The 72,089-nt window shown below is 37.6% G+C and overlaps 3 protein-coding genes across 7 annotated transcripts in view; 2 read left to right on the plus strand and 1 right to left on the minus strand.

Annotated features, from left to right (window-relative positions):
* Positions 1-472: 472 nt before the first annotated feature.
* Positions 473-31,405, minus strand: LOC117408461 (AP-3 complex subunit sigma-1). 2 transcript variants are annotated; one of them, XM_058992662.1, is made up of 7 exons: positions 31,114-31,405; positions 26,223-26,314; positions 23,367-23,478; positions 20,475-20,546; positions 14,574-14,681; positions 7,222-7,263; positions 940-1,076 (listed from the first exon to the last, which is right to left on the minus strand). In XM_058992662.1, exons 1-6 carry the CDS (start codon positions 31,180-31,182, stop codon positions 7,228-7,230), a joined length of 489 nt encoding a protein of 162 aa, XP_058848645.1. In that variant the 5' UTR covers positions 31,183-31,405; the 3' UTR covers positions 940-1,076; positions 7,222-7,227. The 2 variants fall into 2 exon arrangements, with proteins under 2 accessions (XP_058848642.1, XP_058848645.1); XM_058992659.1 differs by lacking the exon at positions 7,222-7,263 and having other exon boundaries at positions 473-1,076; positions 31,114-31,399.
* An 8,215-nt stretch (positions 31,406-39,620) lies between these two features.
* On the plus strand, positions 39,621-48,550 carry LOC117420481 (cysteine dioxygenase type 1-like). 2 transcript variants are annotated; one of them, XM_034924743.2, is made up of 5 exons: positions 39,621-39,859; positions 42,193-42,270; positions 42,746-42,903; positions 44,985-45,154; positions 47,890-48,550. In XM_034924743.2, the coding sequence occupies exons 1-5, from the start codon at positions 39,690-39,692 to the stop codon at positions 47,917-47,919; spliced, it is 606 nt and encodes a 201-aa protein (XP_034780634.2). In that variant the 5' UTR covers positions 39,621-39,689; the 3' UTR covers positions 47,920-48,550. The 2 variants fall into 2 exon arrangements, with proteins under 2 accessions (XP_034780634.2, XP_034780635.2); XM_034924744.2 differs by having other exon boundaries at positions 44,985-45,151.
* Positions 48,551-71,242: 22,692 nt separating this feature from the next.
* LOC117409656 (transmembrane emp24 domain-containing protein 7-like) overlaps positions 71,243-72,089 on the plus strand; it is a 4,365-nt gene continuing 3,518 nt past the window's right edge. Inside the window, exons 1-2 of one of the 3 annotated variants that reach the window (XM_034015969.3) lie at positions 71,243-71,346; positions 71,638-71,847. In XM_034015969.3, the coding sequence (XP_033871860.1) occupies positions 71,686-71,847 (162 nt within the window). In that variant the 5' untranslated portion in view covers positions 71,243-71,346; positions 71,638-71,685. The other 2 variants (XM_058992684.1, XM_034015970.3) reach the window with 2 other exon arrangements.

The raw sequence follows: 72,089 nt of genomic DNA on the forward strand, positions 1-72,089 counted from the left end.
ATGAGACCCGACTTCTAAATCTCGTTTTCGTACGCTGTCGTGACGGTTCGCGAAGGCTGTCATTTTTGCCCTAGCGAAAGTGGCTGCGCACATATTTGCTAAATAGGGCCCAGTATGTTTAAATATGAATCAAACAACTGAATTATGAGAATGAATTTCTTTAGATCAAGCTCCACATCTGTTTAACAATGCAGGGTGATTTGGAACAGCACGATTTGCCCAGTCTTACTGTCGTTGGATTATAACAAATGCAAGAAGAGATCCTGTAAGAATATGAACAAGTTATTTGATGCTAGATTTCTCAGCATTTGTTGTATAAATAATTATACTGTATAGTTTGACTCATATTTCTAGTGCAGTGGTAGGCAGTACTTCCTGTGCTTTGTTCTAACCGAGTCCTTACTTATTACATTGAACCAATTAAACCTCTGACCTATAAAACCTGGAAGGGAACAGCATTCCAGGCCAAAAATAAAGTTGTTTTTAATACTTTATTACGTTGCAACAGGAAAATAAAATGCAACAACTGTAAAATAACAAGCAAAGCAGGAAAAAAGGAAATAAAAATAATGCTTTGAAGGTTTAGAAACCAAACAATGTATATGTGAATAATTTGTAGAACTGGTTTTACAAAGTCCTGGAAATGTTTTAAATACTATATGATTTTTTTTTTTAAATACTGAGCAGCCAAGACACAGCAACATGCCTTTTGAGGGGCAGAGGAATGCAATTAAGAAAGCACACAATAACTTTCCAGTTCCTTAATAAAGTCATAAAGCAAGACAAAGTAACATTAATTTTCAATAAGATCATGTACAAAACAAAAGGAAAAAAATCACACAGTACCTTCATTTTTTTCTGGATAATAAAAGTTAAACCTTTCTTTGATTTGGTAAACAGTTGCATCGTAAACATTTGTTAACTCTTGTGTACTGGAAGCAGCCACATTATTTAAAGGAGGGCAGGTTTGGCACTTTTATGCTGATATCTCCAATGTTTATATTTCGAGGCATTTCTGGGAGGTTCATATTCTTTACAGCAGACACAGCCCGTGCTGGAGCCCCTGCTAGACCAGCCTGCACACAACAGGAGGATACAATTAGATCCAAAACCATCCAAGGTATACACATGCAAAACACTAGATATGATACATTCACATAGACAAGCAAACCTACACTGTGTGAAGTATAAAACGAAACACATACAAAACATACAGACGTACATATACAAAACACTACTTGAAAAGATGCACATGCACATTTTAGGTGTCTTGTCTTATACCCAGAAAAAGCCAAGTCAAAAGATTTCACATTTTAACAATAAACACTGTAGCCATCAAGACTTTGAACTTATTTTATACTAATTAAGGTGGAACCTTTATAGTTCTGACTACTGCTCCTGTTGCTAGATCAGGGTGGTCAATTACTTTCCTTTATGCAATAGTGACCTATTTGTGTGTTTTTTTGTTGATTGTTCTAAATATTTCTGCAAAACATCTGTTCAGGAACATCTGTTTTTAATTGCATAAATGAAAAAGGAGACGTGTATGAACCAGACTTTTTTTTTTTAACCTTCACTTTTACCCTCTGTACATAGACTATGGTATATCGTATGCTAAACCATACATATCTGATACTATTGATTCATAAAGGGTACATTGGTATACACAAATTAACCATTTACAGTATGTTAGAATGAACACATCAAGTTCAGGCTCCAAACCAGCAAATGGTGATAGTGGTCAGGTTAACTTGAAGACTCTTAAAGCTAACCTTAACAATCCTGATCTTTATTCAGAGAATAATATGAACAAAAAATAAGCATAACTGATGGGAAGAGACATACAAAATGCAGTAGGAAACAATATTGATATTGTACTGCACACCAGAAGCTACAGTATCCCAATGCAAAGTTTACTTTTGGTACTCTTATGATTTGTGTTTTTATTGTATAGGAAATATTTTAAAGAATCTAATGTGTAACTAAAAACACATGGACATATCCAATAACATTTTTATTATCCATAATTATTACCCCAACTTTAGTTGCGTCTTTAACAACCATAAAGATTCCACCTTAGAAAAAGAGAATCCGAGTGGCGAGGAAGCAAAATGGGTGTCTCTTTGTCATATTATACACAGATTTATCAGTCTCATTTTAATTTGCCATGGGGTCAGTTACATCTCAAATAGTTTCCAGTGCACACCCATGCTACCGCTATGCACAGATTGTGTTTGAATAATCCACACTGTACACTAAAGCTGTTCAATTTGTAAAATTGCTCCTAACAGAACATTTACAAAAAAAAAAAAAAAAAAATGTGTTGAACACATGACCCTATTAAAAAAATTAGACTGTAAGAAACAAAAGTACGTTGGATGTTTTATGGTAGGCAGCTGTTCAAGTCCCACAAACCCAAAAGAGATTACATTTCTTCAATTTTTGAGGAAAAATCTATTTTATACAGGACTATTTGGTTTCAATCTTCAAGTAATGTAAAGTATGTGTCAGAACTAACTGAGCTGGGCAGTTCAAACCTTTTACTAGTACTAAGAACACAATGTGTGAGAAACGTCGATTCATACACTTGTATGTTTTTCATGGAATGTCTGTGGAGTAGATGGTAACTGATCTGTGCAATTGTTACTGTAACTTAATTGGACAGTTGACAATAGTCAACATGTTTTTTTCAATATTTCTTTTACTTTTTTAAATTCTTACATGGCGAAAGTTAATTTTCTTGAAATCGTAGTGAAACGAAAGAAAAAATAAATATTCAGAAAACAATATATATTTTTTTTAATTTAGTAGTCACCAATTAGTTTTTCTCCCCAATTTATTAGTGTCCAATTATTTTTGTTTAGTTCAGCTCACCGCTACAACCCCCGCACTGACTCGAGAGCGGCGAAGATGAAATGTGTGCAGTCAGCCGACCTCTTTTTTTCCTACACTGCAGACTCACCATGCAGCCACTCAGAGCTACAGCATCGGAAAACAATGCAGCTCTGGGCAGCTTACAGGCAAGCCCGCAGGCGCCCGGCCAAACTACAAGGGTCGCTCGTGCGCGGTGAGACGAGAACACCCTGGCCGACCTAACCCTCCCTCCGCCCGGGAGGCACTTGGCCAATTGTGTGCCGCCCCCTGGGAATTCCCATCCTCGGTCAGCAAAGGAATAGCCTGGACTCGAACCGATGACACCCAGACAGACGCGAGTGCTTTTACTGGATGCGCCACTCAGGAGCCCGACAATATTTTTTTAAACCTGATTTAAATGTCATTTTAAAATAAGGTTTTGTTATTAATACAAAATGCTTTTACCACAAACGAATCGCATTTTTAAAATCTCATTTTATTCTAAATATATATTCGAATGTTATTAGTTTGCAGAAAGTGGATACAAACTTTTAAGAAACCCCATGTCCAGGTAGTGACTTCCCAGTCTAGGCCCTTGCCACCATGATTAGGTTCTCACTCCAAAGTGTTTAAAAATGTAATCCTTTATACAGAAGGTGTATTCCCTACACTGTACATCTGTAACTGGGAGGGAGAGAGATGAAAGGGGTTTGAAATCAATCCGGGACACTTATTGTGGTCTGGCTAAACTCTCCAAATTGATGGAGGAAGAGACCCAAAAATCATTCCATATAAATAGAGATGGTAAAATGCTATACTTGTTGATATAATGGAAGTGGGAAGCATGCGTACTTAAATGTTATCTTTGTAACATTCAAAAAGTGGACTGGATTGCATACTTCAGGTGGAACGGGATAAAATCAAGCTTTACAGACTGCATTGTGGCACAGATGGACATGTGGTACCCTGTGCAAAAGCCCATTCACACTGCTTAAAGTGTTGGAAGTTACACAAGTCAATAAAGAGTGACATTTTATTCAACGGGTTCATGTAACTAATGTAGATTATACAAAATTCTAAATATATCATTAGTAATAGGGTTTCCAAAATATATTTGTACAGTCACGCATTCCATTTAATCAGTTCCATCAAATTGACAGCAAGCATACAACCACTACAGACTACAGCTATTGCCAAACGTTTTGCATCACCCTATAGAATTAACTATTTTTGCTTCATAAAGTCGAATGAAACCCGCTGAATAATGTTACATTAACATTATTGAATACATATCGCTTTGTAGTTTTGACAAACTGAAAAATGACATTTCGAAATCTAACATGAAATACTGTACTACCATTATGGCTTCCGGTAGACTTTTGAGATATAATTTTATAGTTTCATTAATTACATGATGTTAAATAAAAGATTGAAATTATGTTCATATAGATGTCTCAATCTTAAAATTCTAGGTGATGCAAAACTTTTGGCCATAGCTATACATTAGGACTCATGCTGCACAGTCATGGGACATTTACTGGTAACTGGTAAGGGAAACAGTGTCATGCAAAGAATCTGAAAGGGTTAACTGAAAGGGTTTAAAACTTAAATATGTATTTTGTAATACAAATATGCTGAAAATAAGCCAGCAGAAATATAATTATAGTTGTAAAGTCCTATCTCGTGCTATGATTTCAATTCAATAAATGATAATCTGCACATCACACATTTTGATTAACCGCTTCTTTTTTTTTTTTTTTTTTTTTTTAAAACTGTTTAAGAGCTACCTTTCGGTTTCATCAATATCAGAAAGCTACAAGTTAACTAAAACAAATTTTACCTCAAATGTTTGAGATTTCCATTTCCCCACTGGTATTTCAACCAAAGAATTGTTCGTTCTTTGGTTATGAGAGAAGACTCTTCAGATATAAGCGTAGTAGCTACTAATGGATAATGTCTTATAAGCTGAAGAATTAGTGTTAGTAATTAGTGGTAACTACAATACATGACTTAGACTTTGTATATTTTATTGAATTGAACCCATTGGCTATTTTGTTACAATGTCTACCAAGTTAGTATACATGCAAAGACACTGGGTGTAATCAAAAGACAGAAGCACAAATACAAAAAGCATTGTGTGTTATAGAGGAATACTGAGCAGCAACACAGAGCAGCCCATAGTGCACCTCTAATCTTACATTAAAATTGGTAATAGCGCAGGACCAAATCAAGAAACCTCCAGAAATGATGCAGTACAAATCTATAATGTCCTATATTGTACTGTACTGCAGAGGGTTGAAGGTGTTTTAGAACAGCGTAGCACACTACATCACAGGGTACCAGGGAGCTGTTCGGATAACACAGGATAACAAGGTTTTACATTATCCGTCTGGGCTGATCATTTGTTATAAATAACTAGATGGGATAAAGTGAGGCTTGTGATAAAGACCTCCAGTAATTACTGGGTTCACCTTCTTGTCTTCCTAAACTCTGAAAAAAGGCAACACCATGTGTTTGTTTGATGCCATTTGAACAACTTACAGCAGCGTACTATTGTAGCACACAGCTGCAGTTCAAATTAAAATTGCAGCATGCAATTGGGAATAATGTATGAGGTGGATGAAGTCACAAGGTGGGAATAACTACTGTGTACTTTGGGAGAGACTAGACCTTAGTTACATCTTGTGGTTCAGAGCCAGCTGACTTCATTACCATGAAAGCATATGCTTGGCTTCAATAGCAGTACCCACGTAACAGTGGATGGCTAGAAAGTAAAATAGTTAGATAACCTTTTCTTCCCCACTAGAAACTCTTAAAGTTGCTGCAGTTAATTATATTTAGTAAGTGTGGTGTGTTTATAAGGAACTGGACTAAGTGACATTGAAATACATTTCTTTTTCTAATACTCAGTATGGAAAGCTGAGGTTTTTAGGAACAGAAGCAATTCAATTGAGGATAACAAATCTTCATTACAATTGGCAAAAGCATGACAAAAGGCAACTAATGTCAGCAGAGTATTGATAATGACGGTCTGCGTAGTGATTACTGGGATAAAGTAAGTCAAGTATGTTTTAGGTCAGTAGTTATTTCTCCTGGCAACATGAATCAAATTGTGTTGGACGACATTGGAAACAGTTTGTATTCCTTTTTCTTTTTACCTCCGACACACTTTCCCATCTAAAGGAAATGTCTGACTTGGTGATTAGTGCTTCAGCCACATTCCCAAGAGCACCAAAATACCCAGTTATTGCTGAAATGAGTCAAAACACTCCTTAATTACCTTTAAACTTAAATGGTTCTGGGTTACAGTTACTACAAAAACAACTTGTATTATGTTGTATAAACACACATCAGTTCACTTTGACCCACCCTCCCTAGGAATGAAAACAAACTTTGAGCAAAGTTGGCTAAAAACTATGACAGGGTTGAGTACAAAGACACAGTACACGGATTGAATTTCTCTGTTAATGAGTGTAATTTTGTGAGCACCAGCACCAAAAGAAAACATTAAGTCTTTATGTATGTTACATCTGAATAATACTATTAAGAGAGAGATGTGTTTTTTTTTTGTTTTCCAGGTGGTTCCTTAGATTTGAGATTTGAGACCCAAAAAAAACAAAACAAAAAACACAGGTTCTCTCTCTTAAATGCTATCCATTCAGACTGAAGGTTGCCTTTCAATACGTGACTGAATGTAATATTATGTTAGGTTTAATGTAGGTCTGCCTTAACTTCCTTCACTTTTTGGTCCTTTTAAAAAAGGGAGTCATATTTTAATACAGCAAATTTTACTTGGCGTCAGGTGGTCAATGAAGTAATTGCCGTTTAAACAGGATATTTGCCCAGTGGCAAATCTTGTAAAGCATTTTTACATTACATGTCTAATCTGAATTTTCTGCACCCCTCTATTGAAATCTGTGGGTCTACATGGTAGGCAAGTGGTTTTATGTTAAAGTACAGGCATTGAGCTCCAATTAATGCTTGTTGGCATCTATTAACCCGTACAGCAGTAAGCACTGCATTCGTGCCACATGGACTAACTGGCAAATACCCAATTTAAAAATCAGCCACAGTCCATACAGACTGTAGGTTTGCTTTCTTTGCAATGCCAGAAACAAGGAAGACAAAGGCAGATGCAGCTAACCTTTAAAAAAAAAAAAAGTTGTAAGAGAAGCAAATACAGGGTAAGCTAAGGCAACAAATACAAACAGTGCAAAAAGGGTAGCATGGTGAAGAAAATCTATTTTAGAATGTCATTTTTGGGTCTGCTGCAAAACCAACTGACATCATTTTGCTTTCTATTTCTTAGACTACTGTATAGCAAGTATGTGGATCGATTTTTGGCTTTTGTTGGAAAGTCAGCAGTACCTGTATCTACCTGTCCTGCCTGGGAGACTGAAAGATAAAGGTCTGTAAGAGAGAAGAATGGAAAGAACTAGAAAAGAGTCAGGAGTTCAGGAAAGAAATTAGGAATGATTCTTAAAGCACAAAGATTAAAAATACAATACATCCTACCACAGTAATAGAAAGAGTGATGTGACCAACCATAGACCTACTGACAAAACTGTCCATGTGTCACTTTGACTTTTTATTTTACTGTATTGGCACAAACATTTAAACTGAAATAGAGAACAACTACTAGCACAAATACTCATGAAAATTAAGCATCAAGTACTGGGCAATGCCTAGGCTCACATGGGGCTGAAAGAAAAGGTTGATACCTCATTAGTTGGTTGTTATAATTAAGTATACAGTTGTAGTCAAAAGTTTACATACATACCCCAATGGAAATTTATAATTTCTAGAAATTTATCGAAAACAAAGGATTTTAGGAAAAATCTTTTGTAGCAAAAGTTGTGCTTTTGTGGATGAGGGAAAAAAAGTTACAAGAAATAGATGTCTACAATTATAGAAAATGCTGGATTGTAGGTGAACATTCTTAGAGAGTAGAAAAGGGTTAGGCATAGGATGATTGGTGTCATTGCCAATAAGCCAATATGGGAAAAAGTAAAGCGATCTGAAGACCTTAGGCAGAAAATCATTTATTGTCAAAGCTGGAGAAGGATACAAGAAGATATCCAAGCACTTGAGTGTCCCAGTTTCAACTATTGTTTCTATTATCAAGAAGTACAAGACTCATGGTACTGTCACGATGCTCCCTCGGTCTGGAAGAAAGAAGATTCTTCCACCAAGAGCAAGTAGAAGAATTGTGAGGAAGGTTAATAACAATCCGAGATTGACTGCCAAAGATATTCAAAATGAATTGGCTGCAAGTGGGACTGGGGTTTCCATTTCAACCATAGGTCGAGTATTGCATGGTGAAGGTCTCAATGTCGCAGGCCAAGGAAAAAGCCACTCTTAGGAAAATGTCAAAAGGACAAATCGCTTAAAGTTAGCAAAAATGAGGGATATGAGTTCTAGTCAAAGGTTTTATGGAGTGATGAAACAAAAATCGAGCTATTTGGTCACGCTGATAGTCGTTATGTTTGGAGAAAGTTTGGCGAGGCGTACAAAGAAAAGAACACCATATCTACTGTCAAGCATGGAAGTGGTAATATCTTTCTATGGGACTGGAACTGGATGTTCCAACACAAAAACGATCCAAAGCACATCTCAAAATCTACTTTGGAATGGTTAAAGAAGAATAAAATCAGGGTTATGGAATGGCCTAGTCAAAGTCCCAATCTAAATGAAGACTTTTTTTTCCTCATCTACAAAAGCAAAACTTTTGCTACAAAAGATTTTTTCCTAGAATTATTTGATTGAGAAGATTTTAGAAATTATAAATTTCCATTGGGGTATGTAAACTTTTGACTACAACTGTATATATAAAAAAAAGCATTCAGTGTTTGTTTGTTTTTAAGTATACAATTTCACCAAGAAGTATACATACAGGTCCAAATACCAGTACATTTCCAAGTTACTCTTAAGAATATGCAAAAAACCACACAAAACACTGAATATTGTCTCCTAAATGGTAATTTTATTTTACTGCTAATTTTATTTACCTTGCTGTTCAATTAGACAGCAAGGTACAGTTAGTGTTAGAAACCTTAACTGCACAGATACTTTTTGATGTAACTGTATTATTCAATTCTTGCATTTAGTTACACAGCCCTATAATGCAAGCTATATTGCATTGAACAGTACCTTGATATAAGCCATTAGCTATAGCAAGACTCAATATACAGTACTATCTTTATTTGAAAGCATCTTTCAATCCTTAAGGAAGTCAAGTCTATGGAAGGTCCAAAGAGAGAAGAGAAGAGAACATATCTGATGCTTTAGGAACAGTCAAAGACGAGGTATACATCTGGCATGAATGATTCATTGGCTTGGGATGCAGCTGTTTTGTTTTTAGTGGGGAATTTATAACATTTACTAGAGGACTTGAGTGTGGTAGACTGGACCTGCGGATACTGGACCATATTTTAAAAAAACATGAATGTGTTGCTGCGCTTCTAAAATGGCACCCCATACCTACCCTACCAAAGTTATCTGGTTGTCAAATGAATCAGTCAGAGTGGTATATAAAGTTCCGAGTCGTGCTGGTATGGTGACATATTTGCACTGGTTGGAACATGTGTTAGCCAATGTGATTTCTGCCGCTATTCCTGTAATTTGAGAAGATGTCGATAGTTAGAAATCAATAAGTTTAGTTAAACTTACATTCTAGTGTAATTCACAATTACAGTCGCAGACAAAAGTATTTGGGCAGTTAAAAAAAAAACCAAAAAAAAAAAACAACACACAAAGAAAGTGATTTCTATAATTTCTAAATTGTTCTACTGAAAGATATAAATTAGAGATTCAGCTTTATAATAAAACAGCAAATGATTACATAACATGCATACAATGAAAAATAAAATGCAAAAACTAATTTCATACTTTGACAAAAGTATTTTGTGTGCCCACACTTTGCTTCCTTTACAGCTTGCAGTGTTTTTTTTTATATATTTTGAAAACCGTTCCTGGCATCTTCTGGAGATATTTTTGCTCATTCTTCAACACATACGGCAATCTTCCTTTTTTTCAGAAATCCCTTTGTAGACTTCGCAAAATGCTTAGAGTCAATACCCTGCTGGAATACAAACTTCCGTCCAATAAGCCTTCTAGCAGTCGGTAACAAATGAGTGCAAAATTTATTGATATTTTGCAGCATTCATTGATCCTTCTACGATACAAAGGTTGCCAGTGCCTGAGGAAGAAAAACAAGCCCTACCATCACACAACCTCCATCACGTTTAACACTGGGCATGATTAACTGTTCTTTAAATTCTTCTCCTCTCTTCCTCCAAAACATATTGTTGCTTTCTTGGTGAAAAAAATTGTATTTTGGATTGACCATAAAATTTGGTTGTAGAAATCGTCAGACTTCTTCAAATATTCAATGGAAAACTAAAAATTGCTTTCTTTAATGTTTTGTTTTTAACAAAGGTTTGCATCTTGGTTTTCACCCATGGACATTCATCTTAAGATATCCTTGAATTGTTTGCTCCTGAATTTCTTGACCACCTTCTCTCAATTCTTGTGTCAAATCTTTTGCAAATCCGATGATTTTGCCGGGCTGCTCGAACAATTCTTATTCCAGATTTTGCAGAAATTGTTCTTGGTCTTCCACACCTGGAGCTAGTTGCAGTAGTTCCTGTCCTCCTGTGTTTGTCAATAACAGCCCACACAGTGCTTCCTCTGTAAACCAAGTCTTTCTGCTATTTTTCTGGTAGTTTCTCCTTTTTCATTTAGTTGTATCACTGCCATTTTGAGATCGTTGCTGTACTCTTTAGTTTTAACCATTTTTGTCCAATTTATTTTTTAGCACTTGATTATGTATTTATTCTATGATTATCAGGTGTTGGTTTTCAATAATGATAACTGTCAATAATTAGCAACAAATGGGTTTCATATGAAATACGTTGATTGCCCAAATACTTTTGTCAAAGTATGAAATGTGCTTTTGCATGTTATTTTTCATTTTATGCATGTTATGTAACAATGTTGTTTTATTATAAAGCTCTATTTTAATTTATATATTTTAATAGAACAATTAGAAATTATAAAAATCACTTTCTTTGTGGTGTTTCTCTTTTTTTTTTTTTTTAAACTGCCCAAATACTTTTAGTTTACGACTGTATACATACTGTAGCTACTGTTCTTTTCTCAAGTGCATGGTCAGATATGCTCCTTTTGAGCACCATTGAGGCTATGATAGAGATTAGCAGGACGTCATCTAAAATACATAAATACATTTAAGAGCACTGCAAGTAGCTTCAAATTAAATGTTCGTCCCCTGAATGCATTTACCCTTAACTTTTTATGAGTGGTTCTAGCTGCACTCACCGGAATTGCTCCTTATTTCTACTTGCTTGCCTCAGATGTATGTAACCTGGGCTACAATATCAACTAAAATGTCTTCATACAAGTACCAGCCAGTGCCATCTGGTGAGCTGCCATTTGTCAACAGTTTTGCTGGCAATATACTGCTGTGCACTAGATGGTGCTGGTGCTTACTAATATAAAGACACATCTGATCAATCCTACATAACATAGGTCTAAGACAGGTAACTACAACTGAAGAGCAGCTCCTGGACGCCTTAGCACAGACCTACACAATATTTGAGTAAATCGCAATAAGTACCACTAAGAATGATTGCAAACATCATTAAAAGGCACATGAACAGTAACAAAAAAAAATATTGTATTTGAAGCTACAGTACTTACTCTTACACATACTGTATTACTGTAATTTAGCATCACAGTTAACACAAATCCTAATCTACATAGTTTCGATAATGTCATATATGTCACTAGAATAGATCTTTACCTAGGAATGACAGAGGCTGAGAAACAGTTAAGTTGGCATACAGGTTAAATCAATCCTGATGCTACAAAAACAGATATTCATCTGTAATTCAAGTTTTGATGGGCAAACCTTTCTAGCAAACACAGTTACCAATTTTGTGAAATCAGTGAAAACTATAACCTGTGAATATTTTTTTTTAAAAACTTGTTAGACTATGTGCATCTACCTATAGTGAAACAATGACATAAAAACAATACTTTTGTTGTACTCTTTGTAGTAAACATGCCATGCTAAACCAATCTAACTGCAGTACTGGCTGCTTTCACAGACCCTGATTACCACTTGGGTTCCTTATCCAAAGGAATATTAGGTAGTCCAAGATTAGTACTAATCAGGGTCTGTGAAACAGGCAATATAAATAATTTCCAACTACAGCAAGACACCTGTAAAATTCTAAATCCTGAATTAGGACAGCTTTTTCAGTTTTGAACCCTGTGTACTCTATCGGCAAAGGAATGCTTTATTAACCATTCTTGCCAAGTCTTGAATGAACTTGCAGAGGGAGGGCAGGATATCATCACTCTTCTCATTGAAAAGGATGTTCAGAACATTTGAAGACCCTGCTTTTCCCCCTGCACACTGTCAACACCAAGTGAAATCATTATCTAGTGTACCAGACAGTCTTGCAGTACAGCTGTACCACGTACAATAGTTGATTTTGCTAAAATATTGTTTAAAAATGGGCACAACCATCATCTTTATTTTTGGTATTTGTACCACTAAGTGTTTGCTGTCTTAAAATTAAGATATTTCTTTTTTTTGCTCGCAACATAATGTCTGTAAACTCTGCTAAAGTAATTATACGTACATCTGCTGCGGAAGACAGCATGTCTTAAGACCCTAGGTGGAAAGTCTGTAGCCACTGGTATCAGTTTCTTGCTTGTGGGTTGTGAGTTCTAGGAGGAAAACCCCACAGGATCATCGAGCCTTCTGTAGCAATACAGTGCTTGGAAAGGTATCATTGAGATACAGCATACATTAACTAAGTGGAAAACTGTACTTGTGTTTTTGTAAATGTGAATCTATTATTTCTCTTAGAGTATATGAACAGATCCAAATAATTTCTAAAGTGGACTCCCAGAAGAGTTGTTAAAAATCAAGGCTGGACAGGCCATCATGGGGATTGGCAATGTTCATAATAGTTCCATTTAGTGGAGTAATGAGCAAATTTGAACTAGAATGTTATATGTGAATTCAATACCTAAAACAAATTAGTGAGCATGTCTGTGGCTCTAAAAGCAGCTAGAAGTATGAGCTGCTTCCCTATCACTGCCATGCTGTACTGCCAGTTGCTGAGGCCCTTCCCCTTTCAAGTGTTTCATCTTCACTTGAACTATAGTTGTCCAGACTACTCAAAAGCAAGATTGGACATGGCTAGTTTACAAGACAGCACATCCAATCTAAACAATAGAGCAAACCATCTCTCTGTCTTGCTAAGTTGTTACATGTAAACATATAAATAAGCAACCCTGCTCCATGTCCCTCCTTCCTTTTCTGTCCCTGGTGAACTCGGACAACTACATTTCAGGATGTCTTACTTGTTAGGCCTTACCCTTATGGCTCTGCTACATGAGACGTTACAAACTTGTAAAATCTTCAATGAGGCCATGGTAAAATCCATACTGTTTAGAAGTGCACTAACTAAGATTATTTTTAAACTAATTACACACACACACACACACACACACACATATATATACACACACACACACACACACACACACATATATATACACACACACACACACACACACACACATACATTATATATACTGTATATATATATATATATAGGTACATAAGGACCGTTTTATTTTATTGTTACATGTCCCCATGTGTTGCTACAACTATTTATGTAAGGTGTGTGTATTGTTTTATTTTTTATTTTTTTACATTTTGACCACTTTTTTTAAACTTTTAAATTGCATTCCCTGCCTCAAGATGGCTTCCCATGTATACGTATGGACCTCTCAGAACTACATTTCCCATCATCCTCCTGCTCCCATATGTAACGGAGATGGATTTACCAGTGAGCAGGGGGATGGTGGGAAATGTAGTTCTGAGAGGTCCATGCGGGTACATGGGAAGCCATCTTGAGGCACATAATGCAATTTTAAAAAGTTTTAAAAAGTGGTCAAAATGTAAAAAAAATAATAATAATAATAATAATAATAATACACACACCTTACGTAAACAGTTGTAGCAACACATGGGAACATGCAACACAATAAAATAAAAAGGTCCTTCTGTATCTTTTAAGGATCAAGTGGTGTATTCACATTTATGTAGGCAAATCAGGGCGACACACAAGACAAATATTTGCTTATCCCAGTACTTTAAAACAGCGGGTGAATCATTCAGGTTAGAATGTATATCTTATTTTATTTATTAACATCTTTGACTTAAGCACCATCAAATCTTACAAAACCTTTTTCTTTTGTTATAAGAGAGCAAGGAGCTGCCTTATGTCCACAGCTAAGAGATCAAACTTCTATTAGCAATCTGTGCACTTGCAGAGGATGTGTGATGCTGGCTTTGTACCTCTGATATATGGATATATGTAGACAGACTGAAGAGCATTCATTATGTGCGCTGCAGGTTTGGATAACTGATGCTTGAGGTAGATACTGAGGTGGTAAAAAGTGTACATAAAAAGGAACCATCTAACTTAAAATTGCAGCAGAGGTAGAAATGTTAATGTTTTACAAAACCACACTGTGCAGAAGTGACACTGAAACAATAGCAGAAGAAGCAGAAGCAGGCCTGGTGCCTTGCATGAGGGCATCCCAGGGAAGTGGGGACATGCAGGGTTCCACAGGCATGCTAGAATAGCTAGAGTGTCTGCTATATGGGCTCTTACCTCAGACTTCTCCATTTTGTTCTCAGCATCAACCTGAGTAACAATTTCATTCATATTCGTCTCTAGCACCATTCCTCCCATTACCATCTCAGCCAGGATATTGTGAACCTTTCAACAAAACAAAAACAAGAAATTACTCCACACTCTTCAGTTCTGTCATGTATAAAAAGCAAACACTGAGAATACTTTTCCATAAGTAACAAGTAAAGAACAAAAAAACTAAATTTTGTCACGACTTTTAATGGTGTATTGTTATATTTGATTCTAAAAATGTTTTACTTTTAAATTTCAAAATGCATTACTCTACCAATGTAAAGAAAATGGTTCTATGCACCCAATGAGCAGTAAAATCTATCTATACCAACTATCAAAGGGACTACCCTAAATATTCCTTTTTTCATGCATTTTGTGCTTGTAAAAGACAAAATCACTGGATTATTATTATTATTATTTATTTCTTAGCAGACGCCCTTATCCAGGGCGACTTACAAGATATCACATTATTTTTTACATACAATTACCCATTTTTACAGTTGTTTTTTTTTTTACTGGAGCAATCTAGGTAAAGTACCTTGCTCAAGGGTACAGCAGCAGTGTCCCCCACTGGGGATTGAACCCACAACCCTCCGGTCAAGAGTCCAGAGCTCTAACCACTAGTCCACACTGCTGCCCTAAAATTCCTCAATCCAAATAGCAAGTGAGGCAGCTACTGAACAGAGAATATTATCATGCCCTGTAGTGCAAATGTAGCTCAGCCCTGCCCTAAAGAAGACAGTCTAGCAGTCAGCAAGCCTTTACCTCTCTGACTGCCAGTCAATTAGTAAGATACAGAAGAGATGGTCATCATTTACAGTACAGTTAAGATGATGATACGCGGATGTTCAGGGAGACTGCTGTCAAACAATGATACACAACACTCACTCCTTTATACAAACCCTTACTTTTATATCAAACAAACCCAAAAAAGTTGGTCATAATGATGAAAAGATTTAACAGCATATCCAAGGTCTGGTGGGAGAGAATTATAGCTTACAGGTGCAGAGAAGACATGTACTCTATGAGATTTATTGCCAGATGTATTTGCTCATGTAAAAGGCAATGGCATCATATTGCTATTACTACAATCTTAGTTACAGAATATCTTTACAAATTTAAAAGCTGGAGGATACTGTACAAAAAATAAATAAAAATAAAAATGTAATTCTCTGATCGAAGATTTAGTTTTTTGATGTTTTACTGCAATTTTTTCAAATGTCCCCTATTACTATATAAGTAAAAATAAATATCATATATATATATATATATATATATATATATATATATATATATATATATATATATATATATATATATATATATATTCTGTTTTATTTCTCAATATAATTCTCATTCAAGATGGAAAAAAGTAATCCTATGAAGGCAGATAAATAACTAAATAACTAAAATCACTCTATGCCATAAAACAGTGCATCTTATTTGTACCCCAAGGGTGCAGAATTTAGCGTGTCTTCAGTGTGTCTTCAGTTTACGCAGCTGTAATCCGAGTTAAATGTTTAAAAAGGACATTGAAGGACATCAAGACTTAGCAAGTTTAAGCTAAAATGCACTAGCAGAGAAGCAGGTGTGTTTTAATAGTCGTGCAGCACCAACAGTATATTTTGTTCTGAAGCTATGTGTTTTCACTGGGTTCTAAGTTGACTTTTTGAACCCACAGCTTCATTATATTTAATGCCAAGACTGCAGCAATATATCACTCCTATTGGCTTCAGTTCTGTTCCTCTTAAGATGAAGGATGGCAGCTTCTTGTCTAAAAGATTCAAAGTTTTCCACAAATCGGGTATAAAGACGGCAGGACAGTGGTTATTGGCACCAGTTCCATGAACATCCTCAGCTTCCAATGAACCAGATAAACAAACCACTGCCTGCATGTACCTGCATGATTTACACCATATGTGGCTGAAAAATAAACCACTGAAGAATGCGTCATAAGAATCACATAAAACTTGTCGAGGAAAACATTTCCTCTTCAAAGTCTTTAAAAAAAACTCCTGGAAAGTTTTAGGGCAGCCTGTTATATCCAGGCAAAGTGTCACTCTTGTATGTCCCCTCTTGTTGTCTTTACCTTTTCAAAGCCTATGACAAAAGATCTTGGCATTTATCTGTCTCTCCTAATTAATAAAATAACGTCTAAAAGTTCAAAATTATTACAAATAAAACACTATTTTCACATGCAAATGTGCCAAATGAGAGGTCTCATCAGAAATATATAGTTAAATAAAGGTTAAAACAGTGATCCACATACAAAAGAATAATGGGTTCTATATGGTCAAGTGAGGTCCTGTTTTGATCACAGTGGGAAGTGGAGCTCTTGTGAGATGTTGGGTTTAATGGAGGCTGGTTAAATACACTAGAAAGGTAACTGAAATGGTTCTTTTGAGTATTATTTTCCAGCAATCTACTTACTAAATTCTAACATAAATCAGAACTCTTTTTTTTTTTTACGTAGTTAATTAAATAGACAATATATGTGCTGTTTCTGAAATGAACAACCCCTTCCCTGCCCAAATCCAGATGTTATCCATGCACCGGAGTGTTTTCTCTTAAATCAAACTGACACTTTAACAAACATTACATACAACAACGTACCATGGCACAGCAGGAAGACAAACTCCACTTGTGTGGGAGTCAAAAGCTTCAAGAAGATGATCCACAACTCGATTTGAGATAAATAAGTTAAAAAGTGAAAAGTCATTATTTTGACAATTACACTGGACAGATTAGCAAACAGCTGTTTGACTCTGTTGGCATTGAGGAAACATTTGCTTTTCAATATAACAGTCGGGGCTGAAATCTTTCAAAATCAAGTGGACGTTTAACAAAATACAAATGGGACCGATTACAGAACCGGGATTTAAAAAAAAACATTAAAATGTACATGCTGCATTGACATTCAGGTATCAGAATTCAGGAAAGCCAGATATTTTTCAGTCTTGCAGAACGATAGGAAATACCAACAGCTATCTAGGGGATTAACAGAGTGAGGGGCTTTGTACTACAGTTGGGTAATGCTGTCCAGACAACTTGGAAATACACTTTTTGAGGAGATGTTTTGAAATGACTTATATTCCTCTAATCCCTCCTCTCCCCCCCCCCCTCCCCCCCCCCTAAAAAAGTACTTAAAACGCCTGTGAAATACACCCCCAACAAGAGATGGAAATACAACTACTAGTATTTTTAGACAAGCACCAGTAACACCAGAATATTGGGGGTTTACCTCTATTTCCTTCCTGGAAGGCTTACATTTCTATGAGTTACTGGGTCATTACGCCATACCATCCAGAATATCCAGTACTGTCACTAGTATATGTATAATAAATTACAGTACTTTAGAGTGTTTTATAAATAAGGGTTATACGCAGACTGGCTTAGCTCAACTCTAGCACAAGATACATTTTGTATTATGTAAATGAATGCTCAAAACCATATGGACATACCAAACCTTTATTCCAATAAATTCCTATGCATTTGGGTAGTAGTCTAAATAGTAGTGTAGCTGAACAAGTTCCATGTAAACATACATAGGGAATTAATGTTTGAACGCACCCCTGCCTGGGTACTGTCAACATACTGAAAAGGCAATAGATTCCCCAGGTGCTATGCAGCTGTGTGTCATTATAAAATTGCTAACTTCAACAAAAATTACCAAAACAAGAAAAAAGTTCAGCTTTTGAGTTCTGCAATGGTTGTATCTTTGTTCTGAAGAAATGTGAAATTGCCATCAATTGCATTTTTCAAATCTCAACAAGTATATTTGGGATAGAGAGTGACACAGGAATGAAACTTGGCTTCAATCCCATCCCATCCTGTGAAAAATGTTTCAATGTAAATTTTGTTCCCATCCTGTACCACCAGAATTTTTTCCCATCCCGTACATGTTTTTTTTCATTCCCGTCTTATCAAAAAATGTCCTGTCCCCTCCCGTGTCGTGATATTTAAGAAAAAGAGAAGAGACCGATTTCTTTTAGCCTCTCGCTGTATGACATTTTTTTCCTTGTGTTTTTCATTCTCATCCTGTTCCTTGTTGAATTTTTAAAATTTAATTCATTACTGTCATATGGCCTATTGCAAGAACAACAAGAACCACATAAACCTACTTCAACCGTTTTATTATGCATAACGTGTTGAGAACACACACAAAAAAAACAAACACTTGAGGGCCACAGTCTTTTGAGTTTTACTCCAACTTGAACTCCCAATAAGTTTAATTAATCCAATTATTTGCCAAGGTTTTAGGTATTCTACAGTTTTACTGTAAATGTTAGTTGCAATCAACGACAGCAAGATGTAGTGTGGTTGAATTGAATGGGTGGGCCAGTGACATCACTAAATGGGGTGAGTCAATTAAAATGAGCGTCGTTGATACAAGGGTTACTTGTGGTACTGTACTTCCTGCAGCCTTCAGTCTTGCTCCCACCCGTTCCCGCAGCCTTCAGTTCCGCTCTCATCCCTTCCCGTGAGATTTAAAACTCTTTATTCCCGGTCCCACCCGTTCCATCCATACCCACAAACAAAGAGAAATGCATTCCCGTACCGTGGGAATCCCGTGGGGTCCGCGGGCCCCGTCCTAATGTCACTCTCTAATTTGGGACATGCACCCCCTCACACTGCTGTAAAAACACAGAGCTATCAGTCACCATAACCTACATGCACTTGTAAAAATGGAATTATGACAAACAGACTGATGGACAGATGCCTCCACATACTCTCATATGTCCTTATAAAGTTTTGTTACAGTTGCATAAACGGTTCTCTAGATAAAGGTCATGTACATGTGCAAGTGTGACACTGATAGAAGGTTGAACAGACTGAAGGACTAAATATACAGTATCCCCAGATTCTTTTTTTTTTTTTTTTTAATGAATTTAGTCGTTGCCAATTATTTTTATTATTTTCTCCCAATTTGGAATGGCCAATTATTATTTGAAGCTCAGCTCACCGCTACCACCCCTGCACTGACTCGAGAGGGCGAAGACGAACACACGCTGTCCTCCGAAGCGTGTGCCGTCTGCCGACCACTTTTTTTCACACTGTGGACTCACCATGCAGCCACCCAAGAGGTACAGCGTCGGAGGACAATGCAGCTCTCGGGCAGCTTTACAGGCAAGCCCGCAGGCGCCCAGCCAAACTACAGGGGTTGCTGGTGCGCGGTGAGCCGAGGACACCCTGGCCGACCTAACCCTCCCTCCCCCCGGGCGACGCTCTGGCAATTGTGCGCCGCCCCCCTGGGAGCTCCCGTCCACGGTCGGCTGTGGAATAGCCTGGACTCGAACTCGCGACATCCAGACTATAGGGCACATCCTGTACTCCACGTGGAGCGCCTTTACTGGATGCGCCACGCGGGAGCCCCCCTGTATCCCCAGATTCTTAAACATTCAATACGAATGTCTTTAGCCAGTCACCACAATTGAACAAGTGGTTCTCTAGCTGTGTGTAAAACTCTGGTCTGCACCCATGTTTACTTTGTCATCCATTTCCAGTCAGTTGTTTTGGTTTCTGTTCAAATTCATAAAATGTATTTATTTATTTATATATTAATTAATGGTATCTACATACATAGAGTATGTCCAGCAGGCAAGAGTGAATACAACGCATTACAATACATGTAATTGCAATGAAGTTCAAGGCATCAATAGATGCTTTGCACAGTCTACACACTATATTATACTCTAGTACTCCACACCCAAGTTTCTCCAGAAGCAGAATTTAGACCTGAAGCACTGTTTAAGACAAGGTTGGCCCACATCAGGTCTTTGCACCCTATCCAAATATCTGAATCATTCTCCCCAATACAACACTTCCATGAAATGAACATTAACAAAAGGGCACACTCTATCACTGTACCTTATCCACATGGAAAATTAAATCCAGCTCACAGACGTTCTCAAAACATTTGTCTAGTGTTTCCACAAATACCTGTTGGAAAAAAAGGGTGTTTTTCAGTTAGGTTGCAATTAGGTAAAACTAGACATCAAAATAAATACCTGTAGTGCATACAATATTTTACATGAATATCTCAATATCCTAGGCCACCTCCCACTATGTTGGGAAGGGTCCAGGGTGCAGAGGGGAGAGTAAATGAAACAAGATGGTCTTACATACTGAGCTAAGGAAAACATAACCAGAACTTGAGCTTCAGGGTCTGGAAGACAATTACCTACACTGATTCCTGGCAGAGGCCAAAGATTAACTTTTCACCCTTTTCTTTTCTTTTGATGTATTTAAACAAAACACCACCTTTCAAATGCCATTCCAGCTATAGGCTATAAAGTACACAGACATTACATTTTAGACACTGATGCAAGACAGTCGCCTCCTTGTGCTTGGGAAAACCTAGAAGTAGAGAAACTGTATTCTGCGCCAGTTACAATGTAGCAGCTTGAGGAAACGCACTGTAGTAGTTCCTTAGTTTCCACACTCCCCCCCCCCCCCCCCCAGAGTGAAGCCTGTTTAACCTGCCACAATAATGTACATCTGATGATAGTTACCTCCCCCTGTTCACTTCCTGTGTTCCAGGTAATAGGACTTCACTTCAGTTAAAGTGAAAATAACATTGGACACAGGATTTCAGTACTTATCAGAATACACAGTTCTAATGATTTTAAAGCAGCCCATACGCCTGCTCCAGTCCACCTTCTAAGCTTTCATGTACAAATAGCGCCCTCTGCTGTTTTCCTCATGCATCAAAACATCAAGCTGTATAAATACCCTATTGTACTATAACCCTTTGACTACATTGAAATAGCTTGTGTGACTATTTATTCAAGGTTATTACACTTATACAATTTAAAAATTCTGTTATTTTAAATGGCAATAGAAATGAAAATAATGCATTTTTCTGTTAATTAACCATTAATATTTGTTAATTTAGTTTTAAATTTAAATACAAATAATAGAATAATTTGACTTGGTTCACCTCTCTGCTAGTGACCCAACATACTACAATAAAAATAGCCTAAGTAATTAAACTGTGAAGTGTGCCCTTATGAGTGCTGTTGTGGAGAGTCCAGATCCTGTATTTTTCACAGTCTAATCCACATTAGTTTCTAAAAAGAGACATGCAACAGCCAGCACAAAAATATATATTCTTCTAGCAGCAGCAGACACAGACAGTTCTATGTTTACTGTTAACATATGATTTCCATATATGATATAATGACACCATATATTTAAGTTTATTGCTTTATTCATTTTTATTGAAATTAAACATTTCCAGTCATTTATATACAATTTTATTTTTAAAATATTGATTGTCTATGCAATTGTCTTCAATAAAAAGTTTCATTATGAATATTGCTATATACGTACACGAATGTCGCATGTTTGTTGTTTTTCTAATCTTAAATCTCCACAGGTTATGTATGCCAATGCATGGGTGTCTGCTATAAATAAGGTGTCAGATATTGCAATTTGCCTACTTGCCGAATCCTATTATTTACCTCCTTAGATAATTTAAACCACGAAAAGCTAGCACACTGCAATGACGCTTTTAAAAATGCACGCTCCAGCTCCCAAAGCTGCATTCATATTTGATGTGCCTCATTCATCTAGGTATTAATATTTCAGTGGCTTTTCACATCACACTTCAAGTTGCATTAAGCCAATTAGCAATGCTTTTCTATATTTTATTCAAACGGATCAAAAAGTAATACACACACTACAAAATTATTCACGTTTGCATAGCTCCATTTCTAAAGGCACCATTTTCAATCACAGGGTTCGCAACTAGAACAGTCACTGATCTTTCACACTTCACATGGCTGATAAAATTTCTCATAGATTTCTCAGTTCTGTATTGCACTTCTACAAATGAGATTTTGCACTGCACCTTACAAACAAAAGCTACTGTAACCTACACACTGAGTCTTGGTGGCATTGCATCACATGCTGCAATACTGTTCAGGCAGGTTACGTGTGTCCCTGCTCCTCTTTTTATACAGTGGTTTTATATGCTGCAGACAAGACACAAACGTGTCACCTCTCAGACTACCCAGCATATTCACTTTTCTATAAATTGCATGCATACATTTATTACTGGAAAAGGCGCTTTTTACATGATATAAGGTGGATCTTTGATTTAATTGCTTTGACGTCTTTTAGCAGGCCAAATACCTCAGCAGCAGCTATAAAAGCCAATGTAATTTGTTTATAGTGTAAAATTTTGTAGTGGAAGGGCTTAGTTTATGCATCAGAGTATTTTATTTGTTAGTTTGCAGCACAGGGATCATGCTCAAAGTACAAACCTGCCTTTCTTATAGTATATAAAGTACCAAGCATGTTTTTCATAAATCACCAATATACAGACTTTGAGAGGAACTGTGCTAATAAATAATACATAAAGTAAACAGTGTACCAAATTAATTCCATGACTGATGTGGTAAACTAATATGAACAGTGTACACATTAAGTGTGGCACCTTAAATCGCATCATGTTAACTTTTTTAAAACTCAGAACCTGTCGAATTGCAACACTCTGCCACTATTGGATCTGTGTGGTATTTCTCAGGTTACTGGTTACACGCTAGTAGTGTACCCGCTGAATTTAGAGAGAAGACATGTTTGAGCCATTTCGAGGCTTCAAGGGTGCTTTCAACTTCTAAGAAGCCACCGGGATGCAATGGCTGAAAAATGAAATACAGCAAGATAACAACAAATCATTGAAGTGAAATGTGAAACTTCACACTTTTACCAAGCTGCTCTTTGAGCAGTCTTTTTATTTATGCATTTGTAACATACCTGAATTAGATCTAAGATTCCCAGTTCACTTTCTGAAGAATCCACACAGAAGACAAAATATAATGTAGCATAATGTCTGTAAATAAGCTTGTTGTCTGACCCTCCAATCAACCTAAAAAATAAAAATAGAAAAACACAAGAGCTTTTGACAAGGTTAAATGTTACACATTAAAGTATTGATGGCCAGAGCTAACAAAATAATTGGCTTCAATTAAGGCATTTTCAAGTTTGACAACGGTATCCTATATCTTAACTGTAAAGACAAAGCATAAATTAGTGTTAAGGGAGATTTAGAGCGAGGCAAAACTAAAGAAACAAATTAAGTTATACAAACAACAAATACTTATGTCAGTATACACTATTTGATATCCTCATTCCTCGTGTACAGCACAGATACTGCAGTTTTACTTCAGGATTAAATGACTGAGGAACATATTTTGAAGTGCAAAGAAAAGGCACATTTTCAAAAAGGCATAAAACAACAGATTACAGGAAGCATCAGTTCATTTATTGTTTAGACAGTAGTTTCTTGCTAGTTATATACCGTTTCGATAATTTGATATCTGTCTGTAAATGTTAAGTTTCTTTGCATTTGCGTGTGCGTAGATCTGCTGAAAGAGTTCAAGTTAAGAAAAGCTTACAGATATTAACCCGAAAAGAAAGAAACATTTCCAAAAAAAGGCACATTTTCGATGCGCTCTGATTGTGATTTTATGTTGTTCCACATCGTTAGCGAGGCTAGTCATATGTAATGCTCACAGGAGCAAAGCGGGTCAGTGAATCTTTTCATGATGAATTATGGAAACACTTGCACGACCTGTGGATAAAAATGATTACTGCAGCAGTTAAATGAATCATAATCCAAAATGCCCCCATCACTTTACAGGTAAGGACATGGGGCTTTGACCTGCTAATGTGCCACTTTTTTCCATTCTGAAGCCAGTCTCAGTAAGATGAAACAATTTGGCCACATGCCATGTGTCTTCAAATGGATATATTAATCTTCCACCACACAAGGCCATCTGCCAGGGGAGATTAACACTGTGAGAAATGTTCATCTTTTGTTCCTTATTCAGGGCCAGAAAACAAACACTGTATTTTAACATTTGTCCAATAACCTGTAGCATACAAAAGGACAACTTTTCACAACAAACAGCATGAATCAACCTGTAGTTATTTGATTTTTTTCTGACAGCTCCCCACACGGGGTTTCTTCCCATATGTCACTAAAAAAAGCTGATGTTTCCAGGGAGAACGTTACTGTTGCAGTATTTTCTAAATAGGACTAGGAGACATGCAGTAAGATTTAGAAATTGTTTACCAGTGGTACTCACTTGTGGTTCTTTCAATCCAAGGGGATCTGACATATTTGCCAGGTCTCACTGACTGATTGTAGCCTAGTTTGGTATTGTTCAATTATTTCAATGCCTGCAAAGGTTTTCTGTGCAGTGTTTGTAATATTATTGATCAATTGATCATGTTGCTGTCTAAATATTTTAGGTTTTTTTTTTTTTTTTCTGTCATCTACCTCGCTCGAACGTTGTAAATCTTAATGTGACTTCCAGCTCATAGAAGCCAAACTATCTCATACAAAGACATTTCAGATGTCTGTATCACATCAAATCAGGGTCTACAATATATTGTACGTGTAAATGTCACTCAGGAGATGCGTACCTGTATAGGTGGGTACCAAATCAATAAATATACCAAAAAGATTGTGTGAGGAGTAAAACAAGCAGGCTACAAATGAGGTACATGCTGGATCACTGAAAACAGTGTTGGTGTATACAGCCCACTAGAAACCAGAACCACAGCCCAATTCAAACCTCAACTTATTAAAGTATGTGGACGAAAACTAAAAACTGATGACTTAAAACATGTATAAAACAAACAATGAACAATCAAAAGAAAAAACATTCTGGAGTACAATGCACAGAAAATTATTTAACCTTCAAAAATGGTCCGCTGTTATCAAAGCATCTTTAAAGCAAATAAACCTGCAGGTGTTCAGTACAGTGAACGACTGCTTGCAAAGTTACTGCAGTCTGAGCCAGTGCTAAAAAAAAAAAAAAAGTTGAATATTATTGCTTTTGGACCTCATAGTACCTCAAGGAGACAGTCAGCACCCCTGTTTTAAGGATCCATAGTGGCACACTTTTTCATATGGATAGTTTGCAAATTGTCTAGGTTTTCCTCAGATACAGCAAGGTGCTATGACCTACTGGTCTCTGAGCCCCAAGTCAGCAAAATACCCTGGGGAAGTTACAGTATAAGTAATCATTAGTTTAATTATTTTTAGCACTTTCAGCGAACAAAACAAAGCATTCCATGGCACAGCTTAATATGAAGAGAAATGTATATTCAAGGTACTGGTATGACAAAAAGGTACATTAAAAAGCAAAACGACAACCATATTTTGTCCGAGATGTGTATATATTGTACTGGTAACCCTGGAAATAGAATGTTTGTATCTACAGTACAGTAGTTTGTATCAAATTGTTTCTGAGACAGTAATGCCTTCCTGCCCCAGGTACAATAGCAGCTGTCAGCCATCTGGGCTAACTCTATCAGGTTTCATGGGACAAAGCAGCTTGCATTACCGGTTATAGTTTAAATTTGATAGCTTACTTTACAAGGACATCTACTGTTTACTAACCAGATTATACTTTTTGTTTGAGTGTTTTTTGCAGCTGGTAAACACTTTAGAACATGTTTTTTTTTTCTACGAAGGTTTACCAGCTGCAAAATAAAAATGGGTAACTATATAAATATCATAGTACTATGACTCCAAAAATGGTTATAGACATGACTGCTGGCTGAAATTTCATTATAAGCCACCTATAAGTTAATACTTACATTCCACCTTCCAGGAAATTACAAACATTTTCATCTCTTTTTGAGACCAAGTGGAATGTTTCTCTGATAATTTGCTGTTCTGTATCTTCACTCTGGATGGAGGGGAGACAAAGATGAAAGGTTTAGAAGAGGAGTGAATTGTACTGTAAAAGAATGACATCACGATCGAACAAGAACAAAGAATAAGATCAGAACCAGCACAGTGTGATTTGGAAAGATTTGCCAACTAGTAAAAGTATTTTGAATTTCTTAAACAAAACTTCTGATTGAACAGAGTATACACTTTTCCACAGAACCCCCGCTAAAATAACATTTACAGAAAAGCCTTTTGTAGTAACAGAAGAACTTCAGCAAGCTCTTACAGGATGGATCCAGTTCAAACTGATAATTATATGTAGACACCAGTACCAAAAGTCAATGGCTACTGTGGTTTACCTGTATGTGGAAAAGTGTGACATGTGAAAAAATAACACAGCCAGTGTCAGGCCATTTTTAGTGACACTTAAATACAGAAAGCATAATATACTGTATTTTGGGAAAATACAACATAGGTAAACCCTTAATCAACTATATCCCTATAAATACAGCATGCACTTATAACGAATCTCCTCCTAGCAGCTGATGAGTTACTAATACTGGCATCCGCATAAGACACATACATACCTCTCAATTACAAAGCTTGTTCTTTAGTTGAATGGTAAGACATTGGTCTTTGAAACGGTTTGCATCCAACCCTTGCCTTTCCATTCAATTCAATGGGCTGAGATGCCAACTCATTACACTCTTAATTACAAAATGATGCACTGTAACAACACATAGTGTGTATCTTCAGCACATACAATGCTGAATCGTGTGATAAGTGATTTCCGTTTCTATGGCAGTACTTGTGTCTTAGTTCATCAGGAGTTTGGCAAACAAGTATTCTTAAATTGATAAAGACATTGAGAGGGGACGAGCACAATTCACCCAGAGGAAGCACAAGCCTTCACAAGACCCTCATTGCTTATGTAATAATACATTCTATACTGAAGACAGTTCCCTTCTTGATGTTGCTCTTTCAGAAAGTCATGTCTGCCTGAATCAAAAAATACTGCCCTTGAGGATGTTTATCTGGTAGTTTTAAAAAGCACTGATAAGTGGGAACACAATTTGCCAGATGCCAGCATGGCGTGATGAAAGGAACCTTGAAATACAAACATACTGTACTGAAAATATTATTAAATTAATAAAACAAAAACCATGATCTTTCGATTGGGGATGAAATAGTACTTCACATACAACCAGTGCATAACACTGCACCCCTGTAGTGAGGTAGAACAACTAAATCAGTTACTTTAGAAAAACAGAATAGAATTATGCGATCACTTCACAGAGGTAGACTATTAGTCTATATATATTGATATATTGTCACTTAAAATACCAACTCTACTTCGACTTTTTTCCTGTCCCAAAAATAAGTACATTCCTTTTTTTTTTTTTTTTTTAATTTAGTCGTTACCAATTAGATTTTTTATTATTTTCTCCCCAATTTGAAATGCCCAATTATTTTTAGGCTCAGCTCACTGCTACCACCCCTGCGCTGACTCGGGAGGGGCGAAGATGAACACACGCTGTCCTCCGAAGCGTGTGCCGTCAGCCGCCCGCTTCTTTACACTCTGCACACTCACCGTGCAGCCGCCTCGGAGCTACAGCGTCGGAAGACAACGCAGCTCTGGGCAGCTTATAGGCAAGCCCGCAGGCGCCCGACCAGACTACAGGGGTCGCTGGTGCGCGGTGAGCCGAGGACACCCTGGCCGACCTAACCCTCCCTCCCCCCGGGCGACGCTCGGCCAATTAAGCGCTGCCCCCTGGGAGCTCCCGTCCACGGTCGGCTGTGAAATAGCCTGGACTCGAACTCGCGACGTCCAGGCTATAGAGCGCATCCTGCACTCTAGCGAGTGCTTTTACTGGATGCGCCACTTGGGAGCCATAAGTACATTCCTTTAAACTGTTGACAAGCACTTGAGCCTTCCTACAGCCCAGGCTGGTGCATTGTGGAGGCTGTTCTTAAGAGGTGCGTTTTATAAAGAAAAACACAACACATCTTAGTGTGACCTAAGGTTCAGTTGTTTGGACTGGAATGCCATTGAGTTAGTATGTGATTGGAATGCAATGCAAAACAAAAGGCTGTTACTGTACAGGCTTGTCAGCTGCACAGTGATAGTTTATAGTCTATTAAACAGAGGACTTTATATGTTTAAACTCTATATCTTTAGCCGTGACTGAATTATTTACCCCCCTATTTCCATAGTCAAGACTGGTCGCCTTAATCTACTGAATGGGGATTTAAATGGACAACTCACTTAATCCACTGGGTTACAAAACAGAGGGATTTAGAGCTGGATGACAGACTCATTAGTGTTGATATACAGACATCCAAATGAAAATCACAATCGTTTTTACACTCCTTTCTACTTCTGAAATGTGTTTTTATTGCAAGTCAACAATATCTAATACAGTTGCACAACATTTACCTCCTTTTTGCTTGTATCTATTCAAGTATGTTTTTTTTAACTGAAGAGATAGCAAGCAATGTATATTTGTACATATTATCATTCTAATATGACAACAGCCAATGACAGTACAGATAGAACTTTTTTTTTTAATAAATGGATTGCATACAAAATAAAGTTGTAAATGTCATATAGGTCAATTTTGTACCTACAGTGTACATGTAGAAAGATATGGAAGACAAACAGATACTTATGAACTAAAAGAGCAAGATGGGGGAAAGATGGGGAATAAAGATACATTTATTTAGTGCAAAATATCAGTATCTCACTGTGTTTTAATTACAGCTGCAGTATTTTAAATAATGGTAAACACTTTGCAAACTTCCAGGCATAAAAATGTTATTCAAGGTTTTCCAGAAAAGAATACAAACCTGAACAATTGGTGTGGCTGCCCTTGAATCTCATCTCCTCGTAGTTTATTAAAAAGGGAAGGTCTGTCCATTTCCAGAGCTCATTTTCCTATTACATGAATGTGACTGAACTAAATCATGTGACATGCAGCATTGTGCTGAGAATATGCAGGTCAGCTGGGGGAGGGAAGAGAAAACATACCAACTCCACCAAGCTACTAACAAACTGAATCAAGTCTCTTTTGAAATGCATCTGCAGCTGCATGAGCCTGTAACACATCCTGATGTTCAGCAAATGACACTGGAGAGCAGGGCTATGTAATATCCCCCTAGCAATGCTGATCTGCTGATTATTTCCAAGCATTATTCAGAACTACAATTATGCATTCTGTGAAAAAAGAAATCTTATACAATGTATTGTATATCCCACACACACATCTAAACAAATACCCAATCCATTCAGTGCTTTGACACTCAAGGAACAACTAACATAATTCGCAACTAAACTGGATGCAGTCAGTTTAGATTTTTTTAGATCAACTTTTTAATCAAGATACCAAAAAAAGTCATTTTCAAATGAGAAAATAAAATTGTATTTGACTTTAAATTTATATTTCACTTCTATTTAATGCCAACTAGCTGATGGGAAAGTGAAAGAGATTTATTTTGTTTAATCGTTATACAATAATTCAGTTGTACAAACAGGTGACACTATGCGATAGCTTGTCTTCACAGTGATTTTAATGATCTTTGACTTACAACTTTAAAGCACTAATTCTACGGTGCACTTTAACACAATGGTGTCTGAAGCATATATATATATATATATATATATATATATATATATATATATATATATATATATATATGCTTCTGTTCAGATCAATTCAATAAATCCCATTGTCTTTACATTTTGAATATACGGTAAACACTGCAATGTAATTTCCTTTTTGTCTGTTTCTGCATATTGAGGGGTTACACTTCACAAAGGTGATTTAGACAATTGAAAAGAGAATGCAACTGCACAAGTGGCTGATTGTTATTAATGTGGATTTGAATGTTACCGCCTATTGAAATGAAGCCTTACCCAACTCTGTTTTTTTTCTTCAAATAACTTCAATAAAAAAAATTTAAAAAATTTAAAAAACCCAACAACTGAATGCTAATGTGAGTGGAAATGTTCACTTTTTAACCGGACCTTAGGGCTGACTGAAGTTTTCATTTTTAAACCCCTACCTTGACCCTGCTTTTTGTGGGTGTTAACTGGGCCACAATTATGTACAAAACAGGAACCCGTCTATTAAACTCGCATTAAATTGTCTGGATCATTATAAACTGTAAATACCAATAAAACAATGTACAAAGTACAGTATGGTGAATAACTGGATATTTCTGGTATTTCCTGTCAGACAAGTTTTTCGTTTGTGATTTATGAACTACAATATTATAATTTTAAATGAGACCCTGAAACACACGTTTAAACCCACAGACACATCACACACACACAAAAAAAAATCTGAAACACCTATGAAATCACCTCTGACCAGTTTAGATGTCATTGAGCATGATGAATCACATAGTGGCGAATGAGCGCAATCAAGACCTGCCAGCAAGAAGATTCGCGTCCTTAGCAATACATTGTAGCGGTATATTAAAATGTCCTGCATTTATAATAGATAGATAGATAGATAGATAGATAGATAGATAGATAGATAGATAGATATGTACTTTTGTTCTTAGACATCAGTACTGTGATGAGTGTGAGAAGGTCAAACAATAGTATTTATTTGACTGGTTGCACCTGCTGATGCAGAAAAACACAATGAAATCCGAAATCCATGTGAACAAAAATGTTTCTCGAAGCTGCTCACAACAGACTTGACCTTATCGTTTCGTAGATTGATAACAACGGCTTTTTTCTTGCTCATTCTAACTTTGGCTACATGCTACACACTACAGTACATCATCATTCAATCATGTGATACTCACATAGTGTTCGTAGAATTTGGAGAGCCGAGGTTTGCCGTGGTTATTGAATATGAGGATGGCTTTGATCATGGTGTCAGAATAAAAGGACAGAGGTCAAGGTATGAGGGTCAGTCTGTGTTAGACTGTGGGGTAACTGTCACTCTGACTCGGTCTGTAATTGTTTTGCTCCCCGCTTCCACCTGAAAATCAGCTACACACCCTCTCTGCAATCGCAAGGCGGAAACACTCCACGTCAATTCATCTTCACAGCTACAGCAACTGAAGAGGGACAAAAGCAACCACTCTCCACCAATAGGCTAAACCATTGCCTCAATAATCGACTCGCGTGTGATTACGATACTGCACGGTTGGTTCATCTTTTTTTAATTTTATTTAAAAGCGTCAAAGATAAACATATTATCATATCATATCTTACTTCCATTTGTATGCGCGTGAGTGTTTACCTGTCCATACGGCATTTAAGTTCTGCATTCTTACTGTATTCACACTGTGTAATGTTACTTAATCTTTCTGATATCTTTGACACCCACTGCATAATTTAGATGGCTCATTTTACCAAGCTATAGTGTCTGTGCCCATTGTAACCTGACTGCTAGTACTGCTTGATATATATGGCAATGCCCTGCAACATATAAATGGCAGAAATAATGAAAAGTATTTTAATGAACCTTTCCCACTATATTTTTGGTTATCACGTTATAGAACATTTCTCGGCAATGTTAAAATAGCCCAATCATTTTCTTTAATTTATAAATTTATATAGCGAATGTAGTATTTTTGGGGCCACATTTTGAAGTGTACTTATATTGTATCTGTCTACAATCAATAAGCCATTAAATACTGTACATGTATGTGTTAAGTTGTCTATTCTATCTATGGGATATGCTGGGAATTAATACAAAAATAAAGCTTTGCTTGTTTTTTTTAAATATATTATTATTTATTATTATTATTATTTATTTCTTAGCAGACGCCCTTATCCAGGGCGACTTACAGTCATAAACAAAAATACATTTCAAGAATCACAGTACAAGTAATAATACAATTAAGAGCAAGATAAATACAATGACTTTGGTTCTAGCAGGTACAAGTATGATATTGTAGCGAACATGGTCCGAGCAAAGGAACCAGTTTGTGCTGGTGGCTATGGACTATTTTACAAAATGGCCCAAGGCATATGCTCTACTGGACCAGAGTACGGCCATCGTTGCCGATGCTCTCCTGGGTGGTATGTTCAGTCGTTTTGCGGTGCCCGAGGAGCTCCATAGCGACCAGGGCCACAATTTCAAGTCCATGGTCTTTGCCGAGGTGTGCAGGCAGATGGGAATACAGAAGATACGCACCACCCCCCTCCACCCGCAGAGCAACGGGCTGGTTGAGCGGATTAACCGCACCCTGGCCATGCAACTGGCCATCTGGATCAGCCAGGACCAATGGGACTGGGACCGCCACTTACCCCTGGCTCTCGCCTACCGAACAGCTGTCCAGGAGTCCATGGGGTGTACGCTGGTAGCTTTAATGTTCAGGAGGGAGTAGCGCACCTCAGTGGATCTACTGTTCAGCAGAAGAGAGCTTACGACGTGCGGAACAGGGGGCGGAACTGCCCCTGGCATAAGAAGGGACTGAGCCCTAAACTGACCAGCCAGTGTGAGGGGCCCTGTGAGGTTCTTCTCCAACTCTCTGAGGTGGTGTATTAGGTCCGGCTACGGACTCGGGGGCGGACAGTGGTCCTCCACCGGGACCGGCTTGCCCCCTATCAGCCGAGGGTTGGCCAAGAGGAGACCAACCCTACACCACTGGACTCAGGTGCTCCACCGGTGCATCACTGGCAGGGGAGGGGCCCACCAGGACTGTGTTAGAGCCAACACCCCCACAGGGCCTCCCTCGTCAGAGAAGAAGACCCCGTCAGGTCCCGCGATGGCTACAGGACAGTTTCCTAGGTTAGGGCAGTGAGTGGAACATCTCACTGCTAGGAGGGGCAATGTAGCGATCTGGGGGGGATCAGTGATGTGCAACGTAAATAGTTGTAAATGTTGTAATTGTGTGTGTGTGTGTGCTGTGGTTGCATGGTGCATGCTGTGTGTGTGTAGGGGAATGGGTTGCAGGGGTGGCATGAAAGACGAGCGGGGGTCTGGCATAAGGGGCGGGGATTGAGGGGATATAAAGGGGTGATTAAAAATGACCAGGGAAGTGAGAGAGAGTGTGGATTGAGAGGTAGCGAGAGAGAGAGAGAGAAAGACTAATTGTTTAGAGAAATTAACAAAAATAATTACTTTATTTTTCATTTTCGACTCCTCTTACTTTATGTTCTCTTTATGCCTTTTGTTTTGTCGACTATTGTGTAAAAATAAACGGCTTCAGCCTTTCGATTCAATCTAGCCTCAGTCTAATTTCTATCCCAAAGAACCCAAAATGCTACAATATATTGCTTTGTCCATCCAGCTGAAGAAGGACTTGTAGTCCGACGTCCTGATATGATTGCTTTTTTGTACATATCTATCTATCTATCTATCTATCTATCTATCTATCTATCTATCTATCTATCTCTCTAGAGAGAGAGAGAGAGAGAGAGAGAGAGAGAGAGAGAGAGAGAGAGAGAGATAATGTGATGGGGTACACTCCGCCCTTGTGTGTATATGTATTATTTTGTATTTGTGTTGTGTCATTATTATTTAAATGCATGGTTTGGTATTTTAAAAACACAATGTTTTGTTATTGTTGTTTTGCAACATGTTAAAATGCCCCATCCATGCTAAACTCGTGCAGAATGTGACCGTCTCCAGATGATTGATTTACTGCTAATCTGGAGACGGTCATGTGTATAAAAACCCCGTTCAGCCAAACAGGGGCGGGGTGTACAATATATATATATATATATATATATATATATATATATATATATATATATATATATATATATATATATATATATATATATATATATATATATATATCCACACATGAAATCTATCACAAACTTGTGTTACCTACAGTGTTATAATTGTACTACATTGATATCTCTTTATTTTTATGTCTGCATTGCAACAGTTAATATTCTTTTGAATATGAATATGAATATGAAACACAATTAAAAGTAATCACTGGTTATTAATTTAATTCTTGTGCAAGTTACAAAATTAAATTGGCCTCAATGTATTTCACTTGAAGAAATTTCCTCCAGCAACTGTACCCTGACCCAACATTAACAAATGAATTCACCTCACTTGAGAACTGCTTGTGGGTGCTGAATTAAGTTTCCAGGTCATCAACCATGGGAATTCAACCAGCTTTTAGCCAAAGTATCTCTGCTAAGTTTTTACAACCAATTCTGTTTATCCACAAGGCAGGTAGCACTGCACTGCTACTGACTCTATATATCCACTGGAATCTTCACATGAATTTCAAAACAAAGGTTCCACTTCTTGTTTATTTTACTTTGTATCTAGATACATGCACAACAGTATAACACAAAACCTGACATTTGCTATTTGCTATTTTGCAGGTGGATAATGGATTACCCATTTAACCCTGGGCATATGTACTGTATGTAGGGCAAGGAAGCGTACCAACTGGTTAGTTGGGTTGGAGAGTGATGAGAGAAAGAGTGTTGAAACTAAAAGCTGAAAGGCACAGCAGTGTGCTGTGGACCTGATACACAGTCCGACAGTGAGAAAGATGTGTTCTAAAGTCTCAAGTTTGGTCATATTTATTTTGTAAATTAATGGCAATTTCTGTCTTGACCTGACAGCAAAGTTGCAAGGCCATATTCTCCAATGGTGATGCCTTTATATAAATGTCAGGATTTGGTTCCATATGATTGGAAACAGGTATTGATTACCTGTCTTTGAACTTATTGAGGATCCTCACTGAACCGACTTCCTTTTTCAGATCAAAGTGCTTTAGGTTACAGCTAGGTAGCCGATTATTACACAGTAACTACGGTGTAATTACCTGGTAAAGGGCTGATGTAGTTACATCTGGTACCAGCTATTTCCATGTAATTACACTCAATGGCATCATGGAAGGGGGAGGAGGGCATAGGCATACAGGCAAGCTTTTGCAATACAGTGCCACTGAAGGTGTACAGTGGTCAACACGTTTTGCACACAACAGTACATTATTACCATTGGTATCTTCTCACTGAACTGTTCTCACATGAAAACCTGGGCTGCAAAAGAGGGTCTGATTGCAGTTCCAGTTTTGACTTTTATCAAAGCGCTTGAAAAAGGCAAGAATCCAAAACAGCACCCTCAGAATAACTAGTGCTTTCATTTGTTTAGATCACAAAGCAATTTCTGAATAGGAAAATTAAATAACAGAAAAAAAACAGATCGAGATGACTGCGCAAATAGTGTGTTATATTTCTTAAACTAAAATAATACAGGAATCCTTTATCCAATCAATGTTTCTGTAGACGGAGAACATGTAATAATTTACTTTGAATTATGCCTCCAGGAATATGTTTGCTACAGCATCACATTACTGAATTAATATTATTATAAATATTAATTAAACCTACTTGAATAGTGAGACGCTGCATACCTCACAAAAGTAAACAAATAAGTAGCAGTTCTATTTCATTCCACTAGATGGAGTGCAAGTTTTAAAAAAAATGTATGAACTAGGGGCCAGTAGATGGCAGGCTTACTGCAAACAAAAAGAATTAATCCAGTATGCCACGTCTTGTTTTGTTCAGTTGCCTTACAGCATACACAATGTGTGTAAAAGTGAAGTTCCTGCTCGTTTCATTTCCACAAGTGTAAGGTACAGTATTTTGTTCTATAGCTTATATTATTATTAGTTTATTTAGCAGATGCCTTTATCCAAGGCGACTTACAGAGACTAGGGCGTGTGAACTATGCATCAGCTGCAGAGTCAGTTACAGCTACGTCTCACCCAAAAGACAGAGCACAAGGAGGTTAAGTGACTCAGGGTCACACAATGAGTCAGTGGCTGAGGTGGGATTTGAATCAGGGACCTCCTGGTTACAAGCCCTGTTCGATAACCATTGGACCACACAGCCTCCTATAATTTAGCGAATGTATTTTAGGTTACCATCATATTTCATCAAAAGAATAGGCCCTTTGCATTTTAAGCAGTTCATGTATTTATAAAAGTATAATACATAGTGTCAAATCATTGGTAAAAACAAATATGTATACCCAGTGGGACATTCCAGCTATTACCAGCAATACACCTCTTTAACTGCAATATTCTAAAGTCAGTTGGATGTTGTCTACACTTTCAAATCTTTTTAGCTGTAAACCAGTGTTTTAAATACAGAACAGTAGCAGCTAGATATTAGTGTGTGTTCCATATCCAACGCTTACCTGTTACCAGCTGTACAGCAATTGCTGAGATTTTCAGTTGGATACATACACACACACACACACACACACACACACACACACACACACACACACACACACACATATGTATATATATATATATATATATATATATATATATAAACAGATTTAATGTAGTCTGTGCCCAGATACAGCATTGATTTTCAATTAACAACATTAACCAAGTAAAACATATACTTTGAATGATATTTCTATTGCAGAACTGGCCAGGACGTGACAATGCTGTACAGTCCATGTTCACATTGTCCATTTTAAATAGGCCACCACTGTTATTATTACAGCATCTGCCACAAAATACAGTCTCCTTTACTTCCTTTACTGGAAAACAAAAAAAAGCCTTGCCAGTTAAAGCGTGACTTAGCACTGTGCTAGCCTGCTTTACTAAACCTATATTCAAATGATCTGGGAAGTTAGGTACTGTAACAGCACAGCAGGGTGCAGTACATATTACAGGTATTGTTATAACTTACTGTCTGACCTAAATAAATAAATAAATAAAATAAAATAAAATAAAAAAAATATTGGTGACTACGACTGTAGGAAAAGCAGTTACTGCAAATAGGCAAGTCAATTCCAAGAAATGAATGTTTCTGTAACATCTCAGTGACATGCCTGATGCCTCCTTGAAAGGAAATTGGAAAAAGGTTGCACCAGCCATTTCAAATGATCCAACATTTCTGCAGAATGATATACTGTTTGCAATGCATCTACAGTAGATGCATCTACAGTAGTTGTACCAATATAGAAACACATTTCTGCTGTCGAAATAATCAGGCAATATAAAGATACTACAGAGGACAGACAGAAAAGGCATGGGTGGAAATAGGAAATCAGTTTAATGCAGAGGAAAGGGTTAGAAAAAGATTGTAAAACAGCTACAGGTTGTACAGAGGAAACGGAAGCAAAAATAAATAGCAAAGGAAAGAAGAAAAGCAATGACTGATCATTTAGAAAAAGTGGGCACATAGTTATCGTGTGCATGTTTCTTCTTGTTTGGATTCACTTTGTTTATAATTTTTTTTTCAGAAAACTCAAAGGTTTAAAGGCTTCAGTAGAGCTCTCGAACATGTCTTCACTCTAAGTTCAGCTGGTGTAGCGCAATGTAACCATTAACCTTCCCCCTGCAACGCTCTGCCCATACCTGAGTTCATAAAAAAAAAAATTTAAAATCTTAAAGGAATGTGGTATATCTTACATCCACCGGGGGGGCAGTGTTGCAGGGGAATGGGTTGTAACCAGATGCACCAGCTGTGATGAATAAATTGATTCTAAACAACACGAAGACAACTTATATTTCAAACCTGTACCAAGTTGGCATTTAAGGATAATGTTATGTTGTCTGTAGGCAAAATACGCTACACGTGGTTTATACAGGTTCACAAACAGCTGCTTTCTGTGCAGTCTGAGGGAACGCCACATGTAGAAAATGAGCTGCAAGGTGGTTTCGTAATTTGAGGGTTTGTTTAGGGCGATCAACACTATTCTAATCTACTGTCTTTCACACACACATAGTTCATTCCGTGTAATTCAATTGATATTGTTGTGAACATTCCCTAGTTCTTCGTTTGTTTCTGTTTGCTTTCATTCAAGGTATACAAATAGTTCAAAAGCAATAAATATCTTTGCAATAGGTCCCATGGTCTGATTGCAGCTAGATAGTGAGTCTGAACAAGACAGATGAGGTGATCAGAAACCAGGAAGCAGCAGTGACTTTTCCTCTATTGGAAATACCCGTGCATTGATATTTCAAACTGAAGAATAAAACACAAACAAAGAACCATAAGATCATCATTAAGAACAAGGAGTCTGATTATATTTAATTAGTTCAGATAAGTTTGTAACATTGGATTGAAACAGGTGTTAATGAATACTCAAGATATGCAGAAATGTACAATTGCAAGTACATGTATTTTATATTTCATATTTACTCCATATACTACTAATTGTTCACTTATAATTGATAATACTTAATTATTTTTATTTTTGTTTCTACATAACAAGCGACCACTTCGTCTGGGGTTATTTATTTTGCATATACAGCTATAAGCAAAAGTTGTTCATCGCCTAGAATTTTAGGATTGGGACATAACTGGAAAAAAAAAATTATGAACATCATTTATATTTATTATTTAATATCATGTAATCAAAGAAACTACCCCCCCCCCCCCCCCCAAATAAAAGTGGATGCTTGTTAAATTCAGATGTTGATTTTAATGTTATTTGCGTTCACTAAATATGCAGGATTTAAACACTAATTCAAAATGGGTTTTCTAGAAAGCAGAAAAAACAGTATTTTGAGTTGAATGCATTGACGGTATGTCCCCTTAACAATAATGACCAAATAAATAGAATGTATAGCAACAATTTCACAACCAGGAATTAAACCGCATGAGAACTGTTTTTTAATTTATGAAGGTCACCAGATTCTCTGTACAATTCCATACATGTATAAGAAAATATTGATTTATACTGTCAATTAAGCCTAGCACCGTATCTGTGTGTCCATGTTAACTGGGTTAATGTGTAGCCAGCATGCATTAAGCAACTGACATTTACTTACCTTTAGTCCTTTGACACACTTAAGCAAACAACAATTGTACAGAATGTTTCTGAACTACTGTTTTTTCATAAATATCTATATGTGTTAGGTTTTTATTTAAACGTGTGTTTTTTTCTTTTTTTTCTTATGTACCTGAAACTGTAATTATTTCAAAATAGTGTTTTTCTATTTTGCACGTCAACATTAAAATAATACGCCTGATTAAAATTGAATCTGGAAATTGTCACTTTGGGGTCACGGTCATCTGTCTCCTTGGTTTCGCCTGAAAACACACTGACGTAGCAACAGCGGGCATTGACAAAGTATCAGAAAGTCAGAACTAGCCATTCGGATCATCACCCGCCCCTCAGATTTTGAAGGGTAGAACTTTTTTGGAAGCGTTTTCATAATAAAATATGTTTGTGTACCAAAACTCTTAAAGTAATTATGCTGACTATTTGAATATTCTGTTCGTTTTAAATTATCTGTTTTTCTTTTTCTGAAATACACTAGCAATTATATTTGCAGTGCTACAACATCCTCTCCTTTTGTCACAGTTGGTACAGTCCAATGGAATTTCATTCTCGATTGTATAAATACAGTACAATTTTACTGACAACAAGCAGTTAACCCCGTGGAGTGTGAATATAGCACAAGTAAAATTTACTATGGAGCAAACCAAGGTGGTGAAGCCAGAAACTTTAAATGATTTAATTCAAATTTTGCATCAGATTTTTTCTAGCGATACAGTTAATGTTGAAGAGGTGCAGAACCTAATGGAATCATATGAGAGTAAACCTCAGGAATGGAAGGCATATGCAAAGTTTGACAAGTTCAGGTATCAATTTAAATATATTGTTTTATGTATTTATTTAATCTGCAAATGTTTATTTATATAAACACAGTTCTTTTTTATTATTTTAATGAGATAAATGTACTTGATATAAATGTTAGGAATATTTATTATCAGGACCTATGGAATTGCAATATTTTATACACTAAACCAGACATATCTAAACCAGACGTATTAATATTAACATGTTCTATGTCAGTTAATTTTTATTACGGTGTTATCTTCCATGTACAGTAGTGCTCAAACGAACACAGAAGTATATAGTAGGACACGCGAATGGTTAAATTGGGTATCATTTACTTTCTGAAAGCTTTATTTTATGATACTCTTGCTGCGCTTCCCTTAGAATACAGAAGGTAGTCCTTCTTAAGACTGTACTTGTCACTGAAGACGGTCAGACTTTTTTTCTGTTTTCTTATTTATGCCCATTTCTAACTAATCTGCTGTTAGCACAGCGCATACATAGTTATCCTAAATAATTGTGTCATGCCTTTGTGAACTGGTTGCACATTTTTGGACGCAATCAATTAACAAACAATTGCTTTAATAAGCTTTTTTCTCTGGTGCAAAATACACCACTTTTCTACAAATGTTTTTTTCTTAATACGTTTGAAAATAAATATATACCACTTAGAAAAAACTGGGGCAAACAACACTGTAACAAAAATACATAAACAAATCTAGAAAGTAACACGGTGGCTATTTTTTTTTTTTTTTTTTTAAGCTTTGTATTTTTGTTTTGACTGAGTTAAAATTGCAATGTTTATAGGCAGAATCGGGGGCGGGGTTCAATACACCAATCAGTTTTTATGTCGAGACCAACACCCACCGTACATACGGCTTAGATTCACAACTCACTCACTGCAGAGCAAGTGAAGTATATCACAAAGCAGGCATTTAGGTAACGTAAATGGCGTAACAGCAACGTTATAACAACGATACAGACTGCATGATCAGTTCTAATTATAACTACATACAATAACTTTCTGGTTTTCCAATCGATTTCCTAAAATTAATGCTGTAGTGATTCGGTAGTTCTCAGTTTACATGTGCCTTCACGTGTTTGATCCTGAGGGCTATTCCAGATTGTACCATCAACACATACTGTATTTATGACTTTATCCAAAATAGTGTTATGTAATATTCATAAACTTTTAACTAATACTATAGTATTCATCACTCAAAACTTAAACTGTACACATTTTTCTTAGGCTTTGATTTATAAAAACATTCACTTATTTTAACATAGTGTTTTAAATACATGTGTATATCTGTCCTAAATTAAATACGTAACTTTTTTCATACAGAGCTTTCAAACAAATATCCTTTATTGTTAATACTGAATTTAAAAAAATATGTAATATTGTTACAAATTTAGCTTTGACAAAAACTGTACAAATGTGATTTACAGCATGCAGCCCAGCAAAGGGGGCACAGTAGTCTATTGCAGAAGGTCTTTCTCTTATTAGAAGTCTCCTGCTGGAGCCATAGAAAATGCATTCAGCAGTGCTTCGCCTAAATGAGCCCACATTGGCTTAGTAAAAAATGGTTATATATAAAGTAGATTTTTATTTTTTATTATTAATCAAATTACTAGAATAATGATCTGATGTACAACCATGTGCTGAATCTCCGTGGTCTTGACTGTGAAGATTTGTAGATGAACATGGTTTGAATCTGAGAATGTTAATAGTGGCTGAACCATGAAAAAAATCATGGTGAAACATGTTTTAAACGCAAACATCTGGGTATTGGTGGTTAAAAATGTGTCTGTAGGCTTGTAGTGTCAGACAAATCTAATAGGTGACATGCAGTCACTTACATTCACAGTACATGCTGTAGCAGCTGTCATTGTCAATGACATTTTTTTATTTTGATCTCATTTAACAGCTGCTTCATAGGGGGATCGCCAGCATGGTATATTGTCTGTAATTACTAATTCTGTAAGAACATGCTTTTTTTCCCCACATAATCTCTCTGTCTACACAGAGGCCACACAATACAAACTGGCCAACAGTGTTCAAGTTTAATCCCCACAGGGCACAGTAATGTCAGCCCTTTGCTGTGCTCTGTGCTGCCAGCATTTATAGACACATGTTGGTCTACTCATATTCTTCTTCCATGGACTTAGAACAGAACAGACGTGTTCCTCAGTAACCTTCATTAATTGTCAATTGACTTGTAGCTTACTTTTAATGGTAGATGTTATATACATGTTTGCTTAGTTCTACCTTGGTAAAAGAGCCATAACACCAAGTATAAGGAAAAGACAATCATGGTCTATGCAAAGTGTAAGCAACCGTGTTCCTTTCTTGTAGATACACAAGGAACCTTCTTGATGAAGGAAATGGAAAGTTCAATCTCATCATTTTATGTTGGGGAGAAGGTCATGGCAGGTGAGGAGTCGAAAAACTCTGCTCAAACAAATCATTGTGAGAATGGTTGTTTGGATCATACAGGTCCTCCCCATAAATAGATTGAGACAAAATTGTTGCACCAGAGGATAACTGATCACTTGTCTATATAGTGTTGTTATTAAATGAATTCATGAAGTTTATTTTAAAACCTTTGTGTAAATGGTAATTGTGTGTCATTAAATATTTTACATGTATTTATATTTTACTTTTGTATAAAGCATAGTGGTATATGGTATGGCAACAGATGAAACTATAAATCAAACAGGCAGATATATTTTGGTTGCATTATCATAGCTATGAAGTTTGTTTACTTGACCTAATTTCTTGAAAAAAAGGTTATGAGAGTGTTATTATAGAAAGGTGGAATATGTATGTGAATATACAATTTACTACAGTACATGCCATTGGGCATATATACTGAGTTCTATTCCTTCCCATTCCTTCCCATCTGTAGCAGTATCCATGATCACACAGATTCCCACTGCTTCATGAAGATGCTCCAGGGCCAATTGAAAGAAACCCTCTTTGAATGGCCTGATAATAAAATGAATGGAGGGATGACTAAGAAATCAGAAAGGATCTTACATGAAAACCAGTGCGCTTATATCAACGGTAGGGATGACTTACATTTTCTTTTTAAACATGGTCTAACTTCGTGGGCAATATGACATCAAATGCATGCAGGCTGGCTTGTGGTTAAAAAAAAAAAAGAAAAACCTGGTCAGCTGCGGTCAGGAGCAGTTTTTATTCTGAATTGAAGTGGTATGTTCAACACCCACATAGATGGACAGTGTATTTGAACCCAGGTGTATAAATGCTTATACAGTAATGACCTTATTGTGTAAACTGAATCTTTTTTTTTTTTTTTACATTGTTACATTGGTTATTACAGTGGTAAGTAACTGCGGCATCTCCAACCTTGGTGTCTGCCCCAATTCAAATGTTACTCCTATGTTATGTATAGGAGGATTTTGTATTATTAAACCAGCTGAAAAAAAACCCCACCATTATGGTATTATACCTTTTGAAGTCAGGGATGTAGCATACCATGTAGAACATTTTAATTTAACACAATCATGTGTACAATGTGATATATATACAATAATGGATGGTCTACAGACTGGGATATATTTATATGTGCCTTTAGGGTTGGATATTGGAGCTGACCAAACAATCAATTAATGAATGCATTGATAACATCTATTGATCCGAGGTGTTATTGCACTGATTGCATGCATTGCAGTTTTATCTTTTAGTAGTTATGCAATAATTCAGTGCCAGTTCACGGTTCAAGGTACTAAATGATGGGTGACTGATTGCTGTTACTAACTGCTATTACTTTGTATCTAAAGCTATGGTATATAAATTTAAGACCATAACTTGTCAAGCTTTGCAAATTCAACTTGCTCTGCGAATACATATCAAACTAGAATATATTTTACACATATAGAATATTTATGGCTTGAATTTTATTTTATATTTGGCAAAATCGGTTATAAAAAATGAACACCACTCAAACGCATCCACTTTCAGTTTCTATAATAAATAGCATGTACATTTCACCAATACCGGGACATGTACAAAGCTTAACTTACTGTGTTGAAGTGAGGAAATCCACATTTAGTTTTCAGTAGTAAGACTTACGGTAGAATTTTGCAATATCATTTTGTTGTTTCTTTGATTACATGATGTTAAATAAAACATCTTAATTATGTTCATATATGTTTTTTTTTTAATATTGTTATTGTTATTATGTCTCAATCCTTTTGCACCACCTAAATCCTTTTAGGTGGTGCAAAACTTTTGGCCCTAGCTGTAGAACTCTGGATGCATTTTGAATCCGAGAATTGTGAGAAGTAACAGATACGGCCCATGATCTATCACACCATAGAGTTGCTGTTTTTTTTCAACCCACCCCAGTCACAAGTCACTCTAACAAGTGTATTCTATTACGTAGGTCTACAAAAATGATGATTGGTCAGTAGCAATGTCTTTGCTGCACACTGCCCGCCTTCTGAAAGCCATTTTCTTTATGTAGAAAGAGAGTAGTGCATGATTGACATTGTTTAAAACATATTGCCAAAACGTTCCCTGAAAGAGAAGATGACCACCAACCAATACATTTGGGATATGCCTGCCACAGGTCAGGTATTTACTGAGCATTTTATGTCAGTACTCCCGATAGGCCCCTCCGGGGAGTGACGTCCTTGGTCCCGCCTACCGAGGAAATAAGTAGTCACTCCGCGGAGCTTACTTTAAGATTACCTGGCCACTTTGCTCAGGTATAAAATATCCACATTTCATAGGAATGTTGCAGCCAAAACCTGTAGTCAACACCGTTTTATCTTCACATATGCCGCATTTTTACAGCTTTTAACTTTTAGTGACTATCAAGTATTCATTGGAATCCTATGCCTGCTCCCTGGGCTCTTCTTCTCTGCCAAATTATTGCAACATGTTTGATCAGTATGACTCACTGCTTGGGTATAAATTTACAAGCACAGCATGTGCTTTGTGTCTTACATGGAAAGAAATAGCTGCCATGCTAATCATAAACTAGCAGCATGCCCTAGTAAAAAGATTTTTCTAGACTGCCTTTCAGCTTTTAAATCCTACCAGTAATGTCAGCATGAAGTCTATACTAAATGTTTTAAAAAACCTGCCACGTAACCTGGTTCTTCTGCCCTTTGTAGATTCCATTGGCCTGCACAGAGTGGAAAATGTGAGCCACACAGAGCCTGCTGTCAGCCTTCACTTGTACAGCCCTTCATTCGACCACTGCAACACTTTCGATCAAAGCACAGGGCACAGAAACACTGTCAAAATGACATTCTGGAGCAAATACGGAGAAAAAATTCAGGTTGTACGTTAAGTTCTTATTAATGTTCTTATTTATTTTAAGTTTGCTTTCATCTTTGTTGTGAAAATGCCACACAAACACACACACACTTGTAGTCAAAAGCTTACATACTCCAATGGACATTTATAATTTCTAGAAATTTCTCAAAAAATAATTTTTGTGAAAATCTTTTGTAGCAAAAGTTTTGCTTTTCTGGATGAGGGGAAAAAAAAAGTTACAAAAAATAGATGTCTACAATTAATTATTTCAGCAATTTTTTTTGTAAAACTCCTCCAAAAATGCTAATTCTAAAGTATTCATACCCTGAAAAGGAAAATGAAATAGGTTTGTACCAAAAGATGACATAAGTAGCCTTTATTTCAAAGTAAATAAGCAAATAAATAATATAAAAATAAAATTATGTGGAGCACATTAAGTGTGTGCTTCCTCCTTTGAGTGAAATATTTCCTTGGCAGAGTTTGCACATTCCGTTTTCTCCTGCATGGTAAATAAATTCCACCCAGTGCTTTGCTTGGATGCCATTGTTATGTATTCACAAGACAGAATTTAGTGATGATCAGGAGCGGCACTTCATTGTTAACCAAACAGACGCACATGTCTCACGCGACTGCCGTCAAAACCCAGCTGGCTCAATTTACGGTAGCTATTGCGACAGTCCATAACGTAATAGCGGTGCTGTACGACTGCATTAGTTTAAAAACTGAACAGAACAGCCATGTTAACAACAACAACAACAACAACAGCGGAACATGGCCAATATATGTCGCAAAGAATCCCTCAGCATGAAGCGCATTTAACATTAATAACTGTATTTAAACCGAGATGTATTATTATTATTATTATTTAGATGTTTCAAGTACTGAAAAAGGTTACACAAGTCTACAGATCTGAACAGACTAAATGTATGTGTACTATATGGTACTTAAAACATTAATATACTGTATGTATTTATTTTTTTTAAATCATTAACTGAAAAAGATCTGGGTATTTTTCATGGTGGGTACCCATGCCGACCTCTAATATATATATATTGATATTATGACTACCTATAACAACCTTCTGAGAATACTAGGAGTAATTTCACCAATTTGAAATACTATAACTACTTTTGGCAAAGGCCATCTTCTGAGAATGTTTCCCTTGGTTTTCTAAAAATCCTCAAATAGATAATTTAGGAGGTTAATTATTTATTGCTTGTTCTGTGATATAATCGGTTTGCCTTTCCTTTATTATACTTACAAATTGTGCAAACTTACTACTTTGGTAAATGCTTTGTGAATTTGGCCCTTTGTGTTCAGTGACAGCATAGTTTAATTCTTAAAATTAAAATGGTCCTTTATAAAACATGTGCGTGTGTACACATTTGTTTTATTCTGATATTTATTCAGTACAATGCAATTAACAATCCTAAATTGTTTACATATTATCTGAAATTATCAGATAATAAAAATGTCTTTAAAAAAGTCTTACCTGTACTTTGACTTTCTTTACAACCTCCATCATAAATGAATGTAATAATATTTATTTGTACTTGCTTTGAAATGTATAATACTGGTTGAGAGATTGTTTTATTACCAACCAACTTATGAAGTCAAGTAAACAGACAAATTACTGGTTAAGATTTGCAATTAGATACGTAGGGCCATATTCATAAAACTAATTGTTGAATTTTGCAATTTCGATTTTTCTTTGCTTATCGCACTAATGAAAGTATAACACGTTGCTAGTGCGAGTCACACTTTTTTTTTTTTTAATCATTGTTAAAAACATTACATTTCTAAAACCTTTACTAAACTTGACAAAGAACATTGCTGGAGACCTTTCCACCTTTTATGCCAAAGCAAAAGAGCTTTAAAGGTAACAAGTATTAGTATCTGCACAATACATGATATATATATATATATATATATATAGTTTGGAAAATCACTGGTGTTGCCACCAAGTGTTGCAATTTTGTTTTTTTGTTTTTGTGAAGCAGGTATTCCTGTTTTGAAAGTTTGAAAACATTTCCTGTTTTGAATGTTTGGTTACTCAAGAAGTGAAATGATGTTAAACAATTTGGGAATCTTATTGTTTCATTCCACTGGGAAAGGAAACTCTGCAGTCCTCCAGTGCTGCAAATAAAGTTGTACAAATGTTCGTTTGAAATGTGCAGTGATGTTAACAGAGGCGAGTTTGCAGGGCAGTGCCTGCCAGCATGGATTCACCATCCTCACTAAGGTTATGTAAAGAAAACACTTGCCAGGGATAACCTTTAAACTCCTGAGAATTCCTTGGAAGTGGTTTATTTTCATGAAATCTGTTTCACTGTGCTAACTTCCAGCCAGATTACATGTAACTTATTGCTAAATCACGGTGCTGATAATGCATACCGGTAGTGTTGAAACTGCTACGCATGCATCCTATCTAAAGTGCAAGTTCCTTTTCAATAACATTTGCAAAGTTTCCAAATATTTTGTTTAAGGTAAGCTCTCGAATAAATGGCATAAAACTTTTCTGTTAGACCAATCAGTGATTAGTGGTGGGGCTCTTGACAGTGAGGAAATATCTAGGGAGGGTCCTATTCTAATAACTTAAGCAATGGTGGTATTTACACCTGCTGTTTTTATACTCCTTTGTGCACAAAATGCAGAAAAAAACATCAAAGGATAAAAACAGCTTTATTTCTTTGAGATCTTCTGTTACTGTGGGTGCTTGCTGTGTTTTTTTTTAACACTGATTTTCTTTTTCTTTTACAGGAAACCACTGTCTCAAAAGAAAACAACTGAAGGACCCAATTGAATAAACCTTGTTGGTGACAATCCAGGCAAAATCCCATTCTTTGTTGGCCATGCAGAAAGATAAAATTGAGGCATTCTGAAGGCCTGTGTCAATAATTAGAGCAACATGTATTACATCACTTTTTAATCCTAACTAATGCTGATTAATGGACACTGAATCATCGAATAGTGACATGAGAGTGAGCAGAGGGATAGATCTACTCTTTGTTCAGTAAGCTCTGAGAAACACCCTGCCAATAACAGAATTATTTTCAGTCAAGCTTATTCCCAAACCTGTGAAATTTCACTTTGTACTGTTATAGTTTTCAGTGTAAGGGTTGTCTTCTTGTGGATGTAATAAATAATGAGTTTATTATTTTTTAATTATTATTCTGTGCCATCAATAACAGTAGAACAATACTATATTTTTAACAAACAAAAAAGTAACATGTTTTTATTAAACCTGTAGATCTGTTGATTGTGTCAGACATTTGTTTTACTATCATTCTAAATTAGTCTTGTTTCAGATAAAGTGTAGAGTTTGATAATGCTGAAAATATATATATATATATATTTTAAAGTAAAAGCCTTTTTTAGATGTTTTATTTTTTAGCTGTAATAAAGTCATAATTACAAAGAAGTATTTACTTTTTAAGATTGGTCATTATTGAAATATGTTGTATTGTGTTTAAATGACAAATGCATTGAACGATACTGTAAACTTCTTTTTCACTTCCCTTTTAATTTGAGCTAAATTACAAAAAAATCAAATAGCTTCTAATTGCACTGTACTACCCAATACATTTATCATGGCCAAGTTTGAGTTTTTTTTTTTATATTACTCTAGTGGTTCCTAGTATAAAAAGGGAATACACTCTGTGAATTAATCTGTATGATAAATGGTGGTGTTAATACAAAATGTGTTCCTTGGTACCGATTTGTATCCTAGACTTGGCACTGCCGCTTAGCCTCTGAAGGGATCCAATTTCATAAAATCTTCTGTTAAAAAAAGAAAAACACATCATTGCTCAACTCAAGAGACATTCTCGCACGTATAACACATAATTTCATTTAAACTTTGGCAGGAGGTTCCTTGTAGTGCCAAAGATCAAATGTAGAGCTCTGTACCAGGAAAAAATGCTGTATCATGATATCATGGACTGAAAGCACAGTAAGAAAAACACAAGCTGCAGCGATATGCTTTCTGCAGCCAGGTGTCAATCATGCAGAACAAACTAGGCGCAGTAACATGCAGACAAGGTCTCTTCCTAAACTGCTCCATACTATTTCATATGCCAAGATTCCATGGATTTTATAGTTGGCAAGAGATTAGGGGCTACCCCTGTGATGTGAGCACTGAGTTATTAGGTGGCAATGTGGGTTGGCAAGACGACACTGTATAGGGTCATAGTTAGGTCTGCGATTCAAATCCAGTCAGCAGTAGTGCTCGAATGGTGCTTAGATGGCCGACTGTAACCAAATGTTTATAGCATTCGCAGCCAAGATCTTTGAGCACATCCAAAAACTTTGGACACGGGAAAAGAAAAGATGAATAAGCTCCAGATAAAAGTGTATTGATCATTTCAAACACTTCTATTGTAAGATCTTGATAAAACTAAAAGAAACTTGGTAAAGTACACCAATGTTTTGACTAGGCCTATGCCACTGTGCCTAGTGAACTTTACTAGTTTCTTTTATTTTTTAGCAAGATCCATATAAAAAGTGTACCACTTTTAATTGTTTCTGTAATTTTGCATTTTACCGTGTTTTCTGCATTTACCATACAGTATTCTTGCAAACATAAGCTCATGTGCCTATATTTAAGAGGTCACTCATGCACAATAATATTGTCATATCAGTCCAGAACTTGGATACAAGCATAAAGAAAACAGTAGTTCACCTCCGGAGGGACTCATCTGAACTGTGAACAAAAACAAGCCATAAAAATGCTCACGCTTGCATTTATGACAACCATAACATGGTTTCATGTTAAAACAAAAGTTCCTTATCATCAATGAACTGTGCCTCGTTATGCTTCAAGTTCAACAACCACTGAAAAAAATGTGATAAAAAAAGCTTCACTGGACATGTTTAACATGTGGATCAGCTGGTTTGTATTGGCAATACTCACAGCACATACCCACGTGACACAACACACCCCCTTTCCACTTGTAATTTACCACCTCAAACCTATACAGGACTATAAAAGGCAAAAGTCCTAAACACAGATGCTTGTATTAATACCAAGCCTTGTGTTGGCCATTACGCTTAAGCACAAAACTCGCCTTTGTTACTTAAATTTCCTTTACAAAGAAATATAGCACAGAGACATGCATGCAATGTTAGATGTTTCATTTTACTACTTTTTATTTATCACAGCATTATTTAGTTAAATTGAATAGACTCTTAACTCCAGTAACTACTTCAATAGCAGAATATATCTGCAGGAATGCAATGAAGGACAGTGTGAATTCAAGGATTTATGATAAGTAGTTTTTAAGTTTTTTTTTTGGTCCATCAGATTTTTAGCCCATTAAAATCCAACACTTAATCAAAAATAACACAGTACTGTAGCCCTCTTTTTGTGCAATACATTTTGGCAGACTGGAAAACATTATTTGTTTCTAATGAATATAAAAGGCAATGAGACAGCGTGTTTTATGACTGTTCTTCAGTATCAAAATAACATGTTATCAGTTACTTTACAGCAGTGTTTGGCAGACTTTTCTTCACTCATCCAATTTCTGTCAGGACCTCCAACTTGTCTGACAAATAATGATTCTTTATTGAAAACAGGATTAAGCTCTACCAAGTGTTGACCATACAAAGTTATGATTCGTACATATTTTTTTTATTCCATTCAGTTAATTTTTTTTTTCTATTACCACAATGTTTTAGTTGGTGAACCAAGTAGTTTGTTAGACTCCTTTTCATGTGCAAATTTGTTTTATTAAAAAAAAAAAAAAAAGTCAAGGGATAGTATGAACATGGGGAGAGCATGATTATACTCAGAATGGCTTGTTTCTGTAACACCTGCAAGGTCACAGAAGCTTACAAAACACACCACAAGCCTGTCTAAGTCCAAAATATCACAAGATGTAGCAAGTGTTGAATGTAAAAGTACTAACGTAGCCTGAACACGCCAGTTCAGAGCGATAAGGCACCGAACAAATTACAGAAGATCCTTTAGGTTCTTTTTATTCAGGTAACAGATCTAAAAATGTAGAAACAAGTCACAAGAAAATCAGATCCATTTTAACAAGAGTTTGTTTATTGTAAACTTCCAATAGCAAACCTAGTTTCAAACGGTACTGATATAATAAAACAATTTCCATTCACTTATTAACAGGTAGCAAGATTTCAAGCAGTTAAACAATGTTTACATGAATCAGATCATGTATTAAAGTTCAAGTGCCACAACGCTGCTACCCAGCAACAAAGTGGGGATACACATTCAAAAACACGGTAAAACTGTCATACTAAAAACAATACTATACACACACAGTGCAAGGGAGGGAACACGCACAGAGCGAGAGAGAAACCAGCATCGCATTATACCCTATTCTGTGCACTTGTTAAACTCCAATCGACTACCAAATAAGCTAAAAACACTCGGGCCGTTCGCACTCATTATTCCACACCAGCATACCATCAGCCCAATACTTATTGTCGGGATGCTCCATTTACTGGTCCGTTTCCGTCTCTCTCACTCGTCGTTCCCCGCTCCAAACACTGCGTTCCCACTCCTGCACAGACATACAAACCCCAGGATGGTCATCCCGTTTGTGAAAACATGTGCCGTTTATATTCAGGTGCGTAAATTGATCAATAATTCAATTACTAGGTGCTCTACAGGGCAAACGTAGGGAAACGGGTGGATAAGCCAACATAACGTGATACAAATCAATTATCAAAAAGTGTCAGACAACACAAAGCATGCACTAATCAAATCATAAAATAATTTTATAAAAATAACACACAAATAAATTTGAACAGGACATTCTTGACCCTGTTACACTCATATATTGTATATGGTCCCTGACACTCAAGTTTATGAAAGTAGTCCTTTATTATAAACATCACATCCAAACAGGTTCCGAGTTTAAATTATCCACAGGCAGATGCCCTCTTAAATGAATGGCACTTTAGAAATAGGAAACTCGGTTTGAACTGTACCTTAAATTTCAGCAGCGTCATTTCAAATTCCAAAAGAGAATTAAAACAGAAAACTAAAGCTGCTTTAAACTAGTTGGTCAGAAATTATATTTTTTTATTATATTTTTATATAAAAAGTATTACATCACTGTGGAAAGGCTTACTGGAAATTTTCAAACTAAAATGTTATGCAATACATCTCCATGGCCAAATGTTTCACTGGGCAAGGCAAACATTTCGTTTTAGAAAACCATGAATGTCTAACATTACATAAAATAAAAGTAATGCCATGGCATAATTTGTGAAAAAGCTTAGTCCTGAATAAACCAATGTATCATTTGGAAACTTGAAAGCTTATTTTCAGTTTCAGCCTTAGTTGAAAAACTATTGTTGTGTTAACTTCATTCCTGGATTTGTAAAGCATTCTATTTAGTCAGCTTACCGTGCTGTTATAGTTCAGTGATTATGCAAGACTTCCGAGAAAAAAAACATGCCTAATTGGTTTATGTGAAAAACAGAGAGCTGTGGATCAGAAGGGACGGAAATGATTGTAGCTATCACAAGAAGACTAGTCAAAAGAAGCAGTTCTGCAAGGTGTGGAGGGCTGTTCTACATAGGACAAGAGACCTGGGACATTTGCCTGTATGAAGGCTCTCTTAAAGAAATAGCCTCCCGGAGAACTGGGGTTGTTACAAACAAATTCTAATCGCCTCTGATTTGACACTTCTCTGTTAAACAATTCTAATGAAAGGCTTGCTAGTCATTTGGCAGCCTCAAAAGAGAGGAGTGTTGAAATGATAAATGCTTGCATGTGTTCCGTGTGCTAGTGTATAGGTCTAATCCAAAACAGCGGGGCAGAGCTATTAAATGAGTTACATTTCCCTAACCCCTCTTGAGTTTCAGATGGTATTGATATAATAAAAATTCCATTCACCTATTAACAGGTAGCAAGATTTCAAGCAGTTAAACAAAGGTTTACATGAATTAGATCATGTATTAAAGTGCAAGTGCCACAACGCTGCTACCCAGCAATAAAGTGGAGATACACATTCAAAAACACGGTAAAACTGTCATAATAAAAACATTACCACATTATAAAAGTACAAATACCCCCCCCCCCACCCCACACACAATGTCTGTGCAGGGGAGGGAACACGCACAGAGAGCGCGAGAGAGAAACCAGCATCGCGATATAGCCTATTCTGTGCACTTAAACTCCAATCGACTACCAAATAAGCTAAAAACACTCGGGCCGTTCGCACTCATTATTCCACACCAGCATACCATCAGCCCAATACTTATTGTCGGGATGCTCCATTTACTAGTCCGTTTCCGTCTCTCTCACTCGTCGTTCCCCGCTCCAAACACTGCGTTCCCACTCCTGCACAGACATACAAACCCCGGGATGGTCATCGCGTTTGTGAAAACATGTGCTATTTATATTCAGGTGCGTAAATTGATCCATAATTCAATTACTAGGTGCTCAACAGGGCAAACAAAGGGAAACGGGTGGAGAAGACAACATAACGTGATACAAATCAATTATCAAAAAGTGTCAGACAACACAAAGCGTGTACTAATCAAATCATAAAATAATAAGATACAAGTGTAAAATAAATTTGAACAGGGCATTATTGACCCTGTTACACCCTTGCTCACTTTTCCGAAACATGTCCTCGCGTTTAAAAATAAAATTAAAGTGAATAAAACAAATCGTGGCAAACCCATCACCAGCACCCGCTGCTTCTCCATCCGGCACCCTACAAAACCTGTCAAATGAATTCCAGTAACCATCACGCGCCTTTAAAGACATCTCCGCACAGGACAGAATATTAAAAAAACACAATAAAAACAGAGTGCAATAAACAAAACAGTCTCACAATCTTCCGTCGAGGTTTTCCATCCCAGTATCCTGCCATCTGGCATGGGTCCTCTTCCGTTTCATGACCCTCCATTTCCTCGTCTCTCGGGGTCAGCACCAGACCACCACTGCTCCGTTAAAGTGGGCCCGCTCTGCAGTGTCAACCGCCCTCTTTGCAGAAAGCCTCCCGTGTGCTTCTGTTACAAAATAAATACAGCAAGACCCAATTCTGTCCCATTATAGTACCACATAAATCCAATCATTAACCACTCTGACTAAAGAATTGCTTTTGTTACCAAACTACCACCACCGTCTAGTTAAAGTGAGCCCCCACTGCAAAGTTAGTCGCCCTCCACGCGGGATAGCTCCCGGCGACAGAAGCACGTCTTCCTCTCCTATACGCCCCCATTCTCCTGCGTTGCCCAGGAGAGGATGGATCCCCAGCCTCACATACCACCCTTACCCTTTTGAGCTGACAGCCAGGCTCTTCAGGCAGACAAGGGCAACCGGGGAAGTGGCCTATCGGCTCAGGCACTCCTCTGGCCTCAACCACCCCTCTCATTTCCTTTAAGGACCGGTCCCCACGCTCAGCCTAGCCTTATCCCTTAGGGTCTCCATCTCTTCCTGCCAGGCCGACACTTCAAATATGGGGTATATTGTGCCTCTGCCGCCGCACAAACACCCACGGGAAGAACAAACAAAGCAAAACAGTAGGGAAACACAAAAACAGCGACAGGAGGTAATAAAATAGCAACAAAATATACTACATTTAAAATGTTATCTTGGGGACTCTGTTCCACCAGGGGCAGCGCCACGCTTCGGCCTGAGGGGCCTGGGCCCACCCATTTTTCTCACGGGCCCACCCAGTTATGGAGTGATTGACAATTAAAAATATTTCATGCCAAACCGTATCAGACTGTAATCCGCTGCGGCGAGTCTAGCTCATCCTTGTGGTTCAAAAAATATATCCCTCCCACCCACCTCAGCACCGTTGTCATGGTTATAAAAAAAAAAAAGATTGGTGTTTGGACGACTGAGCTATGAGATCTTACGTCTTTGATACTATAGTATAGAAATTACAGCGCGACGGCAGCATACATACAGGAACTTTTCTTTCATTGCAAGGCACGCAAGCAACTAGCTTGTGCAGCTGCTGTTTAGTTATTTTTTTTACATTTGCAATTAGCTATTTAATTACCTACACAGGGCAACATGTGGAGTAGTGGTTAGGGCTCTGGATTCCTTACTGGAGGGTCGTGGGTTCAAGCCCAGGTGAGGAGGCACTGCTGTTGTACCCTTGAGCAAGGTACTTTAACTAGATTGTTCCAGTAAAAACTCAACTCTATATATTCGGTAATTGTATGTAAAAATAATGTGATGTCTTGTAACAATTGTAAGTCTAAGAAATATAATAATACCAAATGTTTAGCCAACTTTGCAGTAAACCATAGCTATATTTGTGTCTTATGCATTAGCTATGTCCCGACAAATTTTGTAAAAAGAAAACGAACCGACGAATCAGTAGCGGCTGCAGAATTTAAATCCTGGCTGGGCCATAAATTTTCACGGACTGGCCGTTTATGACAATGACGTAAACGCAATGACGTAATTACTAATATGCGTACTAAGGACATTCTATCAAAGATCTTTATAGTAACTAGAAGATCTTTGACTCTATACTGTCAGAAATAGCACCGTATTCTGCAAGAACGCACACTCTACCAAAACATTTTGACAGTCGGAAATCCGATTTACCACCAACAGGCATAGCAGCACAAATTCTATAACGTTAGCATCTGACAAAAGCTCTCAAACGTGTTTCGACTTCCCAAAGTGAGCTTAAATTTAAAAATCTCTCATACAGTGACTAAAAGTGAATGTTAATACTTCCCTTTGAGCTTTAAAAAAAAGTGTCAGTTACATGGGAACAAAAAACAAAACAGGAATAGAGGCATGAGTTGATCATAACATACGTCTCAGCTGCATCAGTCAACTGAATTCAAATTGATAAAATTAAATGTAGGTATTTACATTACTGGCGCATTTGTTGATTCGTCGGTTCGTTTTCTTTTTACAAAATTTGTCGGGACATAGCTAATGCATAAGACACAAATATAGCTATGGTTTACTGCAAAGTTAGCTAAACATTCGGTATTATTATATTTCTTAGACTTACAATTGTTACAAGACATCACATTATTTTTACATACAATTACCGATATATAGAGTTGGGTTTTTACTGTAACAATCTAGTTAAAGTACCTTGTTCAAGGGTACAACAGCAGTGCCTCCTCACCTGGGATTGAACCCACGACCCTCCAGTAAGGAATCCAGAGCCCTAACCACTACTCCACATGTTGCCCTGTGTAGGTAATTAAATAGCTAATTGCAAATGTAAAAAAAATAACAGCAGCTGCACAAGCTAGTTGCTTGCGTGTCTTGCAATGAAAGAAAAGTTCCTGTATGTATGCTGCCGACGCGCTGTAATTTTGATACTATAGTATCGAAGACGTAAGATCTCATATCTCAGCCGTCCAATCACCAATTTTTTTAAAAATTTTTTATAACCATGACAACGGTGCTGAGGTGGGTGGGACGGATATATTTTTTGAAACACAAGGATGAACTAGACTCGCCGCAGCGGATTACAGTCTGATACGGTTTGGCATGAAATGTTTTTAATTGTCAATCACTCCATAACTGGAACCCATGAGCAAAATGGGTGGGCCCAGGCCCCTCAGGCCCAAGCGTGGCGCTGCTCCTGCGACAAATCAACAAATGCACCAGTAATGTAAATACCTACATTTAATTTTATCAATTTGAATTCAGTTGGCTGATGCAGCTGAGATGTATGCTATGATCAACTCATGCCTCTATTCCTGTTTTGTTTTTGTTCCCATGTAACTGACACTTTTTTTTAAAGCTCAAAGGGAAGTATTAACGTTCACTTTTAGTCACTGTATGAGAGCTTTTTAAATTTAAGCTCACTTTGGGAAGTCGAAACATTATAGTACCACATAAATCCAATCATTAACCACTCTGACTAAGGAATTGCTTTTGTTACCAAACTACCACCACCGTCTAGTTAAAGTGAGCCCCCACTGCAAAGTTAGTCGCCCTCCACGCGGGATAGCTCCTGGCGACAGAAGCACGTCTTCTGCTCCTATACGCCCCCATTCTCCTGCGTTGCCTAGGAGAGGATGGATAAAAACCTGCCCTTGCTGTCTTCTGGGTGTGGTTCTCTGGCCGCTTCACACAGGTGCTGAAGGAGTGCGTTCCATAAGAGCTCTGCCACTCCAACCAGCATCCCCAGCCTCACATACCACTTGAGCTGACAGCCAGGCTCTTCAGGCAGACATGGGTAACCGGGGAAGTGGCCTATCGGCTCAGGCACTCTCCTCTGGCCTCAACCACCCCTCTCATTTCCTTTAAGGACCGGTCCCCACGCTCAGCCTAGCCTTATCCCTTAGGGTCTCCCTGCCAGGCCAACTCTTTAAATAGGGGGTATATTTTGCCTCTGCCGCCGCACAAACACCCACCGGAAGAACAAACAAAGCAAAACATTAGGGAAACACAAAAACAGCGACAGGAAGTGTGGCAATGTGCCCTGCCCCTGTGTGCATTTGTGTGTTGTATGTTGCGTGTGGTGTGTTAATGTTGGTGTATTGTAGTTGGTACACAGGTTATAATGCGGGTAATTAGCACGAGTGTTTAAAATGTATAATTGTATTTAAGCATGGGGATTGCACTTCACTTCACATGCATTTAAAGTATGTAATAACATGTGAGCACGGGGTTGCACAGAATTAGTTCACGTGCTGGGATTCAAGTGAATAATGAATTAGTAATTGAATCCCGGCACAACAGTATATATAGATGCACAAAGCACTCACTCGGGGTTGTGTGTTCAGGGCGAAGGAACGGGAGAGAGTGAGGAGATAAAAAAGAATTATAATAAAAAGAAGCAGCAGCAGCAATTGCTACGTGGTGCTGGAGGACCAGCACGGTACTTGTTTGTTTAGTGTTCGTCCCTGTGTGTTAGTGTCTGTTCATTTTGTTTGTCTATTTATTTTGGGCGCAAGTGCCGTGTTCTGTTTTGTTCAAACCTTTATTTTCTGTGTGTCATTAAACATACTGAGCGCCGCAGCGTCTCAGTTTCAACTGCAAGTACTGCCTGTGTGTGTGTTTCTTTCTGGCCTGACGTCACACCTACAGCCAGCCTGCTCACACGTGGTGTCAGAACCGGGACAACAGCGTCGCCAAGACTCAGGCCAGAAAGAGTACTGCGGGAAAAAAAGGGCAATGGCAGAAGACGCCATCAGGCTGCGGGACTGGATCCTGGACAGTGCTGACCATCTGGGTCCTGTGGCTGATGGACAGGGAGTGATGGGAGGCATATGAGAGGGAACACACCCCTAGCACCTTGGAGAAAGGTGTGGAGTTGGTCCTCAGCTACTTGGAGGCAACGATAAACAAAACAGCAGCCCAGGTAGCAAGGTCTCCAGCGCCAGAGGGAGAGGAGCCATCACTGCCATCTCCAGCGCTAGAGGAAGAGGTCCCACCACTGTCTCCAGAGCGAGAGGGTGAGCCGCACCAGTCCCCTGCAAGCGAGTGAGACCCGAACCAGTCCTCTGCAAATGAGGGAAACCCGCACCAGTCCCCTGCAAGTGAGAGAGCGCTGCACCAGTCCCCTGCAAGCGAGTGAGACCCGAACCAGTCCTCTGCAAATGAGGGAAACCCGCACCAGTCCCCTGCAAGTGAGAGAGCGCTGCACCAGTCCCCTGCAAGTGAGGGAGAGCCGCACCAGTCCCCTGTAAGTGAGGGAGAGCCGCACCAGTCCCCTGCAAGTGAGGGAGACCTGCACCAGTCCCCTGCAAGTGAGAGAGAGCCGCACCAGTTCCCTGCAAGTGAGGGAGAGCTGCACCAGTCCCCTGCAAGTGAGGGAAAGCCACACCAGTCCCCTGCAACACCTCTACCACCTTCACCCCCAGGAGAAGAGCAGCAGGAGATGCCTCTGCCTCCACCACCTCAACTGCTTCCACCACCAGGAGCTGCCTCTGACTCCGCCACCTCCAGAAGCAGAACAGCAGGAGCTGCCTCTCCACCCCTCACCGGCAGGAGCAGAGCAGCAGGAGCTGCCTCTGCCTCCTACACCACCAGGAACTGAGCAGCAGGAGCTGCCTCTGCCTCCACCAACATGGGAGGACGGCTTGCCGCTCCCACCTCCACCAGCAGAGGTTGAATACCTGCTGGTTCCGCCTCCACTGCTGTGGGAGGACTGCTTGCCGCTCCCCCCTCCACCACTAGAGGAGCTGCAGCTGAGTTTGCCATTGCCCAGGGATGCCTTCACAGCACCGCCCAAGGATGCCTGCCTCACATTGCCTGGGGTCGCTGCCAGCCCTGCTTTGCTGCAGGATAAAGAGATAAAGCAGCAATACCGCAGCCAAGACTGTCCTGGCTGGAAGAGCCAGCCGGGGCACGGTCAGCCTGGCCACTAGGGGTGTTGGATTGGGAGGAGGACATTCCACCATGGCCACCCCCATGGACCATTGCTGCCCCTGTTTCTGGGCAGGAAATACGACAGGGACTTTGAGACTAAGGGGGGAGGTGGCCATTGAGGCCGTGTGTGCTGCGCACAAAGGGGGGGGAGCCTGTGTGCATTTATGTGTTATGTTGCGTGTGGTGTGTTAATGTTGATGTATTGTAGTTACTCAGGATATAATGTGGGTAATGAGCACAAGTGTTTAAAATGTATAATTGTATTTAGGAACGGGGATTGCACTTCACATGCATTTAAAGTATGTTATAATATGTGAGCACGGGCTTGCACAGAATTAGTTCACAAAGCACTCACTTGGGGTTGTGTGTTCAGGGCGAAGGAACGGAAGAGAGTAAGGAGATTAAAAAAAGAGATAATAATAAGCAGCAGCAATTGCTACATGGTGCTGGAGGGCCAGCCCGGTACGTGTTTGTTTAGTGTTTGTCCCTGTGTGTTACTGTCTTTTCATTTTGTTTGTCTATTTATTTTGGCCGCAAGTGCTGTGTTCTGTTCAAACCTTTATTTTCTGTGTGTCATTAAACATACTGAGCACCACATCGTCTCAATTTCAACTACAACTCCTGCCTGTCAGTTTCTTTCTTGCCTGACGTCACCCCTACAGCTACCCTGTTCAGAGGACGTATTAAAATAACAAAATATACCACATTTAAAATGTTATGTTGGGGACACTGTTCCACAAAGACCTGTTCCAAAAAAAAAAAAAAAAAAAAAAAATCAGAATCCTGCCGATTTATGCCAAAATGCAACACCTGCAACCTGCAAGGTCACGGAAGCGTACAAACGCACCACAAACCTGCCTTTAACTACAAAATATCACAAGATGTAGCAAGTGTTGAATGTAAAAGTACTAATGTAGCCTGACTACACCAGTTCAGTGCGATAAGGCACAGAACAAATTACAGAAGATCCTTTAGGTTCTTTTTATTCAGATAACAGATCTAAAAATGTAGGAACAAGAGAAAATCAGATATTTTAACAAGCGTTTGTTTATTGTAAACTTCCAATAGCAACACCTAGTTTCAAACGGTACTGATATAATAAAACAATTTCCATTCACCTATTAACAGGTAGCAAGATTTCAAGCAGTTAAACAATGTTTACATGAATTAGATCATGTATTAAAGTGCAAGAGCCACACCGCTGATACCCAGCAATAAAGTGGGGATACACATTCAAAGATACGATAAAATGTCATACTAAAAACAATACTATACACACACAGTGCAAGGGAGGGAACACACACAGAGCGAGAGAGAAACCAGCATCGCAATATGGCCTATTCTGTGCACTTGTTAAACTCCAATCGACTACCAAATAGGCTAAAAACACTCGGGCCGTTCGCACTCATTATTCCACACCAGCATACCATCAGCCCAATACTTATTGTCGGGATGCTCCATTTACTAGTCCGTTTCTGTCTCTCACTCGTCGTTCCCCGCTCCAAACACTGCGTTCCCACTCCTGCACAGACATACAAACCCCAGGATGGTCATCCCGTTTGTGAAAACATGTGCCGTTTATATTCAGCTGCGTAAATTGATCAATAATTCAATTACTACGTGCTCTACGGGGCAAACGTAGGGAAGCGGGTGGATAAGCCAGCATAACGTGATACAAATCTATTATCAAAAAGTGTCAGACAACACAAAGCATGCACTAATCAAATCATAAAATAATTTTATAAAAATAACACACAAATAAATTTGAATAGGGCATTCTTGACCTCGTTACACTCATATATTGTATATGGTCCCTGACACTCAAGTTTATGAAAACAGTCCTTTATTATAAAGGTTCTGAGTTTAAATTATCCACAGGCAGATGCTCTCTTAAATGAATAGCACTTTAGAAATACAAAACTCGGTTTGAACTGTACCTTAAATTTCAGCAGCGTAATTTCAAATTCCAAAAGAGAATTAAAACAGAAAACTAAAGCTGCTTTAAAACTAGTTGGTCAGAAATTCTATTTATTTTTTTATACAAGTATTACATCACTGTGGAAAGGCTTACTGGAAATTTTCAAAGTAAAATGTTATGTAATAACAATGTAATCTCTGACCAAATGTTTCACTGGGCAAAAGAGAATTAAAACAGAAAACTAAAGCTGCTTTAAAACCAGTTGGTCAGAAATTATATTTTTTTATTATATTTTTTATATAAAAGTATTACATCACTGTGGAAAGGCTTACTGGAAATGTTCAAAGTAAAATGTTATGTAATACATCTCCATGGCCAAATATTTCACTGGGCAAGGCAAACATTTCCTTTTAGAAAACCATAAATGTCTAACATTACATAAAATAAAAGTACATAATGACGTGGTATAATCTGTGAAAAAGCTTAGTCCTGAATAAACCAATGTATCATTTGGAAACTTGAAAGCTTATTTTCAGTTTCAGCCTTAGTTGAAAAACAATTGTTGTGTTAACTTCAGTCCTGGATTTGTAAAGCATTCTATTTAGTCAGCTTACCGTGCTGTTTGCTGCCAAGATCTTGCCCGATAATAAGGGTTTTATTGCGATTAGAAACTGATAAACAGAGCCTTTGATTGTGAATAATTAGTACAGTATTTCCCTTAACCCAGATCTGACCGAGACCCATGTTTTTGTACGGAGATCAGTGGGCAGGGCACACGCAATAGAAATTGAATCATGCAATCCTGTTGATCATGTGTTCTGTTACATAAGCAGCCCCAGTGGAGGTGTCCCGTATAGCACATTTTATGTGTATGGTGTATGGTAACCCTTGGTGAGATAAATAAAAAAAAGACTAGAATTAGTCTTGTGTTCCGGTATTATTAGATAATCTAAGATCTGGGCAGAAATGTGACAAATGAAATTTAATGTCAACATATCGGTCACATAAATGTAATATCCAAATACCAAATGGGGGGTGTGACAGGGAGAGAAGGAATTGGAGGTGTAAGTCTACTTCCACACCAGAAAGGACACTGTGTCTGGGTAGTGGTACGCTTTTCCAGAGACGGCCCGACTCGATGGCAAGTCAGAACCAGAAGTCGGCCATTTCGGAGAAAGAATGTAGCTGCAGCACGGTTAAACAAATTCACTGTGATCAGCTGCGGGGTACACAGCGATTGGATAATGTGTGGCGCCGGGCTGGTCATAGGAAGGAGTTGGGCAGTTCAAAGGGGACACAGCTACGCGAGTACAGCCCCTTACACTGAACGTGTTAACAAGCCGGAGCACTGTTTTGTTTTGTTTGACTGTTGTGTATTGCAGAGGATTAGGAGCCAGGGAGCCGCTGCCAAGGAGCCAGAACAAACACCCAGAGCATTGTGATCACTGCACAGCACCACAGCCATGGACACAGAGCACTTTCCATGCACAAAGAGCGGATTATAATTATTGTGTATTTGTTTTTGTTTGGGATTAAAAACCCGCCGAATAACCCCCGATACCATCGCTGGTAGAGAGGCAGATTTATTATTTATTTATTGTGAATAAATACTGACGTTTTGAACAGTCAAGCTATTGTTTGGATATTCACTCTTTATTCACACCACTCACCTCCTGACAGGGGGACAGAAATAAAACAGGTACACTAAGAGAAAGACCTTGGTGTTGTAAAAGACTCATCACTGTCAGCAGGGAAGTAATCAAAATGGAAAATACAATGCTTGTGTATATAGCCAAAAGTGTGGAGTACAAATTCAAAGAGGTTATGATAAGGCTGTAAATGCACAAGTGAAACTCACACTTGGAAAACTGTGTCTAATTCTGGTACCCACAGCACAAAAGGGACATTGTGGCCCTGGAGAGAATCCAAAGAAGAGCAACCAGACTAATGCCAGAACTCAAAGACTGAACTATGAAGATAGGCTGAAATAACTTAATCTATTTAGCCTGTAACAAAGAAAAATAAGAGGGAACTTGATTGAAGTCTTTAAAATATTAGGAGTTGACAAAGTTAACCCAAACCAATACTTAAAGCGCAGTACAGAAACCAGGACCAGAGAGCACAGTTGGAAATCAAGTGAAGATAGACCTAGGACAGAGGGATGGAGAAACTTCTTCATACAGAGAGTGGTGAGGGTATGGAATGGGCTACCAAGTCATGCTGTTGAGACAGAATCACCCAACTTGGCAACGTTCTGCGATCAATTAACTACTAGGAACTATATGAGCTTAGATGGGCCAAAGGGCCTCCTTGTTTGTAAATTTTCTTATGTTCTTATGATTTACTCTTGGTCATGTAATGACTTTCAAAAACAGTTTTATTTTTGTTCAGTAGAAAATGTTGATAAAGTTTGATAAATAATTTTACTATGACCATGGTAAGTTTTCATAGAGGTCTTAAGGACTTGAGAAGTCAGATAAACAGAACACCCGATGTGAATCAATTGGGGAAACACTGGGGAGGCTGACTGATGAGATGCATCTGACGTTGTAGAGGTATAAGCACTTGCCTCTCATGTTCTTGGTCCACCACCATTTCACATGTAGAAGTAGACAAATCACTATAGAAATATGTAAAACAATTTCTAATTTTAGAGATATAGATAGCATTTGAATATGACCATAGTTCCATTTGTATGATAATTTTGTAGACCATTGATGTGTTTCAGGGAACTGATTGACACAGTAGCTATTGGAATTAGTTAAATACTGTGACTGAACATTCTTTTTGGCATTTTAAGATCACACTTTATTTGCTAGATTACAATACAGCCCACGGAAAGCGTTCAAAAAATTCCAGGCATGTTGCATTTGGCATGCCATTGCAAGTAGTCATGGGATACCTTCTAGACACCCTCCAAAACAAGATTGTGTCAGCTAACTGGTTGCAAATGATCTGAGGCTAAAAATAGTGACAGAAAATATTATCAAGATTTTGACTGTTATATTAAATTTGACATTTTTATATTTAAAAGGGCAACTTGCAAAACAAGACTTCCAATGTTATCCTTTACTTCATCATAAGGCAAGTTATTAGCAATATTACTGTTGAAGTTGAAGGTTTGTTGAATAGCACACATATAGTCTGTTTTACATTTTTATATTTTCAACCCATTGTGCCCTTTATTTTACAAAGACGTCAAGTTAATTGCTGCTCATCAGAACTGTATGTTTGTTATCTTTGAAGATATCTGTATTTATGCAGTATGCGTACATATTGAAAATAAGCACATTTTCCCATGATAAATGTGCGCAACACACAGTGTCCCTGTTCTTGTTTGAGAAGTGGCACAGGATTTCACAAAGAAGGGAAAAAAAGTTTTAGGACTCTCCAGCATATGCACAACCTCACGCACCACAACGATAAGCATATCCAGGTTATTCCATGTTGGACCACCCTACTCTCTCAAACACTCACCATCTATGCAGTCTGCGTAAAAGAACATAGAAACATGTTCAGGATTTGTCCTGAATTTAGCAAAGACTGTGATTGACAAAGGTGCACTGTCAGAATTTCTGTTTGCTAGGAATGAGCAAAGAGACCAAAAAATGTGTTTCATTGATTCTGAAGAAAGCAAACTGCTTAAATCTTACACGTTACACATTACTGCATTAAAACAATAAATCAGGTTTACTGAGTGTATACCTGCTGGTGTTGAAATATACCAGAGAAGCTATAAGGTTTGCTACTGTGTGGAAAGAACTAGTAGCTCTGGTGTTCTTACATCAGTTCTTTGTTTTTCATTTTGTTCTTTTTCTTGTCCTTTTTCAGTCATATTTACAAGCCAATACAGACGCATGGAAATCAAACTGGCTGGCAACAAACTCTATTCTTTATTTAGACACTTCCACAAAATAGAAAGCTGAGGACTGAATGCAGATGTGAAACACATAAGGGTGGATCAGGTTTCATTATTATTATTATTATTATTATTATTATTATTATTATTATTATTATTATTATTATTATTATTAGTAGTAGTAGTATTATTATTTATTTCTTAGCAGACACCCTTATCCAGGGCGACTTACAGTCGTAAACAAAAATACATTTAATGTGCTAGGAGTATCCTTTTCTTTGGTGAATCACAGAGATCAAGGGTTTCATGTGTTTTGGTGAAGCATTAAATAGGAGCCTTGGTAAGTACAGGCTCTAATATTAGAGGTAAACATGTTATTCACTAAGTCACCCTAAAACAAAAATGAAACTAAAACAATCTTGGTTTACCATACACTGCATTTAGAACTTTTTAGTAGAATTAATTTTTATAGGTTGTTGACACTGATGCTTCATTTATTTATTATGTCCTGAAAAGGGTAATAGCAACAATTACAAGAAAAAGATAAGAGATTAATGAGGTGTTTCATTTGCCCACATTTTTGAAGAAAATGTGCCATCATGTACAGTATTTCACATACAAAGTCCAAGGCTATTAGGCATGTAATCAGATGTCAGTGCAAAAGATTATATTAACAAGATATCATGTATATTAAAAATGCAGAGTCACACTGATGATTGGATATCATTCGAATCCCTTATACCACAATAGATTCAAAATCATGCCCCACTAAAATGCATACACAGAATAAACAGTAATCTGATTGTAGTATTTCAGGTTTGATATCTGGTAAGTTATTATGTTAAATATATTTTGTTAGAAGCCTTGCATGATTTATATAACGTGTGTCTAACACTGTCTGTGGTTGCGGCGAATGCCATGTACAGAGACAAAAAGAATGTTGTAGCAGTCTTTGCAGCCATTATTGCCATTCCGGTCCTGTTTTAGAAGAGGATTCGATTATCTGTTCAGTAAATGTGCCTCCCACCAGCACCACAAACAAACATGGGAGATTGGATACTTTTTTATTTAGTGTGCCCAATTATTTTACCCGGATTTTATTCCCAATATGGAATGTCCAATTATTATTTTTTTTTCCCTAACAGTTCAGGAGACCTGAAAGTTCAGTGGGTGTCCTCCAATCCCACGATTGAGCCAGCTTCCTTTTCCACCCAGGAACTCAGGAGCGGAACCCAGTGAGCTACCAACCTCAGGAGGACAAAAGCCAGCCCTGCAGGTGTCCGCTTTTGAGCTCACTGCACGTCTGGCCAACAGGGTTCACTGTAGTGCGATAAGGAGAAACAGTCCCTGACGGTTTTGCCTTCCAAACCCAAGAGAGCGCCAGAGCCAATGCAACGCTCCTCTTAGAATCCCCAGCGGAGACCGGTGACTTCGCACAGTTAGGCATGAACCTTCGCTGTATAACAACGTGTGGCTGTGCTTTTAACAGGTGAGCCACTCGGTGACCCCATTGAATACTTTTTTGATTGACTATACTCGATGACTTCATATATTTATTCCACCACTCTAAAATATATGATATGTTTATTTGCACCATTATCTTGAAACCTTAAATTAATATTCACATGTTAACAGCTGGCCTGTCACTGAATATTAATGGGGGGCATGATGGAAGCACCCTGATTGGCTAGCCGGGGGAGCCTGGGCCTTCCTTTTGGGCTAGATCCGAACATTAAACCCTAATCTGCATGAAAGTTGCCACATTGAAGGGTCTGGGGCTATATAAGCGGCCTGTGCCAGCTTGTGTGAGCTGTTTAACCTTTTATGCAAAATAAAATAACCTGCTTCTGCGCTCCCTCTTTCGCATGGTTTTTACACGATAGTCTTTACATCTTATGTAATTATTCCAATTTCTCCAATTTCTGAATGGTCAGCACCAGCTGTGTATATAAGCATTAATCAATGGAAAGCAATGTTTTACAGACAGTCAAGGATAGATGTACTCATGTTTAAACAAAGCTTGCAATATACAGTATCAAAACCTATTACCTGAATTGAACTTAACATGAGCCACTTCAAATTAATACCACCATCACAGCAATTGGTTTTCTATTATTTCTATAGCTTGGATGACACCTGGTGGAAGAAACAAGTTATAACAAGATAGTAATTTAAATGTGTAAGTAATTACATGTTTTTCTTCAATTGTATTTTAAGTTGCTTTTGGCTGATGATTTTGACTGTACAGCCATTATGTTTGTGTTGACCCAGTCTGTGAAAATAGCCTGTAGTTGATTTATCATAGTGATGATGCTTTTAAACAGGGATTAATAACCTTGGTACTTCCAGTTATTCACCCCCCCCCCCCCCCCTCCACCCAACTGCTTCTTTAATAATAAATTGCATCAATTCAGGTAATAAAAATCCTTGACCAGGTCCTAAAGCAATTACATTTCTGTATAACCAATAAACCTGTAATGGGCCTGCAGGCCTAAACAGTCTCATGCTTTAGGAAACACCTAATATACTGCAAGAAAATATAATTAGGTTTAAGTGTTTTTCTGTGGACAGTAGTAAAACATATTTGATATATTTCCATATATGTATTTAATATGCTAATATTTAGTACTAAAGTTGATTCAGATAAACAAGGTTGATAATACATACTGTAACTGCCCTTCAATTACAATGATGTATGGCACTGATTCTTGAGAGTATGGACAAAATGGGATTTGTTTTTTTCTTAAAACCAAGTTTAAACTGATCAAATTTGATAATGCTTTTTAAGTTGACCATAGCATGAGTTAATAATTTATTTTATGCAAAATACACCTAGTACTGTCTGCTCTAGTACACCAGGGTTTGAGATCTGTCCTCTATCACTGCAGGAAGAGCGATTTATTATTATTATTATTTTTAAACATAACTTGTAATTTGTTGGGAATAATGCTTACATTTATTTCAACATAAAAACTGATATTTCTGAGCTAATTGCATTTTGTATGTCTACAAACTGTAAATAAGTAGTGTCTCTACCTTTTGCAGGGAAGAAGTCTGATAACCCCCTGTCCCCTGACTATGTGCCGTCTATCTTCAACCATACACCTTCTACTAGGAAGAATAAGAGGGCCAGAGACATGGAGAGGTTTGAGGGTAGGGAAATGAAGAGGAGGAGGAAGAGGCGAGAGGAGGAGAGTGAAGCAGTGGCAGGGCTCCTGGATCTATCAGCCAGACAGCAGGAGTTACAAGACCCTGTACCTCCTGTGCAAGAAGTAAAGGCGAGGGAGTGTGAAAGTGAACACTGTAGAGACTGTATTCGATCTTTAGAAAGCGAGCGTCAGGCCTTGAGAGGAGAAAATGATCGTTTAGAAAGCACAATCAAGTCATTTTCATTTGATGAAACATCTTTTAAAGATAATGATTTGAAGGTGAGGAAAATGGCTGGACTACCTTCATTTGAATAATGAAATGCCATCTTTCATTTTATTTGTTATTTAAAAGAGCAATCATCGAAAACTGCTACAATCGAAAGACACTTTGAAATTTTGAGGCGGCACTTTCTTCCTTGCCTTCTCTAAGGAGCTTCCACTGATCTAATGGTGCCCGCCTTTTTGTAGTGAAAGCCATTCACATTGTGTTTCTTATTGCCTTGAATTACTTGAGCTTTTCTACTTAAATACACATAATTATAAATGTATTATTTGCATCACGATGCAAGATGATTATTTTAATTCCTTAAAGAGTAAGTAGCGGTTTTATGAAAAAATATAGCATTATACGCAGCTACAACTGTTTAAATAATGGACCTGTAATACCCTAGCAACTTTTTACACTTAACTAAAGTCTGTTTCAAGGCTCTTTTCAAAATGGCCTCTCTAGTGCACTGGGGTTAGAGATCTGTCCTCTAAATCACTGCAGGAAGAGCGATTTAAAAATAAAAAAAATAAAAAATTACAAGAAGTGCGCTGGCTTTTCTGTTCATACCACATCGTGGATCGTTATTGCTGTGTTACCTATTTGACAATGTCGGCAATAATCCTTACACTATCAGTGCACTAGAGGAGACATTTTGAAAAGAGCTTTGAAACAGAATTTAAAGCTGTAAGTGTAAAAAGTCAGGATGTTAACAATGAAAAGAGAAATTACAAATACGTTTATTTAAACAGTTTTAGCAACATGTGCAGACGTGTAACACTATATTTTTCGGAACCCCGTTACTTACTCTATGAGAGGACAGAAACACACCTCTTCTACCTTTCCTGTGCTGAAAGGGAGGATGTGGCCATGGGGGTGTAGAAATTCCACTTTCAGGTCTTGATGTTTGACATCTACCATGATGACTTTAGCTAAGCACCAGTGATTGTCATCAATGACTGCTAGACAGTCTCCAAATTGCAGGCTTTTAAGAGTGATTTCTGTGGTTGTTCCATCTAGACCATTCACAGGGTTTTCATCTACTTCCACCATCAGATGAGCCAAAGGGCTCACTTTCTTGGCCTCAGGTACTTCCTTATTTTCAGCTATACAAAGAGATACATCTGTAGTTACACCTACTTTATTTCTGACATCCTCTGAGTATACTTGCAAACTTGTGCAACCTGGATTGAAACCATGACAGAGAGATTGCATGTGGCACAAACATGACAGTATTCTGTGGTGTAACAGATTTCCATCAGGAACAACTTGGTGAGCTTTCCTGGTTGATGGCAAAGTTTTAAGATTCGAAGGCAGAAGCCAATCAAACGTATCAATGGCACTTTCCTCAACATAGTAGTTGGATAGATCGCAGACTGACTGAGACCTTTTCAAAGGCGACTTTACCACTCGGCACATCATTCTTCTTAAGGACAAGGCTGTCAGTTGTCCTCTTCACTGTCCCTCCAATTGCATCGGAAGCTCCTTTTCCAAGTGACTTTGGAAAAAATTCCAAGTGGCTCCTTTAAATCCTAATGTATGTGGAACAATAGAAAGACAACATAAATTGTTCTTATTCTTATATTGCTTACTTGGACCATTTGACCAGAAATGTACTGTTTCAATATTTGGATGTTTCCTGCAGATGCTTTTCAATACTGGTTCCATATACACCCAGATTGATGCTGCATCCTGATGTTTGGATTCTGTAACTCTACAAAAACCTGACTTCTCATACTTTGCGGAGTACATCCCAGTGTGCAAGTTTAATTGAGGCAAGTTTTGTCCAAAATGAGCAGCCTAGATTTCAAACTTATATTTACATTGCCATGATTCTGAAAAGTCAACAGGTACAATACAGTATCTTCATTGCAGTCTTGCACCAAATGTCTGTATTCTTTACACTGAGATTTTTCCCACTGTTTACATGTCACTTGTGTTGTCAAATTCTGGGTCTAAAATCATCTTTGTTTAAGCATTGTTGATACGTTTGAAGATAAAATGCTTAACTTGCGGGAGAGCAACACACTAAATGACAGCTGCCTTTGTAGTCTCATTGTTGACAAGTTATGGTTGTGACAATGTTCAAAACAAATTAGTTTGGTTAATTTAAAGAAAAATCAAATACTTAAAAAGGTCATGCATGTGCTGTCCTGCTGTATAAAGAAAACACAGGAAGTGCAGAAAGGACCCGAGGAACATATCTGCTCCGGTCCCGGGTTAATTTGGAGCACGCCCATGCGGAGTCTAGTCTCTGACTATTTAATTTGCAGTCTTTTTGACCGTTTTTTAAATTTAAATTTAGTTAATGGCCAGTCTTTGTTAGCACCCCCTTTTGCTTACAGGGTGCTAAACCGAATTTTTTCACCAGCTGCTACTGAGTAGCTGGTGTAATCCGCCTATTGGCTATTAAATAGGACTAATAATAATAATAATAATAATAATAATAATAATAATAATAATAATAACAAATCGTTGTCTCCTTTTAAGTCTTTCACCAGGAATCCTAAATGAATCACACTTTGATTAAAAATATTTATATGTGCAGTATCTGACTTAAAACCAACTGTATTTGCAGTGATCTCGGTCTTTTAACCTCCCAAATTTGGACAGAGTCCCTTGGACAAACGAAAAAAAAAGTATTTCCTGAATCAAAGGTCAACTCTGCCAATCCTCCTGTGCCACGCAGGAGGAGCGATGACTACATCCGGGTAGAAGAATACTTGAGCTGTGAGTAGGATCTGAAGAGGATATGTAATTTAAAAATCTGATTTGTTATTATTTAATCGTAGTGTACCTTAGCGTACTGGGCATGAAATTGCCAAACATTTAGGATTGTGTCATAGAACAAAGAAAAAATAAGAATAAAAAAGGTGGATTTGAAAACGTTTTTCATTTACATCCGGATTTGGTATAGGGGTATTGCATTTCTAAATACATTTGTCTGTGTTGTTGTTTCGTCTAATTTTAATATAGTATCGGTTTTTACAATTTTTTATTTTTATTTATTTTTATCTACAGGTCTTGTCAAAGGGTCAGAATCCACCGTGAGTGTCCCTTCGTTTAAAGATGTACGGTGCTAATGTCGGAGTGCTCCTGCAGGTTCTGTGGGCCCAGCTCCTGTTAGGGTGGGCGCGGGCCTCCGAGCTTACTTTTGAGCTCCCAGACAACGCCAAGCAGTGCTTCTACGAGGAAATCACAATCGGGACCAAGTGTACCCTGGAGTTCCAGGTGAGGTGGATTTTAACAATAACAAATACATTACTGGCGTATTTCTATTGCAAGGTGGATGAAAGAAATGGAGGTAACGGGGGTGTATTCCACACCCAGTTGACACTGATGAATATACACAGTACGAATGAAAAAGTATGCATAATCATATCGATTGTTTTTTTCAATACATTACTAAACTTATTAGCATTTTTCTAACATTATGAAAACGTTGTGCAGCTGCAGTAATTGACTTAATTGTA

The sequence above is a fragment of the Acipenser ruthenus genome, chromosome 2, assembly GCF_902713425.1.
Source record: "Acipenser ruthenus chromosome 2, fAciRut3.2 maternal haplotype, whole genome shotgun sequence".
Lineage (NCBI taxonomy): Eukaryota > Metazoa > Chordata > Actinopteri > Acipenseriformes > Acipenseridae > Acipenser > Acipenser ruthenus.

Bases quoted from the DNA above. Each gene is read 5' to 3' on its own strand.
- LOC117420481 (XM_034924743.2), top strand. From the start codon at position 39,690: ATGGAGCAAACCAAGGTGGTGAAGCCAGAAACTTTAAATGATTTAATT. The intron at 39,860-42,192 runs GTATCAATTTAA...CCTTTCTTGTAG, and splicing joins GCAAAGTTTGACAAGTTCAG to ATACACAAGGAACCTTCTTG. The intron at 45,155-47,889 runs GTACGTTAAGTT...TTTCTTTTACAG, and splicing joins ACGGAGAAAAAATTCAGGTT to GAAACCACTGTCTCAAAAGA.
- LOC117408461 (XM_058992659.1), bottom strand. From the start codon at position 31,182: ATGATCAAAGCCATCCTCATATTCAATAACCACGGCAAACCTCGGCTC. The intron at 23,479-26,222 runs GTAAGTATTAAC...TTTATTTTTTAG, and splicing joins AATTTCCTGGAAGGTGGAAT to GTTGATTGGAGGGTCAGACA. The intron at 14,682-20,474 runs GTACAGTGATAG...TTTTGTTGAAAG, and splicing joins TAATTTTCCATGTGGATAAG to GTTCACAATATCCTGGCTGA.